Source organism: Aquarana catesbeiana, linkage group LG09, assembly GCF_042186555.1.
Source record: "Aquarana catesbeiana isolate 2022-GZ linkage group LG09, ASM4218655v1, whole genome shotgun sequence".
In the NCBI taxonomy this organism is placed as follows: Eukaryota; Metazoa; Chordata; class Amphibia; order Anura; family Ranidae; genus Aquarana; species Aquarana catesbeiana.
Window position 1 is genome coordinate 316,149,468 of NC_133332.1, and position 64,794 is coordinate 316,214,261.

Below are 64,794 nucleotides of genomic sequence, written 5' to 3' on the forward strand. Positions count from 1 at the left end.
TGGTCTGACTCTGACCCCAAGCTAAAGCAGTCATTCCCCGCCCCCTCAGCTGCACGTATACAAAGGGGGCGGAGATGCTCATGACATCATTGACCTAATATGGTCATGTAGCTACATAATGTCCATGATGTCATTAACATGCCAGCCTCCTCTGTGCATGTCCAGCTGCTGGGCAGGGAATCCTCCGCCACAGCTCATTGGACAGCTGACCCCAAGCTTTTATTCCTGGGCCAATCAGCCGCATCTGGGTCATCCCCCCCCCCCCAAGCTTGAGGTCAGCTGTCAACGTCAGGCCAATGGGATACAGCCAGAGGATTCCCCCTCAGCTGCCTGTACACAAAATGGGGGGGGGATGCTCATGACATCATTGACCTAATATGGTCACGTGCTGCTAGGTGGGTAATCCTCTGGCCGCAGCTCATTGGACAGCTGACCCAAAGCTGCCAAAGCTGTAATTCCTGGGCCAATCAGCTGCATCTGGGACATTCCCCGCCCCCTCAGCTGCCCCTACACAAGGTGCAGCTGAGGGGCAGCTGAGGGGGCGGGGAAATCGTCTGGCTGCATCCCATTGGCCTGACAGCTGACCCCCCCCAAGCTAAAGTTGTCACTCCCCCACCCCCAGGCACATGAAGGGGGCGGGGATGTTCATGACATCATTGACCTAATATGGTCATGTGGCTACATTAGGCCCATGATGTCATCAATATCCCCGCCCCTTTGTGGACATGCAGTTGAGGGGGGCGGGGAATCCTCTGGCCGCATCCCATTGGCCTGACACTGACATCTGACCCCCCAAGCTAAAGTTGTCGTTCCCCCGCCCCCCTCAGCTGCACCTACACAAGGTGGGCGGGGATATTGATGACGACATGGACCTAATGTAGCCACGTGACCGTATTAAGTCAGTGATGTCATCCCCCCCCCCAAAAGCAGCTGATTGGCCCAAAAATGACAGCTTTGGCTTGGGGGTCAGCTGTCAGTGTCAGGCCAATGGGAATGCAGCCAGAGGATTCCCCCGCCCCCCTCAGCTGCCCCTACACAAAGGGGGCGGGGATGTTCATGACATCATCAACCTAATACGGTCACATGGCTACACGACATCATCAATATCCCCGCCCCCTTTGCGTACGGGCAGCTGAGGGGGGCGGGGGAATCCTCTGGCCGGATCCCATTGGCCTGACACTGACCCCCAAGCTAAAGTTGTCATTCCCCCGCCCCCCTGAGCTGCACGTACACAAAGGGGGCGGGGACGTTCATGACATCATTGACCCAATACGGTCAACATGGCTACATGATGTCATCAATATCCCCGCCCCCCTTTGTGTACGTGCAGCTGAGGGGGGCGGGAAATCCTCTGGCCACATCCTATTGGCCTGACACTGACCCCCCCCCAAGATAAAGCTGTCATATTTTGGGCCAATCAAATGCTTTTCGGGGGGGGGTGGGGATGCTCATGACATCACTGACTTAATACGGTCACGTAGCTACATTCGGTCCACGTCGTCATCAAATATCCCCTACGGTCACATGGCTACATGACGTCACCAATGGCCTCGCCTCCTTTGCGTACCTGAAGCTGAGGGGGGTGGGGGAAACCTCTGGCCGCATCCCACTGGCCTGACACTGAAAGCTGACCCCCAAGCTCCTCCCTAATTACGGCGCGTCACGCCAAAAAATGTGACGCCCCCGCGTAGTATTATACAAAGAACGCCATCAGCGCACCAGTGCACCGCACATGCGCACACAGCTTTGCACACGCTCACAAAGCGCGCGCTGAGGGCCCGTTCACACCCGCGTGGTGCGGGGTTTTTTTTTACCGCGCGTTCTCCTAAATGACAGCCGGTCGCCCCTGCACCCGTGTTTGGCAGCGCATTTGTGACGCCGCCGATGACATAATGGCGCAACACGCGTTTGTAGGTCATTTTCCGGAAACGCAAACGGCGGCCAAACAGCGAGCAACAACCGTGGGGTTTTTTTTTGCATGCAACAGGTGAGCTGCTGTCACTGAGGCCTATTATGGGATGTCCATGGAGGCAGAGGAAGTGGCTGCAAACAGGGTGCAGGAGATCAGCAGCACCAAGGAAAGAAAAGAGAGAGAGGTGACAACAGGTGACTTTATAAACACCACACAGAGCCATAGCACACCATAATACCCGCCTGAGGGGTGGAGGGGCTCCTGAGTGATGAGGAGACACCCTGTCACCCCCCCCAACACACCGACTGACAGGGGCCCCGGGCCCGGCTGAGGCCTGCCGCTGCACTCCGAGCAGTACGGAGCCTTCCCGGGGAGACAGTATACACCGGGGGCCCCCCGTCCCGTCCCGACACCCTCCCCCAAACGTCCCGACACCCCGGGCTCCTCACCTCCCGGATCCAGGCCATGGACGGATCCGCGCCGGAAGTGACGCCGGGCGCCGCAATCACGTGACGCGCCGACCGGCGCCATGGGATGTAAACATCCGCCGTCCTCTCAATAAAACTTTATTGACAAAGCGTCAGGAAGGACAGAGAGGGTGGAGGGGGACAGGGATGGGGGGAAGCTCCATCTCTTGTACAGGACAGGAGGGTCCAAGAATCATCTCTCCTGTATAAATCATTCCTATACATCATATATCCTTTATAAGTCATTCTTCTATCCATTATAAATCATTTCTATACTCATTATAACATTATCCTTTACAAATCATTCCTGTAATTGGGATAATATATACTGTTTATACAAGACGTTTTAAAAGGTTATAATATGTTTAAAAATGATTTATAAAGTACATAATATGTAAAAAATTATTTATAATTCATGTAAAAATTATTTCTAATGAATATAATGATATAGAAATGAATTATAAATGATACCATATATAGAATAATCATTTATAAAGGATATAACAGGTATAAAATTATTTATAATGGATAAAAGAATGATTTATAAAGGATATAGTATATTACACACAGGGGGACTAATTTACTAATTAGGTGACTTCTGAAGGTAATTGGTTCCACTAGATTTTAGTTAGTGTGTATGGGGTCTTACTCTGATACCCCTATTAGATTTTCTTCAGATTTTCGTCTTCAGATTTACCAAAACCAGATATATGAGGTCAAACCTTAAAGTGAAGTTCCACCCACTTTTACAACTCTTCAGCATCCCTCACTAAACTGTGCAGTGTAAACGAATTGGATATTTTACATTTTTTTTCTCAGCACCTACTGTATATCTGCTGTATTCAGTTTTCACTTCCTCCTCCCTGGCCGCGGCCCATCGCATCATTTCCTGTTTGCAAAGCCTTCTGGGAAGGGGTGGAAACTTCCTCTGCAACTGCCGTTGCTATGGAAACCTGACCTGAAACCTATTACACCGCTTATGCTGCACTGAGCATGTGCGAGATCTGCAAGGATGAGATCCAGGAAGAAATACAGTCTGGCTTCAGATGCCCACACTTAAGATGGCCACGGCCTGCTGGAAGTTTATACAATAACAAACTACTGATATAAACTAACAAAACAGACCTTAGTTTACAGACTAACTTTACTAGAATACATTAAGCTTGTGTATTATAGGGGTATTTTTATTTTAAAAGTATAATTTCGGCCGGAACACCACTTTAAGAGTTTCAATTTGTATGCAATGAGGTAGACCCTTGTACTACATGGTTTTGGTAAATCTGAAGACAAAAATCAGCAGAAAATCTAAGAGTGTGTATGAGGTCTAAAGGGGGCCGAATACAAATGCCCCCCCCACACACACACTTTTCACATATTTATTTGTATCATTTATCATTTTCCTTCCACTTCACAATTATGAGCCACTTTGTGTTGGTCTATCACATAAAATCCCAATAAAACACATTTACGTTTTTGGTTGTAACATGACAAAATGTGGAAAAAATCAAAGGGGTATGAATACTTTTTCAAGGCAACTGTAATATGTATCAGAATAATTGATATTGGGTATAACACAGTTCCCGCCTGTTCTTGGATTGTAGGATTGTCCCTCTGTGTGTCCTCATTTGACCCTCTTTTTGGTCTGATCTCTATGAATCTTGTATTATTTATCCACCAAAAGGTGTTTCACGGCACCACGCCTATCTTTCCGATTTCCAAATTGTTGGATTTTCGAATCCCGAAAACCTATATAAAGGAAGATGTGCAGCAAATAAAGCGGGGGTTTAAACCAATCATTTCTGGTGTATTAATTCTCCATGTGAGAGAAGATGTTGGGTAGGGCAGTGGTCCTCAACCTCGTCCTCAAGTACCCCCAACAGGCCATGTTTGCAGGTTTCCTTTTATCTTACACAGGTGCTTAAAATTGGAGTCAATGGCTTGGTCTTTTGGACATCTATTTTATCTAAGAGAAATTCCCAAAACATGACCTGTTGGGGGTATTTGAGGAAAGGGTTGAGAACCACTGAGGTAGGGGATTCGGTTATTCGTGTATCATTTTGAGGGTCTTCCATCATTGGCCTTCAGTCATCTTTGCTTGGGGGGGGTCCTTTTTGGTTGCACTTTCCACCCCGGTAGGTGGGAAATGGTCTCTCTTGCAACAGATTGGTTTATACGGCAATCTCACCTCCACCCCCGGGAGATGGCACTTGATTACTAACTTACCTTTTCATCACTTGACTCTCCAAAGGAAACAGATGGCAAGCAGCATATCCAGGCTCCGAGATACTTGAAGAACTCCAGGTATGGACATTTTATACATAGTTACATTGATCCAAGCTGGACCATTGTATAGTATATACCAGTGATGGTGAACCTTGGCACCCCAGATGTTTTGGAACTACATTTCAAAAGGTTGCTCAACTACAACGCAGAGTGCATGAGCATCATGGGAAATGTAGTTACAAAACATCTGGGGGTGCCAAGGTTCACCATCACTGGTATATACCATGCCTGGGCAATGACACTGGCAGCTGGAAAAATCACTGAAGTAGATACCAAAACTACATCTCTACTCTGTGATCGTCGTTAGCTCCAGTATTACCACAATATAATATAATATACCGTAATTAAAAAAAAAAAAAAGTGTAATTTTGGTGTAACTAGTTTAAGCTTGCAACCAAACAGATGTAATAATAAGTTGCAAAAACATTTTTTTTTTTAATTATTATATTTTTAAAGTTTTATTATACTCACAATGACAAATATAATTCACAATAATTACAATTTCATCAACAGCATTTTCATGCCACCACACAGATTTACTGTCACCACTAGCAAAGGGGTAGGATCAAGTTAGTGGCAGCACAGAGAACGCTTCATATATATTATACAAAGAAGATACGTTGAAATCAAAATAAGTGTTTTTTGGGGGGGTTTTTTCGTTTTTTCTTCTTGCTTTAAGCTACCAAATCTACAGACAAATAGATGAAAAAGTCCACAAAAAAAATGAAAACCCTGTTTTAGGAGGACATAGGCAGGTTCAGTTATCTACTGGCTTAAGGCCCAAAACTCTAAGGTCCCACCACAGTCTTGCCCAGAAGGCTAAAGTCCAAGCTAAATCTCGTCCTGAGCTCTAAGGTCCAACCTCAGCTTTCCCCCAACCTCCCAGGTCCAAGCTCAGCCTTGTCCTAAACTCTCAGAACTGACCTTGGTCTTGTTCCAAACTCTCAGAACTGACCTCGGTCTTGTTCCAAACTCTCAGAACTGACCTCGGTCTTGTTCCAAACTCTCAGAACTGACCTCGGTCTTGTTCCAAACTCTCAGAACTGACCTCAGTCTTGTTCCAAACTCTCAGAACTGACCTCGGTCTTGTTCCAAACTCTCAGAACTGACCTCGGTCTTGTTCCAAACTCTCAGAACTGACCTCGGTCTTGTTCCAAACTCTCAGAACTGACCTCAGTCTTGTTCCAAACTCTCAGAACTGACCTCGGTCTTGTTCCAAACTCTCAGAACTGACCTCGGTCTTGTTCCAAACTCTCAGAACTGACCTCAGTCTTGTTCCAAACTCTCAGAACTGACCTCGGTCTTGTTCCAAACTCTCAGAACTGACCTCGGTCTTGTTCCAAACTCTCAGAACTGACCTCGGTCTTGTTCCAAACTCTCAGAACTGACCTCGGTCTTGTTCCAAACTCTCAGAACTGACCTCGGTCTTGTTCCAAACTCTCAGAACTGACCTCGGTCTTGTTCCAAACTCTCAGAACTGACCTCAGTCTTGTTCCAAACTCTCAGAACTGACCTCGGTCTTGTTCCAAACTCTCAGAACTGACCTCGGTCTTGTTCCAAACTCTCAGAACTGACCTCGGTCTTGTTCCAAACTCTCAAAACTGACCTCAGTCTTGTTCCAATCTCTCAGAATTGACCTCAGTCTTGTTCCAAACTCTCAGAATTGACCTCAGTCTTGTTCCAAACTCTCAGAACTGACCTCAGTCTTGTCCTAAACTCGCAGGGCCAACCTCAGTCTTGTCCTAAACTCGCAAGGCCAACCTCAGTCTTGTCCTAAACTCTCAGGACTGACCTCAGTCTTGTCCTAAACTCTCAGGGCCAACCTCAGTCTTGTCCTAAATTCTCAGGGCTGACCTCAGCTTTGCCCTAAACTCCCAGCACCGACCTCAGCTTTGCCCTAAACTCTCAGGACTGGCCTTTGTCTTACCCTACTCTCAGGCCCAACTTCAGCCTTGCCCTGAACTCTCAGGGTCAACCTCAATCTTGCCCTCTCTCAGTGTTCACGGCAAGCAGCTTTGCAAGTTTCTACATAGGAATGAAGAAAGATACACGCAGTGGAGACTACATTGCTTGGCCTGCAGTCCAAGAGAGGCCTGCAGTTAAAGTGCATAGACAAAAGACTTTTCCTTGAAGGAGTGGGAAAAATTCAAGAGGCTGGTATGCTACCCAACCCTTTTTTTTTTTTTTTTTTTTTTTATTATAATGTTGACAGAAGGCGATTACATACAGGTGCTAAAACATTTCAAAGAAGCAAGACAAATATACCATTATCAATGCTTGCCAAGTTCTCAGAGTCAAATAATGATTGACTTCTCAGTGCACAGCGTTAGGTTTCCATTGTGGCAAAAATAATGTCTTGTCCCTGATTGATGCCGAGGTCCCTACATAATGCCTCGGTGTGCTTACTCGTCATTAAGACTACGTACCATATTCCCATTTCTGATACCAGAATACATAATTCTTTAAATACATGAAAGAATACCATCTGTACCTGGAGAGGAAAAAAAAAAGGTCCATGGGTCAGCACCTAAACCATGGTTATCATATAAAAAAAGAAGGTGTACTAGATATAATTTTGCCAACTCCTCCTAGCTCACCTTGATCTTGTAAGACATGGGTGCTCAACCTGTGGCCCTCCAGCTGTTGCGGAACTACAAGTCCCATGACACATTGCAAGGCTGACCGTTACAAGCATGACTCCCAAAAGGTAGAGGCATGATGGGACTTGTAGTCCCGCCACAGCTGGAGGGCCACAAGTTGAGCACCCATGTTGAAACATGAAGAAGAAACACCCATGGGTTAGTTTATGAAAGGCTGTGGCATCGGCCAAGGCAAACATTTGCATTAGGCCTGCCAAAGCACCAATTAAAATCAATGGGACCGCGCCACAACCACATGCCAAACGCCGGGCAAGCAGGTGTCGGGCGATAGTTCGACTGTAAAATCTCCCTCGAGATCAGGGGGAAAAAAAAAAACCACAGGTATTCAGGTAGCGGTAGTATCGCCTCCTGAACATGTGCAAACCACCAACTCTGAAAGGCATGCACCACGGCTTTTCAAAGGACGGGGTAAAGTCTGCCGCCATGTGAAAGAGGCCCAAGTGTGTGTGTGTGGGGGGGGGGGGGAGCGATATCCATTCCTAAGCAGGTGGCACCAGAAGAGGTTTCTTGTCATCTCCTGGCCTCAGAGATTAGCAGAGGAAAGATGGCCTCCACTCATCTCTATGGCCTAGGAGGCCCGGAGCGACATCTCAAAAATGTAGGATTTCCTAGCGTTCTCCATACTGGAGACCATGGTCATCAGGACCAAGAGAGGTTAAAATCTCCCCACTAGGGACACAGGCACCAATTAAAACCTTATAGGAGTTTCTACCTCTTCTTATAAACAAAGAACTCGTAGATTGTAAAATGTTACTGTATTTATATCAGGAGCATTCCTCTAAATGTGAAAGACCTGGGGCACCCTTGGGCACCTGGAAGAAGGAAATGGCTCCATGCATGTAGAGCACCATGGCAAATGGAGCTTGTGGCATAAAAGGGACATGGTCAAAAAGAACCCGATTCTTCTCTCTGTGTATACTACACCCATAGGCCACAGTACTTGTAGCCCCAAAATATGCCAGAAAGTCTCACAGACACATGTAAACCTCAGGACAAAGGAGCATTGAAAAGAAACAACAACGAAACACCCCCATTATATATACATATGTCTTTCTGCACACAGAATATAGACAAAATTAGAACGGTCACTAAGCCTACCATAAAAAAAAAGCAATTCATTAAATAGTTGGGGATTACTTAACAACTGGCAACTGTAAGACAATGAGCATTTGGTCAGGAGTATAATGTATAGCAGAGCACAGGGGTCAGGAGTATGTACTGTATGTAATGTACAGCAAATCTTGCAGAGTGCAGTGATCAGGAGTAAGTAATATACAGCACAGCTTGCAAAGTGCAGTGGTCAGGGGTGTGTAATGTACAGCAGAGCTTGTAGAGTGCAGTGGTCAGGAGTATAACGTACATCACAGCTTGCAGAGTGCAGTAGAGGGGAGTATGTATATAATGTACAGCAAAGCTTGCAGAGTGCAGTGGTCAGGAGTATGTACAGTGGGGACGGAAAGTATTCAGACCCCCTTAAATTTTTCACTCTTTGTTATATTGCAGCCATTTGCTAAAATCATTTAAGTTCATTTTTTTCCTCATTAATGTACACACTGCACCCCATATTGTACACACAGCCCCCCATATTGTACACACAGCCCCCCATATTGTACACACAGCACCTCATATTGTACACACAGCCCCCCATATTGTACACACAGCACCCCATATTATACACACAACACCTCATATTGTACACACAGCACCCCATATTGTACACACAGCACCTCATATTGTACACACAGCACCTCATATTATACACACAGCACCCCATATTGTACACACAGCACCCCATATTGTACACACATCACCCCATATTGTACACACAGCACCCCATATTGTACACACAGCACCCCATATTGTACACACAGCACCTCATATTGTACACACAGCACCCCATATTGTTAGAAAAACACAGAATTGTTGACATTTTTGCAGATTTATTAAAAAAGAAAAAACTGAAATATCACATGGTCCTAAGTATTCAGACCCTTTGCTCAGTATTTAGTAGAAGCCCCTTTTGATGAGTCTTTTTGGGAAAGATGCAACAAGTTTTTCACACCTGGATTTGGGGATCCTCTGCCATTCCTCCTTGCAGATCCTCTCCAGTTCTGTCAGGTTGGATGGTAAACGTTGGTGGACGGCCATTTTTAGGTCTCTCCAGAGATGCTCAATTGGGTTTAAGTCAGGGCTCTGGCTGGGCCATTCAAGAACAGTCACGGAGTTGTTGTGAAGCCACTCCTTCATTATTTTAGCTGTGTGCTTAGGATCATTGTCTTGTTGGAAGGTAAACCTTCGGCCCAGTCTGAGGTCCTGAGCACTCTGGATAAGGTTTTCGTCCAGGATATCCCTGTACTTGGCCGCATTCATCTTTCCCTCGATTGCAACCAGTCGTCCTGTCCCTGCAGCTGAAAAACACCCCCACAGCATGATGCTGCCACCACCATGCTTCACTGTTGGGACTGTATTGGACAGGTGATGAGCAGTGCCTGGTTTTCTCCACACATACCGCTTAGAATTAAGGCCAAAAAGTTCTATCTTGGTCTCATCAGACCGGAGAATCTTATTTCTCACCATCTTGGAGTCCTTCAGGTGTTTTTTAGCAAACTCCATGCGAGCTTTCATGTGTCTTGCACTGAGGAGAGGCTTCCGTCGGGCCACTCTGCCATAAAGCCCCGACTGGTGGAGGGCTGCAGTGATGGTTGACTTTCTACAACTTTCTCCCATCTCCCGACTGCATCTCTGGAGCTCAGCCACAGTGATCTTTGGGTTCTTCTTTACCTCTCTCACCAAGGCTCTTCTCCCCCGATAGCTCAGTTTGGCCGGACGGCCAGCTCTAGGAAGGGTTCTGGTCATCCCAAACGTCTTCCATTTAAGGATTATGGAGGTCACTGTGCTCTTAGGAACCTTAAGTGCAGCAGAAATGTTTTCGTAACCTTGGCCAGATCTGTGCCTTGCCACAATTCTGTCTCTGAGCTCTTCAGGCAGTTCCTTTGACCTCATGATTCTCATTTGCTCTGACATGCACTGTGAACTGTAAGGTCTTATATAGACAGGTGTGTGGCTTTCCTAATCAAGTCCAATCAGTATAATCAAACACAGCTGGACTCAAATGAAGGTGTAGAACCATCTCAAGGATGATCAGAAGAAATGGACAGCACCTGAGTTATATATATGAGTGTCACAGCAAAGGGTCTGAATACTTAGGATCATGTGATATTTCAGTTTTTCTTTTTTAATAAATCTGTCAAAAATGTCAACAATTCTGTGTTTTTCTGTCAATATGGGGTGCTGTGTGTACAATATGGGGGGCTGTGTGTACAATATGGGGGGCTGTGTGTAGAATATGAGGTGCTGTGTGTACAATATGGGGTGCTGTGTGTACAATATGGGGTGCTGTGTGTATAATATGGGGGGCTGTGTGTACAATATGAGGGGCTGTGTGTACAATATGGGGTGCTGTGTGTACAATATGGGGTGCTGTGTGTACAATATGGGGTGATGTGTGTACAATATGGGGTGCTGTGTGTACAATATGGGGGGCTGTGTGTACAATATGGGGGGCTGTGTGTACAATATGGGGGGCTGTGTGTACAATATGGGGGGCTGTGTGTACAATATGGGGGGCTGTGTGTACAATATGGGGTGCTGTGTGTACAATATGGGGTGCTGTGTGTACAATATGAGGTGCTGTGTGTACAATATGGGATGATGTATGTACAATATGAGGTGCTGTGTGTACAATATGGAGTGCTGTGTGTACAATATGGGGTGCTGTGTGTACAATATGGGGTGCTGTGTGTACAATATGGAGTGCTGTGTGTACAATATGAGGTGCTGTGTGTACAATATGGGGAGCTGTGTGTACAATATGGGGTGCTGTGTGTACAATATGGGGTGATGTGTGTACAATATGGGGTGATGTGTGTACAATATGGGGTGCTGTGTGTATAATATGGAGTGCTGTGTGTACAATATGGGGTGCTGTGTGTACAATATGGAGTGCTGTGTGTACAATATGGGGTGCTGTGTGTACAATATGAGGTGCTGTGTGTACAATATGGGGTGCTGTGTGTACAATATGGGGAGCTGTGTGTACAATATGGGGTGCTGTGTGTACAATATGGGGTGCTGTGTGTACAATATGGGGTGCTGTGTGTACAATATGGGGTGCTGTGTGTACAATATGGGGTGCTGTGTATACAATATGGGGTGCTGTGTGTACATTAATGAGGAAAAAAATGAACTTAAATGATTTTAGCAAATGGCTGCAATATAACAAAGAGTGAAAAATGTAAGGGGGTCTGAATACTTTCCATCCCCACTGTATATAATGTATGGCAAAGCTTGCAGAGTGCAGTGGTCAGGGGTGTGTAATATAGAGCAGAGCGCAGTGGTCAGGAGTATAATGTACATCACAGCTTGCAGAGTTCAGTAGTATGTATGCAATGTACAGCAAAGCTTGCAGAGTGTAGTGGTCAGGAGTATAATGTACAGCAGATCTTACAGGGTGCAGTGGTCAGAAGTAATGTACAGCACGGCTTGCAGAGTGCAGCAATTGGGGATTTGTAAAGTACAGCACAGCCTGCAGGGTGCAGTGGTCAGGAGTCTGTAATGTACAGCAAAAGCTTGCAGAGTACAGCGATCAGCACTGTATAATGTACAGTACAGCTTGCACAAGGGGCAATGGTTGGTCTGGCATATACAGGGCGGCTAGTGGTGAAGTGCCTCCATTTGTTGGGGGTCAGGGGGTGAATGCCCCCCCCCCCCCCCATTTTGCGGCAGCCAATGTAAAACCCAACAGAGGGGAAGGTCTGAGGGTCCTGCTACCTGCTTTTGTCTCTGGTGAGGGATGTTGGCATCAAAATTATTCAGACGTTATCTGGCGGGAGATCACGCTGACAAGTTCTGCCCGCATAGATGGGCACCCCAGCACCCCCCCCCCCCTTGTCTCCACCTCCTCCAGGTCTTACCATTCAGCTGGCTCCAACCCTCCTCTGGTCCTCCTCCAGACTCTGCTCTTTCTGCTTCCCTGCTCCACCCACAGCATCTTCCCTAGCAGGAGCACAGGGTAAGGAGGGTGCACTGTGATGTAGGGGATGGTATGGGACCCTTGACTTCTGATGGTGGGCGGGGGTGCTCTTGACATCTGATATAAGGGGGGTGTGGTGCTAGAGACCTCTAGTCTTACAGATACAGATATAAAATGCCGATTCGGCCTGCAATGAAATGGAGTTTGACACCCCTGCCCCGGTTGAAACCAGTGACCACCTATTTAAAACCAGTTACATTGACGGTCAGTAGGAAGAATGCCCCCTTACAGAAAGCTAAAAAAGGTCATTGGTGTCGTCATTGGTGCCCAAGTGGTATTGACCCTGGAACTACACCGGCACCATCAACTGGGAGGTAAAATCAGCCACAGCTCAAGGAACCCCTGGCAACCCTTGGAGGAGCCCTTGGAGGAACCCTTGGAGGAACCCTAGGGTACCACAGAACCCTGGCTGGGAAAGGTTGTGCCAACCAATTCTTGTGCCTAAGAAATTGGTGGTCACTGCTCAAGCAACCCCTAGCAACTCCTGGGGGAACCTCAGGATTCCAGGGAAATGTGATTAGGAATGACCACTCTGAGTCTTCTGGGGGTTTGCCGACACCACATCCAAGATGGCGCCACCCAGCAGCAAGGAAGGACTCTACACTAAATAACAGATCTAAAATATGGAAACATTGTTGTTGAAATGGTGTGGCGACAAGGTCCCTTTAGGTCAGTGGTCTTCAAACTGTGGCCCTTTGCTTGCTTTTATCCGGCCCTTGAGGGCACGCTTTCATCTGCTCTAATCAACAGTGGGGTATAACCCCTCCCCCTTCCCCTTCCCACTAACACCAGTGAAGGGACACAATTCCACCCAATGACACCAAGGATGGGGCACAGTTCCTCCCAATGACTCCAACCACTGGGCCCAACACCAATGATGGGGCATGAATTCTCCCAATGACATCAACAATGGGGCACAATCCCTCCCACTGATACCAACATTGTGGGGCACAATCCCTCCCACTGACACCAACATTGTGGGGCACAATCCCTCCCACTGACACCAACATTGTGGGGCACAATCCCTCCCACTGACACCAACATTGTGGGGCACAATCCCTCCCACTGACACCAACAATGGGGCACAATCCCTCCCACTGACACCAACAATGGGGCACAATCCCTCCCACTGATACCAACGTTGTGGAGAACAATCCCTCCCTCTGATACCAACATTGTGGGGCACAATCCCTCCCACTGACACCAACATTGTGGGGCACAATCCCTCCCACTGACACCAACATTGTGGGGCACAATCCCTCCCACTGATACCAACAATGGGGCACAATCCCTCCCACTGACACCAACAATGGGGCACAATCCCTCCCACTGATACTAACGGTGTGGGGCACAATCCCTCCCACTGATACCAACGTTGTGGGGCACAATCCCTCCCACTGATACCAATGTTGTGGGGCACAATCCCTCCCACTGATACCAACGTTGTGGGGCACAATCCCTCCCACTGACACCAACAATGGGGCACAATCCCTCCCACTGATACCAACGTTGTGTGGCACAATCCCTCCCTCTGATACCAACGTTGTGGGGCACAATCCCTCCCACTGATACCAACGTTGTGGGGCACAATCCCTCCCACTGACACCAACAATGGGGCACAATCCCTCCCACTGATACCAACGTTGTGGGGCACAATCCCTCCCTCTGATACCAACGTTGTGGGGCACAATCCCTCCCACTGATACCAACGTTGTGGGGCACAATCCCTCCCAATGACACCAAAAATGGGGCACAAACCCTCCCAATGACACCAACAATGGGGCAGAATCTCTCCCACTGATACCAATGTTGTGGGGCACAATCCCTCCCACTGACACCAACAATGGGGCACAATCCCTCCCACTGACACCAACAATGGGGCACCATCCCTCCCCTGACACCAACAATGGGGCACAATCCCTCCCACTGACACCAACCTTGTGGGGCACAATTCCTCCCATTGACACCAAAGATTGGGCACTGTTTTTTTCTTGCGGACATCAAGACCTTTTCTACTCCCGATAGCCACAGTCCGAAACCCCGAAATTCTGAAGGACAGTTAACTGGCCTCTTGTTTAGAAGGTTTGGAGACCCCTGTTTTAGGTGGATAAAAGTGACCTTTTACTTTGCCCGTGTAGTTAAAAAAAAAATAAAATAAAACACACACACAACAGGGTCCCTTCAGTCCCCCCCCCCCCCCACTCCAGTAGCATATACACATCTTCACTTTTTGTCCCCACCCAAGGCTGGTCTGAAGTGGAGGGGATAAGAGATGGCTGCCTTGTGCTCCTCAGCAAGAGGGGGGCACCAAAAAAAGAAGAACCTGCAACCTTTTTTCCGCTTAAGTTGTTCATGGGGAAGATTTTTGAATGGTCGCCTTGGGTGCTGAAGGGCGTTTCCCAAAAACTGCCCCAGACACTGCCCTGTTCACCTACTAAGAGTGAAGCGAAATACCTGGCACTACGGGTATGGGGGACATGGAACCCACTTGCTTTTGCCCAAGCGACAACACTGGTTGCCTATTAATTGTCCCAGTGCTGTCACCTGGGGCAAGGAGAAAGTCCTCAGCCCCGTGTAAGCTTTGGCCAGTCGGTTTAACCACTTGCTGACCATCTAAACTGGGAAAATACGCTAAAAATCGGTCCGAGAGCTGATGAGAAGCGGCGAGACGCGGTCGTGGGGTCGCCCCCCACTGCTTACCTGGCTCATAGTGAAGCCGGGGGAACTCATCCGGCGGTGGCTGGCCATAGATATTTACAGGGGAAAAGATGGTCTCCACTGACCTCTATGGTCTGGGAGGCCCAACGTCATGACGTCACTTCCGATTCACGACCGCTGAAAAACAAGGCCTTTTTTTTTTTTTTTTTGGAAAGCATTAGATCGATTTTTTTTTTTTTTTTTTTTTTTATATCTGATGCTCTCAATTGTAGAGGAGAGATCTGGGGTCTAACTGACCCCCAGATCTCTCCATAAAAGAGGACATGTCATGCTAGAATTGAACGCATACAGGAGATGTTTATATTTCTTGTGACAGCAATAAAAGCGATAAAAAAATAAATAAATATCTAAAAAAGGGGGGGGGGGGGGGGGAGTGTAAAAATAAAAAAAAAAATTTTAAAAAAGACGTTTATTTTTTTTTAAAGCACCCCCGTCCCCTCATGCTCGCAAACAGAATTGAAGGCATACAAGAGATGTTTACATTTCTTGTGACAGCAATAAAAGCGATAAAAAAAAAAAATCAATATTTTAAAAAGGGGGAGTGTAAAAATAAAAAAAAAAGTAATTAAAAAAAAAAAAAAAATTATATATATATATATATATATAATTTTTTTTTTTAAGCACCCCGTCCCCTCGTGCTCGCAAACAGAATTGAACGCATACGAGAGATGTTTACATTTCTTGTGACAGCAATAAAAGCGATAAAAAAAATAAATAAATATTTTAAAAAGGGGGAGTGTAAAAATAAAAAAAAAAAAAGTAATAAAAAAACATTTTTTTTTTTTTTTAAAGCACCCCCGGTCCCCTCATGCTTGCAAACAGAATTGAACGCATACAAGAGATGTTTACATTTCTTGTGACAGCAATAAAAGCGATTAAAATATTTTTTTTTTTTTTTTTTTAATCGCTTGTATTGCTGTCACAAGAAATGTAAACATCTCATGTATACGTTCAATTCTGTTTGTGAGCACAAGGGGGCGGAGGTGCTTTAAAATAAAAAAGCGGATTGTATTTTTTTTTTATTTTACACTGCCCCTTATAAATAAATAAGGAGCAGTGTAAAAAAAAAAATAAAATTTTTTTTATTTTATTTTAAAGCACCTCCGCCCCCTTGTGCTTGCAAACAGAACTGAACGTATACATGAGATGTTTACATTTCTTGTGACAGCAATACAAGCGATTAAAAAAAGAAATATATATTTTAATCGCTTTTATTGCTGTCACAAGAAATTTATATATATATATATATATATTTTTTTTTTTTTTTTTTAATTAAAAGAAAATCAATATTTTAAAAAGGGGGAGTGTAAAAATAAAAAAAAAAAAAAAAAAATGTTATTTTTTTAAGCACCCCCGTCCCCTCGTGCTCGCAAACAGAATTGAACGCATACAAGAGATGTTTACATTTCTTGTGACAGCAAAAAAAAAAACGATAAAAAAAATAAATCAATATTTTAAAAAGGGGGGGTGTAAAAATAAAAAAAAAAGTAATTAAAAAATATATATATATTATTTTTTTTTAAAGCACCTCCGCCCCCTTGTGCTCGCAAACAGAATTGAACGCATACAAGAGATATTTACATTTCTTGTGACAGCAATAAAAAAAAAAAATTTAAAGGGGAGGTGTAAAAGCATGACATGTTAGGTATCTATTTAAGCGGCATATTATCTTTAAAATAAAAAAAAAATTGGGTTCTCTGGTGTGTGTTTTTCTTTTTTTAATCCAATAAAATGTATTATATATTAAAAAAAAATTGCCGTTAAAAAACTGCTGCGCAACTACCGTGTGCCAAAAAAAATTGCAAGGACCGCCATGTTATTCTCTAGGGCCCCTGTTAAAGAATTATATATATATATATATATATATATATATATATATATATATATATATAGTTTTGGGGTTCCAAGTAATTTTATAGCAATAAAAATATAGATTTTTAGTTTTTAAATTGTTTGAATAGGCCGGATCCTTTAAGCTTACACGGGGTTATCTCTCTTTGCTCCAAGCAATTGAATGGAGGGGGGGGAGGGGTGTGTGTGTGTGTGTGGTGAGGGGGGTTAGGTGACCCTGGCAAAGTAAAGGGTCACTTGGATGGTTCATTAAAATGCACCGCAATCTTCTACAGCCCACCCTAGTCATAATCTATGGTGACTTTTGTAATGTCCAAGGTCGACTTATCCCCCCCATTTTTCCCATGAACCGAATTGAGATGCTTTTTCAAAGCGGACTTGTGCTTGAAATCCATGTCGCAACAATGGCACTTGTAAGGCCGGTCCCCGCTGTGAATGTTGAGGTGGTCCTGCAGGGTGCTCTTGGCCGTGAAAGTCTTCAGGCACACGGAGCACTGGAACGGCCTGATGCCCATATGTCCACGGATATGCCGGTTCAAGTTCTTTTTCTGGGTAAACGTCTTCCCGCACTGCAGGCACAGGAATAACTTGTGCATCTTCAAGTGGCGCAGGTAGTTCTCCAAGTGGAGGAAGCCACGGGGGCACTTTGGGCACTGGTGTCTCCAGGAACAAGTCCATTCTGCGGTGCTCTGAAGGCCCTGCATGGCACCGGCGGACGATTCCCCACCTTCTTGGTAGCTCGGGTATGGACCGCCTTGCACCTCAGGCACGCGGTTGTCAACGGTAGAGTTTATGATTGAGTGCTGAGTGTCCGAAAAGTAGATATTTGATTTTGAAGAGGTGCAAGGTTGAGGGAACTGATCGTTATCTGTGTTATCGGCATTGTCGGACATGGAGCCCATTTGGAAAACACAGATATTGCCTTCTTTGTAGTCGATGTCCACAGCTGAAAGGTCTTCGTTTTTGGACCTGGGGCTCTGCAACGGTTCCTGGTCATTCTCCTCTTTCTTAACCTGGAAATCCATGTTTAACTGGCTGTCTTCTGACAATTCGATGATCTCGCAATCTTTATCCTGACTGCTGGCGGTGTCCATCTGAGGCTCGTGATGAGGCTTTTCTTCTGGTTTCAGCGCCATCGCGTTGTCCCACGTCTCGCATTGCAAGTACCGAGAGAGAGCTTCTGTGCATTTCTCTACAATGTGGACCATCTGCAGGTAGCTGGCCGCTGTTAGGTACTTCAGGAGTTCTTTTCTTCTTACCTGCAGGACCCCGGTGTAACAGGAGAGCAGCAGCTTCTGACCCACGTCTGCATTTTGGAGTATGGTGATGTGGACTTGCCTGGACTGGTTCAGCAGAAACTGATCCCTCATGAAGGTGGAGCAGGCGGCGAAGACCACCTTGTGTCCATGGAACTCGGCATCGTTGATGTATATGGACACGTCACAGAACAAATTCTGCTCCCGGAGAATGTTCATCTTGTGCAAAATTCCATTTGCTTGCTGCTCAAAGTGAAAGTGAAGGACCTCGGAGTCAGTCATGGTGTACAACCCTGAAAGAACAAGAATAAAACATGGTTACGGAATATGCAGAGGATAAAAGTGCATGTAAGGCCCTGATAACCAATCTGCTACCCTTGGGCTACATGTTGTTTTGTGCCGCCCCCTTGGGACCCCTGAAGATAGTAGTCAGTTTCCCTATTGCCTCATAATAACAGTGATCTCCAGCAGTCTCATGTAATGGTCTCTAGGCAACAACTATATTCTGAAGCATGTCCCCATTTCCTCTGATCATCTTTTAGCATGCCTAACGTTTTTGACCATCTCCCATAGTAGGTCTATATTCTCTGACCATCTCTTTTAGTATGTCTGCAGCCTCTGACCATCTCCTGTAGCATGCCTATAGTCTTTCACCATCTCCTATTGCATGTCTACACTCTATGACCATCTGCTGTAGTAGGTCTATAACCTTTGACCATCTCCTATAGCCTTCTACACTCTGTCCATCTCCTATAGTCTTTGACCATCTCCTGTAGCCCTTTACATTTGCGATCTCCTAAAGCATTTCTATAGTCTTTGACCATCTCCTGTTGCATGGCAACACTCTCTGTCCATCTCCTGTAGCATGCCTATAGTCTTTGACCATCTCCCTTTGCAGGTCTGCACTCTATGACCATCTGCTGTAGTAGGTCTATAACCTTTGACCATCTCCTATAGCCTTCTACACTCTGTCCATCTCCTATAGTCTTTGACCATCTCCTGTAGCCCTTTACATTCGCGATCTCCTAAAGCATTTCTATAGTCTTTGACCATCTCCCGTTGAATGTCTACACTCTGTCAATCTCATGTAGCATGCCTATAGTCTTTGACCATCTCCTGTAGTCTTCTACACTCTCTGACCATCTCCTGTAGCAGGTCTATAGTCTTTGACCGCCTCCTATAGTCTTCTACACTCTCTTTCCATCTCCTATAGCATGCCTATAGTCTAGGACCATCTTCTGTTGCATGTCTACACGCTGTCCATCTCATACCCTCTTTTTGTCTGTTTTTATAATATAATGTTGTAATCAACTAGTACCCCCAAAACAGGGAGGGTTTTTTATTATGTGTAATGAAAATAAAAATATATAAAAAAACTTTCAATATATATTTATAATTCTTCCTTTTTTGGTTGCCTACAAAATCCCAAAAGGAGGTTTTGTACGGAATCTATATAAAGGGATGGGGGCAACCATTGTCTGCATTTGAAGGGATAACCTGCTGACCATCTCCTGTTGCATGCCTATAGTCTTTGACCATCTCCCATTGCAGGTCTACATTCTCTGACCATCTCCTGTTGCATGCCCATAGTCTTTGACCATGTCCCGTTGCAGGTCTACACTCTTTGACCATCTCCTGTAGCAGATCTATAACCTTTGACCATCTCCTATAGCCTTCTACACTGTCTTTCCATCTCCTGCGACATGCCTTTAGTCTTTGACCATCTCCTGTAGCCTTTTACATTCTCTGACCATCTCCTGTAGCAGGTCTATAACCTTCTCTCCTGCAGCATTCCTATAGTCTTTGACCATCTCCCGTTGCATGTCTACACTCTGTCCCTCTCCTGTATCCTTCTACACTCTATGCCCATCTCCTGTAGCATTCCTATAGTCTTTGACTATCTCCTTTGGCCTTCTACACTCTCTGGCCATCTCCTGTAGCATCCCTATAGTCTTTGACCATCTCCTTTGGCCTTCTACACTCTCTGGCCATCTCCTGTAGCATCCCTATAGTCTTTGACCATCTCCTTTGGCCTTCTACACTCTCTGGCCATCTCCTGTAGCATCCCTATAGTCTTTGACCATCTCCTTTGGCCTTCTACACTCTAGTCATCTCCTGTAGCAGGTCTAAAACCTTCAACCACCTCCTATAGTCTTCCACGCTGTCTCATCTCCTGTGGCATGCCTGTAGACTATGACCATCTTCTGTTGCATCTCTACACTCCATCCCTCTTCTGTAGCCTTCTACACTCTTATCTCCTGTGGCATGCCTATAGTCTTTTTTTGATCATCTCCCATTGCAAGTCTACACTCTCTGACCATCTCTTGTAGCATGCCTGTAGTTTTTGACCATTTCCTGCAGCATGTGTATACAGTCTCTGAAAGGGTTATGCAGCATTACATTCACAATTACGTAGGACTCTTTGGTGCAGCCACTTTTGAAGCCCCCCGTCTCAAGAGAGTTGACCACTACTGATGCAAAAGGTAAGAAAGTTTTGGGGGTTTTTTTTGGATATAGTGGGTTATTCTGGCCATACACACACACAGATTTTTTTTTGATTTTTTTTAACTAAAAACTTAAAAAAAAAAATAAATAAATAACCGCTTCCCCATCCATGCTAAACAGCACAGACGGATGAATCTCCAGCTTCGACTATTACATTCTGACAGCCGGCGCCAGTGGCCTGTGTTTAAGTAGCAGGTATAGACAGCAATTCAGGAAAAAAAAAAACACACTTTTATTTTTTTGTTCACTATATTACTGTTTCCCCATCATCAAAAAGTTATAGCAGGACATCAAATAAAGAACACAGACACCACATTTCTATTTATAGTTTTATTTAAAAATGTGGAACACATTTTTTTTTTTTTTTTGGAACAACTATTTTATTTATTTTTTTAAAAAAGAGCCAACATAAGCTTAAAAAAAAAAAAAATTAAAAAAACAAAAACACACAACATAATAAACATATTACATTTTTTCAAGAGTCTGTAAAACGACACCAATTCTGCTTTGTATCTCAGGTATCCGCTGTCTCATGTATTCCAATTCTGCGTTGCATTGCCTCAGTTCAGCGCTGAGTTGGTGCACCGTGACGTTATTCATGGTGGTTTCCGGTGTGATTTGCACTATTGGAAATGGAAACACAAAAACAAAAAACTACTTAAAATTTTGCAGCTGTAAAGGCCTCTTCATGCCCCGAAACATGTGACTCCTCCACACTAGGGATGAGCTTGTGTTCATTCTGAACTCCATAACTCAGCTGTCTGTGCTGGGCCAATGAGCTACAGACGAGGGACAACCCCTGCCTTGCAGCGGCACGTACACAAAAGGAGGCGGGGATGACATCATTGACCTTATAAGGCCACATGGTCATCTTAGGTCTAGGTCATTGACCGAATATGGCCGTTAGCCATATTGTATAAGGGTCAGCAATGTCCATATTAGGTCAATGATGTCACAAGCATCAGGATTGCCCACCTCGCATTAGCAAGTATACAAAGTCAAGGTCAATGTCATTCACCTAATAAGGTCATGTGGCCGTATTAGCTCAGCGAAGGCCATTTAAAGTCAGTGAAGTCATAAGCATCCTTGCCCTTCATGCAGAGGTGACAATGACAGCTCCCTCCTAGGTCTGGTTGAACTCAGATCGAACCAAAGTTCATCACTATTATATGTGGCCTTATTAGCTCAATGATTGCCACATTAGGTCAAATGTGGCACAGAAAATAACGATCAGTACCTGGTCAATGTGCTGCGGGCGGGGAGGATCCCCCATCCTGTAGCTGTATGTACACAAAAAGGAGTCAGGTTGCTTGTGGCATCACTCACCTACCATGGTCAGCGATGGCCATGGGGCCAGGTTAGGTCAGCGATGGCCATGGGGCCAGGTTAGGTCAGCGATGGCCATGGGGCCAGGTTAGGTCAGCGATGGCCATGGGGCCAGGTTAGGTCAGCGATGGCCATGGGGCCAGGTTAGGTCAGCGATGGTCATGGGGCCAGGTTAGGTCAGCGATGGCCATGGGGCCAGGTTAGGTCAGCGATGGCCATGGGGCCAGGTTAGGTCAGCGATGGCCTTGGGGCCAGGTTAGGTCAGCGATGGCCTTGGGGCCAGGTTAGGTCAGCGATGGCCTTGGGGCCAGGTTAGGTCAGCGATGGCCTTGGGGCCAGGTTAGGTCAGCGATGGCCTTGGGGCCAGGTTAGGTCAGCGATGGCCATGGGGCCAGGTTAGGTCAGCGATGGCCTTGGGGCCAGGTTAGGTCAGCGATGGCCTTGGGGCCAGGTTAGGTCAGCGATGGCCTTGGGGCCAGGTTAGGTCAGCGATGGCCTTGGGGCCAGGTTAGGTCAGCGATGGCCTTGGGGCCAGGTTAGGTCAGCGATGGCCTTGGGGCCAGGTTAGGTCAGCGATGGCCTTGGGGCCAGGTTAGGTCAACGGAAGCCATGCCGTCAGGTTAGGTCAACGGAAGCCATCCCGCCAGGTTAGGTCAACGGAAGCCATCCCGCCAGGTTAGGTCAACGGAGGCCATGCCGCCAGGTTAGGTCAACGGAGGCCATGCCGCCAGGTTAGGTCAACGGAGGCCATGCCGCCATGTTAGGTCAACGGAGGCCATGCCGCCATGTTAGGTCAACGGAGGCCATGCCGCCATGTTAGGTCAACGGAGGCCATGCCGCCATGTTAGGTCAACGGAGTTATGAGCATTCCTGCCCTTTCTACATGCAGCTGTGAGGTGGTGAATCCCCTGCCACCCGCAGCTCATTGGCCCAGCAATGACAGCCGCCTCCTGGGTTTGGTTGAACTCAAATTCAGACTAAACCAAAAAGTTTACCACTGCTCATCACATACCTGTGCTTGAAATCTCCTGCAGACATAAAGGTATATCCTCCATCTTTATCACAGGGATGTTGTCCTCTGTTGGATATGAACTTTCTTCACACTCGACTTTAATGTCTACCGAAGGTTCTTGGGACTCATGTTCACCTTGACCAGCCGCATCCTCAGCGTTTGCCTGCTGTTCTTCTGCAGCTCTTTCTCGCTTTTTGTCTGGAGATTACACAAATATGTTTTAGAAAAGTTGCACACAAAAAAAATTTTTTTTAAAAATCACAGCAACACACGAGGGTTCTTCAAAAAGTTTCTGCACTTTTTTTTAACTCAACACTATATAATAAAAGTGCGGAAACATTTTGAAGACCTCTCGTACATTCAACAAAGTGCGATTAGAAATCAGAAACAGAACATGAAGGAAGAATCAATGCGGGAGGGCTACCAGTGGTGATGAGCTTGGGATCAGGCTTGGTCCGAATCCAGAAGTTACCCTTTCAGAGTCAATGAGCTGACATACGTAAAGTGGTGAGGATGTTCGCGATATCATTAACCAGGGTTTGTAAATTTGCTTTGAAACTAGGAGGCAGCTAACAAACCTTACTGGTAGGACAATGTAACATGTTCCCGAAGGTGAACTTATACTTTAACCCATGGGTCTCCAAACTATGGCCCTCCAGTTGTTCAGGAACTACAATTCCCATCATGTCTGTGAATCTCAGAGTTTTACAATGCCTCATGGGAGGCGTAGTACCGCAACAGCTGGAGAGCCGTCGTTTGGAGATCTCCGCTTTAACCCATGGGGGTCAAACTTGTGGTCCTCCAGCTGATGTGGAACTACAGGACCCATGAGGCATTGCAAGGCTGACAGTTGCAAGTGGTCCATCAGAATTGGTGACGGAAGTAAGGCTTCGTCGCCACCATCTTGCTACACCCCGCACTCCTCCACAGTAAAGATACACAGAGAAGGGGGCAAGCGGACATCTTGTTACACCCACCTTATGCACACTGCTTCCCGTTAAAAATAACTGTGAAGTGCAAAACTCCGGTGGGTGCAACAAGATGTCCGCTTGCCCCCTTCTATGTGTATTGTTACTGTGGAGGAGTGCAGGGTGTAGCAAGATGGCGGCGACGGAACGTCACTTCCGTTACCAATTCTGACGGGTCGCCTAATCTGGACGGAAAACAAGCATGACTCCCAAAAGGCAGAGGCATGATGGGACTTGTAGTTCTGCAACAGCTGGAGGGCCACAGGTTGGACACCCCATGGTTTAACCCTTTTGCGGCCGGAGTTTTTGCACACATGTTCAAAAAAAATAAATTTAAGGCCTGAAGATTACATAAAACCCCCAAAACATAATATATTTTCTGAAAGCAGACACCCTAGTGAATAAAATAGCGGTAGTTCCAAGTTTTTGTGTCATCTATTACTGCAAAGGTCTAGGAAAAACAAAATTTCAATAAAAAAAAAAAAAAAATACACAACACATTAGAAGTTAATTTTAAGGGGCCAATATTTTGGCGATAATAAAAGATGGAGGTTGCACCGAGTAGATACCCAACGTGTCAAACCCTAAATTTGTGTGCGCCAGTGAAATGGCGACAAACTTTATTAACCTATATTTTCTATAGGTGAGGATTTAAAAGCCCCCTATAGGTCATCATTTTAGAGTCACAAAGGGGGTCTGGTGCTAGAATTATCACTCTCATTCCAGCCTGCGCAGTGATATGCAACATGCATCGCAATCTACATTTTCCATGCATTTACGTTTTGTATGTGCGTATAGGTGGGGGTGGGCTCCATATTTTTTTTTTGGGGGGGGGGGGGGGGGGGGGGGAGTAGTTTCATGTGATTGGGTGTAACTTTAATATATATATATTTTATTATTTATTTTTAATTGTAAGAAATATTATATATATATATATATATATATATATATATATATATATATATATATATTTTTTACAATTAAAAATAAATAATAATAAAATATATATATATTTTTTTTTTTGTTATTTGAAAATTCGGATACATTACAATAGTAAATTTAAACGGGTCCAATATAACAAAACCAAAATTCGTAACATTTTCAAATTCGATTTTAATTTCCGAATAGAATAGAGTAAAACAGAGTAAAATAGACTAGTAAATAAAAAGGAGGAGAATAGAAGAAAAAAAAAAAAGAATAGAATAGAATGGAAAAAATATCATCTTGTGAAATTTGAAGTTCAAAAAAGAATAGAAAACAAATTGGAATAGAATAGAAATGGGAAAAACAAAAAAGACTAGCATAAAATAGAAATAACATTACCATCTTTCGAAAATTCAAATAGAATTCTAATGCGAATAGAATATAAAATAAAGGAATAAAATACAAAAAAAAAAAAAACCACAACAATAAAATAGAAAATATTCATCTTCCCAAATTAGATGATTTTTCAAATAGAATCAATTTGAATAGAAAAGAACAAAAAATAAAAGAATAGAGTAGACAGGAAAAGAACAGAAAAAATAGAATAGAATAAAATAGAAAAAAATATAACCATCTTCCGAAATTCAAACTGCGAATAGAATAAAAACAAAAAAAGGAGAGTAAAATTGAAAAAAGAAAAGGAAAAGAATAGAATAAAAATAATATAACCATCTTTCGAAAATTCAAATAGAATTCTTTCTAATGCGAATACAATACAAAATAAAAGAAGAATACAAAAAAAAAAAAAAAAAAAAAAGGAACAGAATAAAAAATAAAAGAATAGATAAAAATAGAAAAGAATAGAGTATAAGGAAAAGAACAGAAAAAATAGAATAAAATAAAAAGAATATAACCATCTCCTGAAATTCAAACTTCAAATAGAATAAATTAAAATTCAAACAGAAAAGAATAGAATAAAATAGATTAAATTAGAAAAGAATAGAATGGAAAAGAATAGAATGGAGAAGAAATATAAATTTGATTAGAATTTTCCAAATTTGGTTCAATTGATTGATTCCGGCCAGCTAAAAAAAAAAAAAAAAAAAAAAAAAAAAAAAATTTTAAAGTCAGCAGCTACAAACACTGTAGCTGCTGACTTTAAATAATTACTTACCTCTCCTGGGTGCCCGCGATGTCGGCCGCCCGAGGCCGACCCGTCTCTCGGCTCTTGGGTCCCGTCACCTCCTAGGTCCTAGGTAAGGGAAACAGGCAGTGGAGCCTTGCGGCTTCACTGCCAGTTTCCTACTGCGCACGCGCGAGCGGCGCGGGCGATCTGTGAATGGCCCCGTTGTGTTCTGGGAACACACACAGTTCCCAGAAGACAACGGGGCCGCTCACCGAGGAGAAGAACTCACCACGGAATAGGAAGAGGCAGATTAGGAAGACTGCCTAGCAACAAGGGTTTAGGTAAGTATAAATGTTTTTTTTTCCAAATGTTTTTTTTTTTTTTTTTTTTTTTTAGGATTTTTGGTGGAATTTTTTTTTCCAGGGTGGCCCTCCACTTCAAACAAATTTATGCAAATAACGAATGTAAACAGTTTTTTTTTTGGTTCTGCAGGCCTCCTCTGTGCTCCACTGAATGCAATGCACATTGCACTGCACTATATATTCTCTCTCGGAATGATGACCAGGAAACTGTCAACAAGAACCTGGAAGTGACGTCACACGTCCTCCCTCCCTTCTACCCGGCGGCACCCACTATGCCGCTACCGAGGGGGCCCACAGACGGGCAAGTGGAGCATTTGGGCAGCAGCCCAGGCGCCAGGACACAATTTCTTGTCGCCGTGGAGCCTAGGATTTGTCGAGCCCGGTCATTGCCCGATATGGACATATCAGGTCAGTTTTATTGACCTAATGTGGTCATTGTCATCTTCAACGCCATTGACCCAATTTTGACCACGTGTCCATATAAGGTCAATGACGTCACGAGCATCCCTGATCTTTGAATACCTGCAATTAAGAGGGTGGGGAATCTCCTCCAAACAGCTCATCGGCCTGCCAATGACGACTAACTTCTGGGTTTGAGCGGAACCCATTCCTGAACCCCGGGGCTCATCAGAGGAAGACATGTAAAGGGAAGGGCAATGCTGGACATGCAACAAAAACGCAGTAATCCGAGGACACGGCACACTTACTTTTTTTAATGATTTTCCGGATCTTGCGCAGCTGCTCCTCCTCTCTGTGTTTCAGATCCGACCACCTCTTGCGCAGCTGGTCCTTGGACCGTTCCACGCTGTAACGGCGCCGCAGCCGACGCACCACCTTCTCCATGATCTTGTCCTTGCGGGTGTTGGGCCTTGTGTAATTGGCGAGTCTGCCATCGTAGTCCTTTTCGTCCAGAACCTGGACCATGTCCGTCATCTCCTGAAAGGTCATGGCGGAGGCCTTCACCCTGCGGCTTCGTCGGCCGCCATCAGCCACCCACTCGTCCGACATCCTGGTCTGCACTTTAATGGCGCCTGTGCAACCCAAAGAGGGGGGGCGAGAGTCAAAATCTGAAGCATTGGCATGGCAGACGAAGGTTTTTTTTTTTTTGTGTTGGTTTGTTTTCGTAACTTTGTTACAAAAGTTCTCTGTTGAATGATGGGAACATCAAAAGCTGTGGCGAAGGAATATGCCCCATCGTTCAGTCAAACATTGGAATTAAAATTCTAACTGTGTATGGCCGGAGGAAGTATAGGCCAGCCCAGTGGTGTAAAAATAGCCAAGCGGCTCCTAGGGGGCCCCCCCGGGATAGGAGAGGGGCCCCACGGGAGAATACTGAAAAGTGTATGTAACCACAAATGTATCTTTATTTACTCACTTTGGTCAGTTAAATATACAGTATCTCACAAAAGTAAGTACACCCCTCACATTTTTGTAAATATTGTATTCTATCTTTTCATGTGACAACACTGAAGAAATGACACTTGTCTACAATGTAAAGTAGTGAGTGTACAGCTTGTATAACAGTGTAAATTTGCTGTCCCCTCAAAATAACTCAACACACAGCCATTAATGTCTAAACCGCTGGCAACAAAAGTCAGTACACCCCTAAGTGAAAATGTCCAAAGTGTCAATATTTTGTGTGGCCACCATTATTTTCCAGCACTGCCTTAACCCTCTTGGACATGGAGGTCACCAGAGCTTCACAGGTTGTCACTGGAGTCCTTTTCCCCTCCCCCATGATGACATCACAGAGCTGGTGGATGTTAGAGACCTTGTGCTTCTCCACCTTCCGTTTGAGGATGTCCCACAGATGATCAATAGGGTTTAGGTCTGGAGACATGCTTGGCCAGTCCATCACCTTTACCCTCAACTTCTTTAGCAAGGCAGTGGTGGTCTTGGAGGTGTGTTTGGGGTGGTTATCATGTTGGAATACTGCCCTGCGGCCCAGTCTCTGAAGGCAGGGGATCATGCTCTGCTTCAGTATGTCACAGTACATGTCTTCATTTCTTCAGTGTTGTCACATGAAAAGATACAATAAAAAAGATTTACAAAAAACGTGGGGGGTGTACTCACTTTTGTGAGATACTGTACCTCTGAAAAGTGTTATTAACTCTGATCAACAAGATGCAGAAGAAGAATAAAAAAAAAAAAAAAAAAAAAAAAAAAAAAAAAAAAACCAAAACAAACACACACACACACACACACACACACACACACACACACACAAAAAAAAATACAAAACAAAAAGAATACCAAAACAAAAAAATAAATTAAAACAAACAATAAAAACGAAAAAAGAAACAAACAAAAAAAAAAAAAAACACACGCAACACACCACAAAAGAATACAAAACAAAAAGAATAAAACAAAAAATAAATATATAAAAAACAACCTAAAAACAAAAACAAAACACACAACATACTACTACGACTGGTCTAGTGAGCATGTGATAAAGTCCTGTCCTGTTATTAGTTAGCATTGCTGTCTCTATGTACTACAAAACACCCCCCCCCCCCCCCCATTGAAGTAGAGAGGGAGGTGTTATGTAGTCCTACAATACTTCCTGACCATTGCTGCCCCTGGTACAGTTTTGTCAGCCTAGATGCGATGGCTGTATTCATTTTTATTCTTAAAGCGCAAGTTCACCTTCAGCACCAAAGAATCGAATTCCTTCATAAATCATCCCTAAGATAGATTACAATCTAAATGTGCATAATCATTGTTATGTAAAAATTGCTCACCTCTGTGTTGTGGATAACTAAATTTTCAGAGTAATTAAAAAAATAAAATAAAATTGCATTCAGAGATCCTCTTTCTTCCTTGTAGCAATGCCATCTGGGAATGTAGTTCACTGAGCCAATAGGAAAAGAAACTACGGTTCCCATGAATCATTGCGTTCTCTGTGTGCCTGTATATACACTAACATGCCCCTGCTCCGCTTTCTCCTCCCCCTCCGAGCTCCATTCTGACGCACGCGTTCCGTCTCACTCGTATCTTATAAGGACTTGAAAAAACTTGCTACAATTTTTTTTTTTTTTTTTACTGAGCTAAAATAAAAGCCCATTAATTGTAATGTTCCTATGCACACAGGCGAGCAAACAAGAGCCGTGGATTCTTCAGTAAAATAAAAAATTTTAAAATCTGCAATTTTGCTCAGTAATTTACGCCTCATGCGTGCAAATACGCACATATTTGTGCAAATGCCCAATAAGTTTTTGCACGCAGGCGCGAATTTCCACCAAAAATTGCACGAACGCATAGGCGCAGAAATTCGAAAATTCGGAATCCGAAAGAACGAAAATCCAAAATAATAACCAGCTATTAACGTATAGGTATTGGAACTTCCTTTCAAATTTGGCCGTTAGTGAACATAACGAATATGAATTTATCCGAAGTTACGAATTATCCGAAATAAAGAATGGCGCATCTAAACAAATGGAATGTAACAAATTATTATAAATAATAATAAAACATTTTTATTATTGTTATTTATCTATTCATTACATTCCATTTTGTTTAGATGCGCCATTCTTTATTTTGGATAATTCGTAACTTCGGATAAATTCATATTCGTTATGTTCACTAAACGGCCAAATTTGAAAGGAAGTTCCAATACCTATAATTTAATATTTATTAATAGTTATTAGTTAGTTATTTTATATTTATTAGGTTTTCTAATTTTCGTCCTTAAGTTTTGAAAAATTTGTTAAAACGGGTTTTCGCGTTAATTTGAATATTTCCGAATGAACTGATTCGGATAATTCGTAACTAAGAAAGAAAGAAAAGAAATTCTTACAATCCAGCAATCAGGTTACAATACACAGATACATTCTCTCACAAAAGTAAGTACGCCCCTCAGTCACATTTGCGTAAATCTTTTCTTCTATCTTTTCATGTGTCCCTTCAAAATAACTCAACACACAGCCATTAATGTCTAAACCGCTGGCAACAAAAGTCAGTACACCCCTAAGTGAAAATGTCCAAATTGGGCCCAAAGTGGCAATATATTGTGTGGCCACCATTATTTTCCAGCACTGCCTTAACCCTCTTGGGCATGGAGGTCACCAGATCTTCACAGGTTGTCACTGGAGTCCTCTTCCCCTCCTCCATGATGACATCACAGAGCTGGTGGATGTTAGGGACCTTGTGCTCCTCCACCTTCTGTTTGAGGATGTCCCACAGATGATCAATAGGGTTTAGGTCTGGAGACATGTTTGGCCAGTCCATCCCCTTTACCCTCAGCTTCTTTAGCAAGGCAGTGGTCATCTTGGAGGTGTGTTTGGGGTGGTTATCATGTTGGAATACTGCCCTGCGGTCCAGTCTCTGAAGGGAGGGGATCATGCTCTGCTTCAGTATGTCACAGTACATGTTGGCATTCATGGTTCCCTCAATGATCTGTAGCCCCCCAGTGCCGGCAGCACTCATGTAGCCCCAGACCATGACACCCCCACCACCATGCTTGACTGTAGACAAGACACACTTGTCTTTGTCCTCCTCACCTGGTTGCCCCCACACACGCTTGTCACCATCTGAACCAAATAAGTTTATCTTGGTCTCATCAGACCACAGGACATGGTTCCAGTAATCCATCTCCTTAGTCTGCTTGTCTTCAGCAAACTGTTTGTGGACTTTCTTGTACATCATCTTTAGAAGAGGCTTCCTTCTGGGATGACAGCCATGTAGACCAATTTGATGCAGTGTACGGCGTATGGTCTGAGCACTGACAGGCTGACCCCCCACCCCTACAACCTCTGCAGCAATGCTGGCAGCACTCATACGTCTATTTCCCAAAGACAACCTCTGGATATGACGCTGAGCACGTGACCTCAACTTCTTTGGTGGACCATGGTGAGGCCTGTTCTGAGTGGAACCTGTCCTGTTATACCGCTGTATGGTCTTGGCCACGGTGCTGCAGCTCAGTTTCAGGGTCTCAGCAATCTTCTTATAGCCTAGGCCAGTGATGGTGAACCTTGGCACCCCAGATGTTTTGGAACTACATTTCCCATGATGCTCATGCACTCTGCAATGTAGGTGAGCATCATGGGAAATGTAGTTCCAAAACATCTGGGGTGCCGAGGTTCACCATCACTGGCCTAGGCCATCTTTATGTAGAGCAACAATTCTTTTTTTCAGATCCTCAGAGAGTTCTTTGTCATGAGGTGCCATGTTGAACTTCCAGTGACCAGTATGAGAGAGTGAGAGCGATAACACCAAATTTAACACACCTGCTCCCCATTCACACCTGAAACCTTGTAACACTAACGAGTCACATGACACCGGGGAGGGAAAATGGCTAATTGGGCCCAATTTGGACATTTTCACTTAGGGGTGTACTGACTTTTGTTGCCAGCGGTTTAGACATTAATGGCTGTGTGTTGAGTTATTTTGAGGGGACAGCAAATTTACACTGTTATACAAGCTGTACACTCACTACTTTACATTGTAGACAAGTGTCATTTCTTCAGTGTTGTCACATGAAAAGATAGAAGAAAAGATTTACAAAAATGTGAGGGTATAAAAAAAAAAAAAAAAATTATATAGAGAGAATAATATAATAAAAAAATATATATATACAAATTATTTTTATTTTTTTTTCAGCCGGCAATGCTCTTTTTAGATAAAGGCAATCCTAGTAGCTAATTAGCCTCTGGATCGCATTTACAGGTGGCAGAAAGGGGCCGCCATCCAGTGGAGAGCCCAACATCCAACTCGGCAAATTGCGCCGGCTTGCAATAGGAGGCATTTAGGGACCGGATTGTCACCTATCACCTGTATGGTCTAGGAGACCAGAAGCGACGAGCATTTTCGTCACTCCACACTCAGAAGCGAACGCATACGCAAGTCGAGCACACATATGTAAAACGGTGTTCGCACCACACATGTGAGGTATCGCCGCGACCGTTAGCACGAGAGGAATAATTCTAGCTCTAGACCTCCTCTGTCACTCTTAACGTAAAAAAAATGTAGTGTCGCCTATGGAGATATTAAGGCTCCATTCACACCTAAGAGTGTGTAAGGCAGCAACAGCTGCAGCGGCGTGTTTTTTTTTTTTGTTTTTTTTAAAGCTTTTTTTTGTTCCAGTGAAGCGTTTTTTTGAAAGTCACCATTCATTTGAACGCACCTCCCTCCACTCAAAAAAAAACAAAAAAAAAAAAAAACCCTAGTTAGACTTACCGGTAACGGTATTTCTACGAGTCTTTCAGGACAGCACCTGGAGAGAGCGCAGCTCCACCCACTTTCCCAGGAAACACTGCAGTCAGTTTCTTTAAAGACCGGACACTTCCACCATGGCCTCAGTTGTTCATAGAGTACCTCCAGCCATGCTGAAATTAGATAAGCAGAACACAGCAATAACACATCTTACAACCTCAAAACTTAGGGCGGGTCATCGGCGCTGTCCTGAAAGACTCGTAGAAATACCGTTACCGGTAAGTCTAACTAGGGTTTTCTCCCTTCGTCTTTCAGGACAGCACCTGGAGATGATAACAGAGTACTTACTCTAGGGTGGGACCACCGCCTGCAGGACCTTCCTGCCAAACGACTGTTCCGCTGCTGATAGCAAGTCCAACCTGTAGTGGCGGGTGAAGGTGGAGAAACTTGTCCACGTGGCCGCTTTACAGATCCGACCCGGGGAAGCCCCTGCCCTCTCTGCCCAGGACGTTGCTACTGCCCTTGTTGAATGGGCTACTACCCCCTTAGGGGGCTCTGCTCCTGAAGCTTTATAAGCTTCGCTGATGGCCATTCTGAGCCATCTACCTATGGTGCTTTTGGATGCTCTATACCCCTTCCGTGGACCAGAGAAGAGAACAAAGAGCGAATCTGATCTTCTAAAATCTTTCGTTATCTCTATATAATGTAATAAACACCTTCTCACGTCCAGGGAATGGAAAGACCTCTCCTTAGCACTGGACGGGTTAGGACAAAAGGTAGGGAGAATTATCTCTTGTTCCCTATGAAATGCTGATGCCACCTTTGGCAAGAAACCCGGGTCAGTTTTTAGCACTACCCGGTCTGGAAAAATATAACAAAAGGGTTCTCTTATGGAAAGAGCTTGTAACTCGCTTACTCTCCTAGCTGAAGTTACTGCTACTAACAGGACTATTTTTAACGACCATAGCCTGATTGACGCTTCCTCTGGAGGTTCAAAAGGCCCTTTGATTAGACCCCGCAGAACCACAGACAGGTCCCATCTAGGAAAAAACTTAAAAGGTATTGGCCTAGCTCTGGCCAATGCCTTGAAAAACCTAATAATAAGCGGCTCCCTTGATAATTGCCTCTCAAGAAAAACCGATAATGCAGCTACCTGCACTTTTAGGGTGCTAGCTGCCAACCCCATCTCCATTCCCTCATGGAGAAACTCTAGCACTGGAGCGATTTCCTGTGGCGAAAGCATCCTAATTGCACACCAGCTATTAAATCGCTTCCACGTTTTGAAGTAGATGGCCCTGGTAACCTCCTTACGACTGTTCAGCAGGGTAGAGACCAGTTTATCTGAAAGGCCCTTATTTTTTAACATCTGCTCCTCAGTAACCAACCTGTCAACCTGAGATGCTGGGTATTTGGGTGATGAAGGGGGCCCTGCGTTAGGAGGTCCTTCCGAAGCGGAAGCTCCCAATAAGGTTCCACCGCCATCCCCTGTATTGTTGCGAACCAAGCCCGTTTGGGCCAGAAAGGAGCCACCAGAATCATAGTCGTGTTCTCTTTCTGTAGCTTTCTTAAGACCAAGGGGATCATCTGAAAGGGGGGAAAGGCGTAGCACAACTGGAATTTCCATGGCTGCGCTAATGCATCCAATCCCTCTGCCTGATCCTGCCTGTTCAGTGAGAAGAAGGCCTCTACTTTTGCATTCTTTTGGGATGCGAAAAGATCTATTTGGGGCATTCCCCATCTTTCTGTTAGTTGTTGGAAAGTCTCTACATTCAGACTCCATTCTGCTTCCAGTACTCTTTCTCTGCTCAGAAAGTCTGCCATAAGGTTTAAATCTCCCTTCAGATGTATCGCTGTTATGGAGTTTAGCCTGTCTTCTGCCCAGGCTAGAATCTGGAGTGCCAAGGATAGCAGAGCCCTGCTCCTTGTTCCTCCCTGCCTTGATATATAGGCCACCGCTGTGGCATTGTCCGATAGGACCTGAACATGATGGCCCCGGACTGTTCTTTCGAAGGCCCATAGACCCAAGAGAATAGCCCTCAGCTCTCTCCAATTGGAGGACTTTCTGGCTTCCCAGTCTGTCCAACTCCCCTGAGCCATCTGCTCGTCCCGGTGGGCGCCCCAACCCCAGGAACTTGCGTCTGTTGTTAATCTTTTCTGCAAAGGAAAACTCCAGAGCAGACCCCTGTTCAGGTTTGAGTGATTTCTCCACCACCAAAGCTTCCTCTGAACCCGCGCAGGTATCCTTATTAATTTTTCTAGGGACTCTCCATAGGACCAACTCGTTAAAATTGTCTGCTGGAGCTCCCTTCCATGTAGACGTGCCCACTGCACCGCTGGAATAGTCGCAGTGAGTAGCCCTAAGACCGACATAGCTGCTCTTATGGAGATTGGCATATTTGTCTGCGTCTTCTTCACTGCCTCCTGAAGCTTCCCCCTCTTCCCTTCGGGGAGAAAAATTTTCTCCTGGATGGAATCTATCGTGTAACCCAAGAATAGTATGGTCTGAGATGGAATCAAGTTTGATTTCTCCTCGTTGATTATCCATCCTAGACCTACCAGGTGTCTCATTGTCTTTTCCAGATCTCTCACTAACAGGTCCCTTGTTTTGGCAAAAATTAGTAGATCGTCCAGATAGGGCAGGACTGATACCCCCTCTACTCTGAGTGGGGCCAAGGCCTCCGCCAGGATTTTTGTAAAAATCCTCGGAGAGGATGACAGCCCGAAAGGGAGAGCTCTGAACTGGAGATGAAGGGTAGATTCCCCCAGTTTTATCGCAAACCTTAGGTGTTTCTGAGATGTTGACGCTACTGGTACATGCAAGTATGCATCTCTCAGGTCTATGGAAGCCATAAAACATCCCGGGGTCAGGAGATTCTTCACTGAGAATATTGTGTCCATCCTGAACTTCTTGTACCTGATAGTCTTGTTTAGAATCTTCAGGTTCAGGATGAGCCTGAATTTTCCCGACGGTTTCTTCACAAGAAATATGTGTGAATAGCACCCCTGTTCTAATTCCCCAGGGGGTACGTTCACTATCACCTTTTGTAGCATCAAGTCCTTCAGGATAGCTGTCATTGCTAGTGACTTTTCTGAGTCTCGGGGAGCCTGGGTTATGTAAAAACGCACAGGAGGAGGTTGAGAAAATTCCAGCCTGTAACCCTCCAAGATGGTCTTGAGGATAAACTGGCTGCTTGTTATAGTCTTCCACTGTAAAAAGAAGGTCTGTAACCTTGCTCCCACAGTTGGGTGACCGTCACTGGGTTTTTGGGCTTGTGGTTGGGGGGCGAAAAAGTACTCCTGACTTACCCCTCCCTCTTTGAGACTTCCAAGGCCTTTTGTAGCCTGCCTCTTTGGTATCTGGGGTCTTTCGAAAAGCACGAAAATTTTTGTTGCCTTGCGGAAGTACCTTCTTCTTTATAGGGAAAGCCTTCTTTTTGTCAGCTGTTCTGTCAAGAATAGCTTCCAGCCCAGGGCCAAACACTAGATCACCTTCAAAGGGTAAACCGCATAATTTTGTCTTTGAAGCAGTATCCCCTGTCCATGTCTTGACCCATAACGCCCTGCGAGCTGAGTTTATCAGAGCTGTGGATCTGGCTGACATCCTGATTGACTCCGCTGAGGCATCTGCTATATACCCTACCTGAGGCATCTGCTATATACCCTACCGCCTTTGATAACACCGGTAGCGTATCTAGCAGATCCTTACGAGGCGTCCCTGCCTCAATGTGGATTTTCAGCTGCTCCAGCCAGTGTTCCAGATTTCTGGCTACCACAGTTGAGGCCATGGCAGGCTTCAAATTTGCTAAAGAAGAATCCCATGCCTTCCTTAATAGGGAGTCTGCCTTTTTGTCCATGGTATCTTTAAGGATACCCATGTCCTCAAAGGCCAGGTCAGTATTCCTAGATACCTGGGAAAAGGCTGCGTCTAGTCTTGGCTTTTTATTCCAAATATGCGAGCTATCCTCATCAAACGGAAACCTTCGCTTGAGGGATTTAGAAAAGAAGGGGGCTCTCTCTGGATCCTTCCACTCCCTCTTAATGGTCTCTGATAGGAATTTATGTACAGGAAAAACCCTGTGTTTTTCCTCCCCGAGGCCTTGGAACATCTTATCGTGTAGGGATAGCTGAGCCTTATCCTCTGTGATGTTAAGGGTAGTATGAATTGTTCTTAGTAGATCATCTACCTCCTCAAGGGATAACTTGTACCTAGAAGAAGGAGAAGAAGCTTCATTTACTTCTTCTGCTTCCTCCTCCGAATTTAGTAAAATGTTACTTTCCTCCTCCTCTGAGTCGCTGCCCCCTCTGGATGCTGAAACAGAGGATTGAGAATGTGGCACCACACTGCTATGCGCCGTTGGACGCCTATCTAGGTAGGACCTGAAGGACTCAAAGGTGTCTGCCAGTTCCTTCCTGAAAGAGCTTAGCAATTCGCTTTGTTGAGCTGCAGGACTAGCAGGAGCTGTCTCCTCCTTAACTATGTCCGTAATGCAAGATTTGCATAATACTTTGGGCCAGGAATCCCTCAGTAACCCCTTACAAGAGGGACACTTCCTTTTAACAATAGGGGAGACATGCTTGGTCTTTTCTTTAGCCTTCTGCAATATCCCAAGGGAAAAAAGACAATAGCTGAACCATATTTCACAAACAACAGCTTACATGCTGTATAAGGAACACAGAAAAAAACACCACCAAGGAAGTTAACCCTTTAACACCTATGATCTGTTCCACAGCCGGTGAATCACCCCACAGATCCACCTTAAAACATAATTAATCACTTATCCCTCCTTTAGTACTCAGGACCAAGTGATCTGCAGGCTCCCCACTTTTTTTTTTTTTTTTTTTTCTTTTTTTTTTTTTTTTTAGGGAAGGGATAATATATAAACATTATAAATGCCCATAGAGTAAAGACAGAGACCAGTATCCCTGCTTACCTGAGCCTGGCTGATTGTTGTGGCTCCTGCTCCTGCCACCGCCGTCTGATCGTCCTCCATTATTGACAGGACACACAGCGGCGTTTGTGCTCTTTTATTTGATTTTCCCGGGCCGCTCACCGCTGTGAGGGCCGGAAATGAAATCAGCCGTGGAGACCGCCCCCCCCTCCTGCGGCCGGAACCGGAAGCCGCGTCGCGCCGCTCGAGGCCCCGCCCCCGGTCGGAAATGACGCGCTTGCCATCCGAACCCGGAAGGCGTGCGGCCCGTGGAATAGACGCCGCTCTACTCCACAGCCCTGCCACCGGTCTGTAGGAGCGGGACCCTCGCAGCCTGGCTCTCGCCGAGCATGAAGAGGAGGAGGCACCGGAGAATCCCCCACACGTCAGGGAGGATGCTGGGCTGTCTTAGGAAAAGAAGAAAAACGATCCGGTATGCCCTAACTTTCACCACCTGGAGAAAGCGCAGCACACCCCTGGTTCCCTGCAGCGCTTCCACCATGGCGGAGGAAACACTACAACTGAGGCCATGGTGGAAGTGTCCGGTCTTTAAAGAAACTGACTGCAGTGTTTCCTGGGAAAGTGGGTGGAGCTGCGCTCTCTCCAGGTGCTGTCCTGAAAGACGAAGGGAGAAAAACACAACACGTTCATGTACCAAATCTCGGCTCAGAGTCGGGAGGGTTTGCGTTTTTTTCCCGTGATTGTAGTGCGTTTTGACGCTCGGCACTTGCGGAAAATTCGCACCACATTTTGGGGTGCAATTAGGAAATAATGGCGTTTCCGCATTTTGCCATGATTCTGGATTTGCGGGCAGAATCACGACGATTCTGCCCGCGATCCAAATCGCTCAGGTGTAAAAAGGGAGCCTTAAGTATCGTAGTTTTTCGACCATTCAACGAGCGCGCACAATTTTAAAAATGTGACAGGTTAGGTATCCATTTACTCGGCCTAACATCATCTTTTTATACTTGACCAACAAATTGTGTTATATATTTTATTTTTGCATTAAAATTCAATAATAAAAAAAGCTTCTTTTTTTTTAATTCAGTTTAAAAAAAAAAAAAAAAAAAACACTGCACAAATACCATGTGACATAAAAAATTTCAACACCCAGCCTCTGCTAAAATTTTTATAATTATAATTATATATTTTATTTATTTGGGGTTCTAAGTAACTTTCTAGCAAAAAATTAAAAAAAAAAAAAAACACACACATTTCTGATCTTACTTAATGTTAAAAAAAAAAAAAAAAAAAAAAAAAAAAGAAGAATTTGCCAGATCTTCAAGTGGTTAAAAACAGGCAATATGTACAATTTTTGCCGAATGAAAACCACATTTGCAGTACGAATTTTTAGTCATTCGAGAACACAATCCATCTTTGAATGTTGTCTTCGCTATGGAAAAAAAAAACGTTGATTTGGCCCCACTAACCATTAGAAAATTGAAAGAATGTTCCAAAAAAAAAAAAAAAAATTTGAACAAAAATGTTCTGGTGTATGGGCAGCTTTAGCGAAGCAGCCCTATGGAGCCCCATGATTGGACGTTCTACCCCATGATAAATATCCTCGGGGGTAGTCCCTGCAGGAGTGTTTGCATGTCCATAGCACAGTAATCGCATCTATATAGTATTTTAGATTGGGAGCAGCCCCCCCCCCCCCCCCTGGATTCCTCTTGTAACTGTACTGAAAAGCGCAATGCAGACTTAGCACTATATACTGTAAATCCTGTATAATTATTATTATATGGGATTTATATTATTTTGTTGTAATAATAATATTAATAATAGTACAGGATTTATATTATTGTGTTGTAATTATACTATTAATACATGATTTATATTATGTTGTTATCATAATATAAATCCTGTAATATTATTAGTACTACAACAAAATCATATAAATCCTGTATAATAATAATAATAATAATAATAATTCAGAATTTATATTATTTTGTTGTAATAATAATAATAACAATAATAATAGATTTATATTATGTTATTGTTATCAACATAATATAAATTACTACAACAAAATATTACAAATCCTGTATAATAAATTTATTCGGAATTTATATTATTTTGTTGTTTTTATTATAATAATATAAACCCTGACTAACAATAATAATCATGTATAAAAAAATAAAATCCATTTAGATTGTAAACTCCATGATCAGGAACATCTGGATCTGAATGGAATTATATTGTAACTGTGCTGTAAAGTGCTGTGCAGATTGTTAGCACTATATAAATCCTGTATGATACTAAAATATATATTATATTCTGTATAAAATTAATCCTTTAAATTGTAAGCTCTAAAGGCGCAGTGCACTCCGATCCCTCCTGTATTGAATTGTATTGTAACTGTATGGTCTGCCCTCATGTTGTAAAGCGCTCTGCAAAGTGTTAGCACTATATAAATCCTGAATAATAATAATAATAATAATGTATAAAAATAATCCTTAAGATTGTAAACTATAAGGAGAAGGGCAATCAGATTCCTCCTGCACTGAATTGTAATGTAACTTTACTGTCTGCCCCCATGTTGTAGAGTGCTGTGCAAACTGCTGGCGCTTTATAAATCCTGTATAATAATAATAATAATAATAATAATAATAATAATAATAATAAATCCTGAATAATAATAATGTATAAAAATAATGCTTAGAATTATAAGCTCTAAGGTTCAGGACCCTCTGATTCCTCCTGTATTGAATTGTAATGTAACTTTATAAATCCTGTATAATAAAATAATAATACTAATATAAATCCTGTCTAATAATATAAATCCTGTATAATAAAATAATAATAGTAGTATAAACCCTGTATAATAAAAAATAATAATAATAATAGTATAAATCCTGTATAATAATAATAATAGTATAAATGCTGTATAATAATAATAACGTATAAAAATAATGTTGAGAATTGTAAGCTCTAAAGGCGCAGGACCCTCTGATCTCTCCTGTATTGAATTGTAATGTAACTTTATAAATCCTGTATAATAATATAAATCCTGTCTAATAATATAAATCCTGTATAATAATATTAATATAAATCCTGTATAATAAAATAAAATAATAATAGTAGTATAAATCCTGTATAATAAAATAATAACAATAATATAAAGCCTGTACGATACTAAATCCTGTATAATAATAATAATAATAATAGTAGTATAAATCCTGTATAATAATAATAATAGTATAAATCCTGTATAGTATAATAATAATAATATTATAAATCCTGTATAATAATAATAATATTATAAATCCTGTATTATAATAATAATAATAAAGCATCTTACCGGCGGTGTCAGATCCCTCCACCTCTCATACAATAATCCTCATTCCACGGGATGATCCTCCGGAGATTTCGGGCTCTTCCTCTCCGATCAGAGATCTCCTCTCCTCTCCTCTCCTCTCCTCCTCCTCCTCGGTGGTCATCCGGCTTGTGAGAGGATCACTTCCGGGTCATCTCCGACCGGAAACCACAGGTAGTGCCGGATTCTACATCCGGGTTACAGAGTCCTCCATCTCCTGAGGGGCACAATAAAAAGGTAAACACTGAGCTACCCATTGAGGACAAAAAAAAAACAAAAGGATTCCAACACAAAAGGGGGGGGACACCCTCTCCCTACTTCCTCTTTAACCAGCTCCATTAACCCTTCTGATACCTGAAACAAGCATGACCAGAATAGGTGCAGCAATTACAGTGAAAACTACTGTTGGGAGTACAGAGAGGCAGACTGAAATCAATTAAAAAAGAAAAAAAAAACACACACACACTAATCAGATACAATCAATAAAAATACAAAAAACACACACATCAGATAAAATTTAAAAAAAACACACCAGAAAAAAAAATACAAAAAACACACACCAGATAAAATCAATAAATAAAATTAAAAAAAAACACACCAGAAAAAAAAAAATACAAAACACACACACACATCAGAAAAAAAATCAATAAATAAAAAAAAAAAAAACACACACACATCAGAAAAAAAATCAATAAATAAAATACAAAAAACACACACACATCAGAAAAAAAATCAATAAATAAAATACAAAAAACACACACACATCAGAAAAAAAATCAATAAATAAAATACAAAAAACACACACCAGATAAAATCAATAAATAAAATACAAAAAAAAAAACACACCAGAAAAAAAAATACAAAAAACACATACACCAGAAAAAAATCATTAAATAAAATAAAAAAAACACACACACATCAGAAAAAAAATCAATAAATAAAATACAAAAAACACACACCAGATAAAATCAATAAATAAAATACAAAAAAAAAAACACACCAGAAAAAAAAAATACAAAAAACACATACACCAGAAAAAAATCAATAAATAAAATACAAAAAACACACACCAGAAAAAAACAATAAATAAAATACAAAAACACACACACACATCAGATAAAATCAATAAATAAAATACAAAAAACACACACACCAGATAAAATCAATAAATAAAATACAAAAAAACACACATCAGATAAAATCAATAAATAAAATACATAACACACACACACACACAATCAAATCAAATACAAAAAAAACACACACACTAAACAGATAAAATCAATAAGGCTCCGTTCGCATTAGTGCGCGACTTCGATGTGACTTTTGGTGCAATTTTGATCCAACTTTACATTCTATGGATTAAAGCCGCATCAAAAGTCGCACCAAAATAGTGCAGGCACCTTTTCAAAGTCACTCCGACTTTAAGCTGCGCCAATTTAAACGGGCGACATTGAAAAGAATGGGGTGAGACTTGTCATGCGTCTTTGATGTCCAGAGTGGCATAGACAAATCGCACAAGTGTGAATGGAGCCTAAATAAAACAATTAAAAAAAACAAACACACAATTCAGATAAAATCAATAAATGAAATAAAAAAAACAAAAAAAACACACTAGATAAAAAAAACATAAAAATGAACACTTTTAATACCAAATACCACAATGCATGTAATTGATAGGTGGAGCATTTACAGGCAGACAGCTGGTGTACAGGGATTCACTTACATAAACCTGACCAATAAAAAAATAAAATAAAAAAAAGAAAACGATGTATTGCGGTGTCGCTAATTTTGAATAGATATGGAGAGATGTCAGTGCTGAGCTCCAGAATGTTTAGCTTTATACAACATACAAGGTATATCGGTATGACCCCCATCTCAACCTGAAAGACTCCGAATGAACCCTTGGCACACTGGTACAAACCCTTCCATACATCCAGCAAACTTTTACATTTGTGAGCTTTTGGATTTGAGCCCAGCCAGGCAAATCTTCACTTCTATTGCAGAGTGCAGGTCAGTGACCAGAATATTATGCCGCGTACACACGGTCGGACTTTTCGTCTACAAAAGTCCAACGGACGCTGACGGACTAAAGCTGGCTGGTAATCCGATCGTGTGTGGGCTTCTCCGGACTTTCAACTGACTTTTTTAGCCTCAAATCCGACGGACTTTAGATTTGAAACATGCTTCAAATCTTTACGTCGTAAGTACGACGGACCCCGAAATCCGCTCGTCTGTGTGCTAGTCCGACGGACAAAAACCCATGCTAGGGCAGCTATTGGCTACTGGCTATGAACTTCCTTATTTTAGTCCGGTGTACGTCATCACGTACGAATCCGTCGGACTTTTGTGTGGTCGTGTGTAGGCAAGTCCGTTCGTAAGAAAGTCTGCCGCAAGTCCGCCGAAGGTACGTCGGAAGTATGTCGGACAGGCTGTCGGACTTTTGTAGACGAAAAGTCCGACCGTGTGTATGCGGCATTAGCATTATATGTCGCTGTCAGCAGATAAGTATTTGGTATTTTGCACAGTAGAGACAGGCCAGAGAGGGATCACTTTGGCGTGGTTAGCCAGAGAGGGATCACTTTGACACAGCTGGCCAGAGAGGGATCACTTTGGTGTGGTTGGCCAAAGAGGGATCACATTGGCATGCTTGGCCAGAGATGGATCACTTTGACACAGTTGGCCAAAGAGGGATCAGTTTGGCGTGGTTGGCCAAAGAGGGATCATCACTTTGGCGTGGTTGGCCAGAGAGGAATACTTTAGGGTGGTTGGCCAGAAATGGATCACTTTGGCGTGGTTGGCCAGAGAAGGATGCCTTTGGCGTGGTTGGCCAGAGAGGGATCACTTTGACACAGTTGGCCAGAGAGGGATCAGTGATGTGTGAAGGGCGGCATCTACATTCACACCATGCAGGCTGTATGAATCCCCCAAGGCCCATACACAGCAGGTAAAGCTCAGGCCATACGTTGGTGAAGGTCAGACATATCAGAATACACTCCTGAAAAGACACGGATATCCTCCGGAAACCCCTCGGGGTCATCTAGGATTGGGCACAAAGCTCTGGGGGGATGGACGCTCCGGAGGGTCTCCAGTCTTGGGAGCAAATTGTCAAATTAGCATAATATTAGTGAGCTAATCACTATTGTTGTGCTAATTATACCAATTTGCATACCAATTGTACGCTCAGAGGAGAGATACAGAACACAAAGCACTCTCTGCTCATCGACCTTCTCTTCCTCTCCGATCACCTACCTTCTCTTCTTCTACAACCACCTACCTTGTCTTCTTCTACAACCACCTACCTTCCCTTCCTCTCCGATCACCTACCTTCCCTTCCTCTCCAATCACCTATCTTCTCTTCCTCCCCGTTCACCTACCTTCTCTTCTTCTACAACCACCTACCTTCTCTTCTTCTACAACCACCTAACTTCTCTTCTTCTACAACCACCTACATTCTCTTCCTCTACGATCACCTACCTTCCCTTCCTCTCCAATCACCTACCTTCCCTTCCTCTCCAATCACCTACCTTCTCTTCCTCTCCGATCACCTACCTTCTCTTCTTCTACAACCACCTACCTTCTCTTCTTCTACAACCACCTACCTTCCCTTCCTCTCCGATCACCTACCTTACCTTCCTCTCCAATCACCTATCTTCTCTTCCTCCCCGTTCACCTACCTTCTCTTCTTCTACAACCACCTACCTTCTCTTCTTCTACAACCACCTAACTTCTCTTCTTCTACAACCACCTACATTCTCTTCCTCTACGATCCCCTACCTTCCCTTCCTCTCCAATCACCTACCTTCCCTTCCTCTCCAATCACCTACCTTCTCTTCCTCTCCGATCACCTACCTTCTCTTCTTCTACAACCACCTACCTTCTCTTCTTCTACGACCACCTACCTTCTCTTCCTCTACGATCACCTACCTTCCCTTCCTCTCCAATCACCTACCTTCTCTTCCTCTCCGATCGCCTACCTTTTCTTCTAAAACCACCTACCTTCTCTTCTTCTACAACCACCTACCTTCTCTTTTTTTGTTACCAGGCCACAAGGCCTAGATACAAGCGTGACCTTCCACTCAAGATTGTAGTGTACTGGGGTGTCTTCTGGCCTACACCGAAGTCTAGGGGGAGGATGTGTGGCCATCAGGTTCCTTCCTCCTATGCTTTTGGGGGGGGGGGGTGTCTCTCTTCGGGAGAGCCCCTCATCCAGTACCTGTTGGTTGGTTTCAGTTGATCGTAAGGAGCGGGGTCTCCCGTGCCTTTTGGCTAGGTGGACCTGACTCTCCCTTACCTTCATCCTGGAGCCTTGCACCCCGAAGGGGTCAGGAAGGGGACCATTTGACACGTCCTAGTGCACTTTTTTATTAAGTGTGTGTTCACATCCTGAATGCAACTCAAGATTTTTAATGATATTATTGTAACACCATCATTGTTCTAAATACTTCTGTGCTTCCTGTGAAGAAGCGGGCCCTGGGCCCAGGAAACGCGTAGAGAAGTTCCTCCATCAACCATTATGATATAGATACGGGGGTTAATAATTAAAAAAAAAAAAAAACACATTTTGATTATGTTCTGCTGTATGCCAACTAGGTTTGATGGGCATGTAAACCAGAGAATGTGTGATATACAAATATATGAAACTGAATAGGAGGTTGGCTACGTTCCTACATACAGTGAGACCAAGAGAGGGTAACTACGTTTCTACATACAGTGGGATCAAGACAGGGTGGCCACATTCCTACATACAGTGGGATCAAGACAGGTTGGCTACGTTCTTACATATAGTAGGACCAAGACAGGGTGACTGCATTTCTACATACAGTGGGACCAAGACAGGGTGGCTACGTTCCTACATACAGTGGGACCAAGACAGGGTGACTATGTTCCTACATATAGTGGGACCAAGACAGGGTGGCTACGTTCCTACATATAGTGGGACCAAGACAAGTTGGCTATGTTCCTACATATAGTGGGACCAAGACAGGGTGGCTACGTTCCCACATATAGTGGGACCAAGACAGGGTGGCTACGTTCCTACATACAGTGGGATCAAGACAGGTTGGCTACGTTCTTACATACACTGGGACCAAGACAGGGTGACTACGTTCCTACATGACCAAGACAGGGTGACTACGTTCCTATATACGGTGGGACCAATACAAGGTAGCTACGTTCCTACATACAGAGGGACCAAGACAGGTTGGCTACGTTCCTACATACAGTGGGACCAAGACAAGGTGACTACTTTCCTACATAGAGTGGGACCAAGACAGGGTGGCTACGTTCCTACATACAGTGGGACCAAGACAAGGTGACTACTTTCCTACATAGAGTGGGACCAAGACAGGGTGGCTACGTTCCTACATACAGTGGGACCAAGACAAGGTGACTACTTTCCTACATACAGTGGGACCAAGACAGGGTGGCTACATTCCTACATACAGTGGGATTATGGAGAAGGAATGTAGCCACCCTCCATCAGGAAGTCAGATCATAGCAGCAAAAAAAGAGAATTTGGAGATTTATAGGAGGCAATAGAGGGACTTTTTTTCGAGTTAAGAATACAGACTTGAATAGACATTTTACTTGTGGTCTCTGTTGGGATTGGATGCCAGGAAAACACAGATCTCTGACGACGACTATCTTTATTGCGTAACAATGGAATACACTCGGGCATGTTTGTGCCGCTACAAAGAAACTTCTTCCAGTGGGTAACAAAAGAGATACAATGTACAATCTACACCAGGAAGGGTTTATGATTGGGTGACCCGGGGTGTTTGATGGGACGAATTCATTGGATAGTAAGAAAACCACAAACCACGAGGTTAAAGCTGAATTCCCGGTATGGATATTTTTACATAGTTACAATGGTCCAGCTTGGTCCAATGTAGCTATGTGTATATCATACCTGTGGGAAGCTGGAGCTCACTTTAATAGGCACTGCTACTACACCGCTACTACAGTGATCTCCACTAGCTTCCGGGTCCCGTGCCGAGGGCCGGCCTGATGCATTGTGAGGTCGGCCGCTGGGCATGGGCACCACATAGAGAATGCGTTGCATCTTCTCAATGAATACAAAGTGTTCTCTGACTGGACGAGGAGGAGAGTGTGACGTCACCACGCAACCTCTCCTTCTCATCCAATCATCCATCCAATTGTTGGAAAATGAACCATGGAATGTGGAGGTATCGCTAGGTGGCGCTATCTTATATCTGTCCAGACCCACTTAGTTTGTCCATTACATGGGTGGGAGATGACTCGGTGGACATTTCCTTTCAGGCTGAAATTTAGTTCATTTTCTTTTCCATCAGCACAAGGGATGGTGCAATGAATGAGGGGTGTCCTTTGTTCTGGTGGCTGCCATGTTCATTGATATCTTCTGTCCTCTGCCCCACAACCCCCAGCTGTGATCTTCCGGTGCTGGGGGGGGGGTTAATACGAGCTGCTGGACCTGTCACAGGCACTCATCAAAAGTGCTGACTACGCCTTGCCCCTTTTCTCCTCTGCTGCATTCATGGAGGCATCTGAAGATCTCAGCTGCAGGGGTTGAGTTTGGACTTTTAGCTCGATTAATGTATCTATGGGCTCCTACCTCGTGGCACCCCTCCTTCCCCCAACACATAAGGACACTGTGCCCAGGGCATCTACTCCTCATGCCCCCCCCCCCCAGCCTTGGCTTTGCCCACAGCACCAAAAGAACACAGCTGCAGGGGCATCTGAGGTGACTTTGGACTTTCAGCTCGGTTAAATGTATCTCTGGGCTCCTACCTCGTAGCACACCTCCTTCCCCCAACACATAAGGACATTGTGCCCAGGGCATCTGCTCCTCATGCTCCTCATGCCCCTCCACCCCTAGTCATGGCCTTGCCCACATCACCAAAAAGAACACAGCTGCAGGGGCATCTGAGGTGAGTTTGGACTTTCAGCTCGGTTGAATGTATCTATGGGCTCCTGCCTTGTGGCAACCCCTATTCCCCCAACACATAGGGATACTGTGCCCAGGGCAGCTGCCACTCCTGCCCCACCATAGTCCCAGCCCTGCCTGCAACACCGGAAGATCACAGCTGCAGGGGTATCTGAGGGTGAGTCTCGGCCTTGCCCACAGCACCAAAAGATCACAGCTGCAGGGGCATCTGAGGTGAGTTTGGACTTTCAGCTCGGTTGAAAGTATCTATGGGCTCCTGCCTTGTGGCAACCCCCATTCCCCCAACACGTAGGGATACTGTGCCCAGAGCAGCTGCCACTCCTGAAAAGCCCCCCCCCCCCCCAATAGTCCCAGCCCTGCCTGCAGCACTGGAAGATTACAGCTGCAGGGGTATCTGGGGTGAGTCTCGGCCTTGCCCACAGCACCAAAAGATCACAGCTGCAGGAGTATGTGAGGTAAGTTTGGACTTTCAACTAAATTGAATGTATCGATGGGCTCCTGCCTCGTGGCAACCCCCATTCCCCCAACACGTAGGGATACTGTGTCCAGGGCAGCTGACCCTCCACCCACCCCCCCATAGTCCCAGCCCTGCCTGCAGCACTGGAAGATCACAGCTGCAGGGTTATCTGGGGTGTGTCTCGGCCTTGCCCACAGCACCAAAAGATCACAGCTGCAGGGGTATCTGAGGTGAGTTTGGACTTTCAACTCAATTGAATGTATCTATGGGCTCCTGCCTTGTGGCAACCCCCATTCCCCCAACACATAGGGATACTGTGCCCAGGGCAGCTGTCCCCCCCCCCCCCCCATAGTCCCATCCCTTCCTGCAGCACCAGAAGATCACAGCTGCAGTGGTATCCAGGGTGAGGGTGGACTTTCAACTCAATTGAATGTATCTATGGGCTTCTGCCTCGTGGCACCCCCCTTCCCCCAACACAAAGACACTGTGCCCAGGGCAGCCTCCCCTCCTGCCCCCCCTCCCCCTTAGTTCCAGCCCTGCCTGCAGCACTGGAAGATCACAACAGCAAGGGGGGGGGGGGATTCGGGAGCCAGAGGAATGAAGATTTCAATGAACTCACCAGCCACCAGCACACGGGACCATTTTTATTCATGGCAAGCACCGTCCCTTGTGCTGATTTATAACAAAAATATTTCACCAAACATCAGCGTTACAATGTATCAAAAACACACTTCCTTCTCATTTGTGCAGACTCTGTGAAATCAGTTCGCTGCCGTCATGGGCGCCGGCGAAACCCTCATAGTCCAGGCCGACGTCCTGCGCGCCCCTCTCGTGCGCATTGTCAAAACTGTTCTTGCCGTGCAGCTGTTTGAGGTGCTTCCTCAGCACGGGTTTGTGGGCGAACACCATGTCGCAGTAGTTGCACTTGTGCGGCTTGTCCCCGCTGTGCAGGTTGAGGTGGTCCTGTAGAGAACATTTCTGGGAAAAGGTTTTGCCGCAGATTTTGCACTGGAAGGGTTTGATGCCGGCGTGAACCCGCATGTGCCGGTGCAGGTTGCCCTTCTGGGTGAAGGTTTTCCCGCACAGCAGGCACATGAACAGTTTGTGCATTTTTAGGTGGTTGGCGTAGTTCTCCAAGTGCCGAAACACTCGGGTGCATTTGGGGCACTGGTGGTGCCATTGGAGAGTCTTGTCCAAAATCCTGCTGCTGGGCCCGAAGAGTTCTTTAGGGGAGGGCCCCATGTTATCGCTGCTGTTATCGGACACAGCGTAGTTGTGGGTGGGGTTGGCTTCCGTGTCTCCGGCCCGGTTTTCTACTGTGGAGTTGATGAGGGAGTGTTGGGGCTCCAGGGAGTGGAGGGCAGTCTGGTCGGAAGTCATAAACTGGCTTTGACTGACCTTGGCCTTATCATTGGGGACCTCACTAATCGACTCAACCTTGACGATCTGAATATCATCATTGTCTATGCTATCTTCTGAGATGGAGGCCACCGGAGAGTCCGGCTTCATGGGTTCCTCTATGTCTTCTTCCGGCTCATCAACCTCCGGTGTCGGTTTGGTCTCTTCTTCATCCGTGGTCCCCTCAGTCGCTTGCTGCGGCTTAATGAACTTCCACAAGGCTTGCGTGCAACGCTCCACCACGTGGCTCATCTGCAGGAAGCTGGCCGCCGTCAGGTAGTTGACGAGGTCCATCTCGGGGAATTCCAGGACCCCCGTGTAACAGGACATGAGCAGATGCTTCCCAGCTTCAGAGTTCTGCAGAATGGAGATGTGGACTTCTTGGGAATCGCTGAGCAAAAATTGGTCCCTTAAGTAGGGTGAGCCGGCGGCAAACACCACTTTGTGCCCCGGGACTTCGGCGTCATCGATGTATACAGTGACATCGCAGAACTTGTTCTGTTCTCTTAAAGCGTTCATTCGTCCCAACATGGAGTCTCCATGGTTGTCCAGCTTGAAGTGGAGCACTCCTGTTTTTTCACACATTTTTGGTTCTGAAGTGCTGAAGTTCTATATAGGACCATTACAGAAACTGTGAGGTGACTTCAACATCTGGAAAACAGCAGGGAAAGAAACAAGGAACACATTACGTTACAAAAGCTATATATTTTTCCATAATTTTGCAACTAGTTTGTAATTCTGTACCTAAAATAGAATATACAGAGATAATAATACTAGCCATAGAACATCTCTTTATGATGACCTTCATGGTGTGTGTGGATGCTGGCTCGATTGGCCAACCTTTCTCAAACAGGGTCCAAGGCTCTCTAGGGTTCCTCCAGAGCTTTCCCTAGGTTTCCTCCAGAGCTTTCCCTAGGGTTCCTCCAGAGCTTTCCCTAGGGTTCCTGCAGAGCTTTCCCTAGGGTTCCTCCAGAGCTTTCCCTAGGGTTCCTCCAGAGCTTTCCCTAGGGTTCCTCCAGAGCTCTCTCTAGGGTTCCTCCAGAGCTCTCTCTAGTGGTTCCTCCAGAGCTCTCTCTAGTGGTTCCTCCAGAGCTCTCTCTAGTGGTTCCTCCAGAGCTCTCTCTAGTGGTTCCTCCAGAAGCTCTCTCTAGTGGTTCCTCCAGAAGCTTACTCTAGGGTTCCTCCCGAGCTTTCTCAAGGGTTTCTCCCGAGCTTTCTCTAGGATTCCTCTAGGACTCCTCCGGAGTTTTCTCTAGGGTTCCCCCAGAGCTTTCTCCAGAACTTTCTCCAGGGATCCTCCAGAACTTTCTCCAGGGACCCTCCAGAGTTTTCCCTAGGGTTCCTCCAGAGCTTTCCCTAAAGCTTCTCCACAGGTTTCTCTAGGCTTCCCCCAGAGCTTTCTCTAGGGTTCCACCAGAGTTTTCTCTACGGTTTCTCCAGAGCTTTCTCTAGGGTTTCTCCAGAGCTTTCTCTAGGGTTTCTCCAGAGCTTTCTCTAGGGATTCTCCAGAAGCTTTCTCTAGGGTTCCTCCAGAGCTCTCTCTAGGGTTCCTCCAGAGCTCTCTCTAGGGTTCCTCCAGAGCTCTCTTTAGTGGTTCCTCCAGAGTTCTCTCTAGTGGTTCCTCCAGAGCTCTCTCTAGTGATTCTTCTAGAGCTCTCTCTAGTGGTTCCACCAGAGCGCTCTCTAGTGGTTCCTCCCGAGCTTTCTCAAGGGTTTCTCCCGAGCTTTCTCAAGGGTTTCTCCCGAGCTTTCTCTAGGATTCCTCTAGGGCTCCTCCAGAGTTTTCTCTAGGGTTCCCCCAGAGCTTTCTCCAGAACTTTCTCCAGGGATCCTCCAGAGCTTTCTCCAGGGATCCTCCAGAGTTTTCCCTAGGGTTTCTCCAGAGCTTTCCCTAACGCTTCTCCACAGGTTTCTTTAGGCTTCTCCCAGAGCTTTCTCAAGGGTTCCTCCAGAGCTTTCCCTAAAGCTTCTCCACAGGTTTCTTTAGGCTTCCCCCAGAGCTTTCTCAAGGGTTCCCCCAGAGCTTTCTCTAGGGTTTCACCAGAGCTTTGTCTAGGGTTTCTCCAGAAGCTTTCTCTAGGGTTCCTCCAGAGCTTTCTCTAGGGTTCCTTGAGCCATGGCAGATTGATCCTCCCTCTGATGGTGCCTGCATAGTTTCAGCACCCAAGCTATTCAGAGTCCATGATGAGGAACCAGTGGAGCCTCTCATCTGGTCTCCCAGGTAAGTAACTACTGAAGAAACTATGGACAATTTTACCTGTCTTTATGGGAGCATTTTTCCAACTGACCATTATGTAAGGAGGCACAACCCTGACTATCAACGTACAGTAAGGAGGCACCACCCTGACCACCAAGGTAAGGAGGCACCACCCCGACCCGGCTCATTGACCCGAGCGCCATTCCTCGCTGCTCCTATGAAAAGCGATTTGCAGTCTGCGGCCCTATAGACTTTGCATGGGTCGTGTCCGGCAGCTGTAACACCTCTTAAATCCCAGGATGAGAGGGAGGGGCAGAATAATCTGTGGGCGGAGCTTGTCCTCCCCTTTACTGCCTATGGAATGCAGGTCCCTGACTCCACCCACACCTTTCATTTTCTTTGCCCCTCACTATGTGCTTTTTATTGTGAGCCTCGCGGTGCCTCATGCCTCATTTTTCAACTACATCCAGCCTTTGCCATTTGTTGGAGGTAATTTGCTGTATACCTCATTTAGGTTTATCCGGTGCCTCATTTATGTATATCCGGTGCCTCATTTATGTATATCTGGTGCCTCATTTATTTATATGCCCCATGTCAGCTACTTTTTTTTTTTTTACTATGAGCCTCCAGGTGCCTCATGCCTCATTTATTCGAATCCTCCATTGAAAAAAAAAAAAAAAATTAGTGAGCCTTCAAGTGCCTTATGCCTCATTTACCAACTTTATCTTGTTGTTTTTGTCTCTCTATTAGGAACTATGAGCTGCAAGGTTTTAGGTGCCTCATTTATTAGGCACTCACTATGTGCTTTAAAGTTTTAGGTGCCTCATTTATTAGGCACTATGTGCTGTGAGGTTTTAGGTGCCTCGTGCCTCGGTTATTTATATCCTCCATTTTGTGTTTTGCACTCTATTGGATATTTTCTTTTTTTTTTTTTTCCCTGAGCTTTCAGGTGCCTCATGCCTCATTTAGCAATGTTATCTTGTTTTTGTCTTCCTATGGGCGCTTTGTACAGTGAGGTTTCAGGTGCCTCATGTCTCGGTTATTTATAGCATTTAATTGTTTTTGTCCTTTTTTTGGGTGCTTTTTTTTTTTTTTTTTTTTTTCTTGTGAGCCTCCAGGTACCTCATGCCTCACGTGAGAGCCTTTAGGTGCCCCCATTGTTTACCTTTTCTATCTTTTTTTTTTTTGTGAACCTCCAGGTGCCTCATTTAGCAACGTTGTTGTTTGCCTCTGTGCTTTGTACCATGAGCCTACGGGTGCCTCGTTTATTTATAGAAGAATGAGGCACGAGGCACCTCAAGGTTCACGACAAAGCATCTAACAAAAGGCAAAAAAAAAAAAAAAAGAGGATATTTAAAAAAATGTGATATGCACCAAATAAGCATCAAAAGCAAAATGAGGCACGAGGCACCCGCTGGCTCACGATAGGAAAAAAAAAAAATCTAAAAGCGGGGCGAAAAAAAAAAATTGGCTGTAACCAAATGAGGCATGCAGGAAAAAAAAAAATAATAATGTGGGGCAACCAAAATGAAGTTTGTAAATAAGGCATGAGGCACCTGGAGGCTCACAAAAAAAAAAAAAAAAAATATCTTAAAGGGCAAACAATTGGGGATATTAATAAATGAGGTATGAGGTATAGAGTGCTAGGGGGCAAAAGCAACAAGTAGTTGCAAAATGAGGCGTGAGGCACCCGATGGCTCAAGGAAAAAAAAAACAACAAAATAAGACATGCAGGGAAAAAAAAACAAAATAGGGAAAATCCAAAATGGAGTTGATAAATGAGGCACGAGGCACCTGAAGGCTTACTTAAAAAAAAAAAAATTTGTCCCGGTAGATGAGGAAGTAAATGCAAATGAAGTCCCAGAATGAGGGGGGAGGGGCAGAAGAATCTGTAGGCGGGGTTTGTCCTCCCCTCCGCCCACTCCTAGTCCATGATCCCGCCCACAACCCTCTTTTTTTTTTTACCCCTCACTAAGTGTGTTTTTATTCTGAGCCTCCAGGTGCCTCGTGCCTCATTTAGGAACTTCATTTTGCCCCTCACTATGTGCCTTCCCTTGCCGGGTCTCCAGGTGCCTCGCTTATCAACTTTATCTTGGTTTTGCCCCCATGTTGGGTGTTTTGTGATGTGAGGTTGCAGGTGCCTCGTGCCTCGTGCCTCGTGCCTCATTTATTTATATCGTCCATTTTTTGACCCCCTTCTTGGAAGCTTTTTTTTTTTTGGTACTGTGAGGCTCCAGGTGCCTCGTGCCTCATTTGGTTTCATCAATTTTATTTTCACTCTTTGCTAGATTTTTTTTTTTTTTTACTGTGAGCCTACGGGTGCCTCACGCCTCACTTATAGTCCCTCCCCCGGCTGTGCCGTGTACTTGTATGAGAAAGTCTCCTGTTCTCTTTGTATTGCTTCCTTTGTGTGACATCCCCGGTGTTCCTGCCAGTCCCCTCTGCTTTCCTATCAAACACTGACCACACTAAGCAGGAGAGCACAGCGTTACAGCAACCGGCTTGTGATAAAGGGACATCTACACTGATAATCAGTGCCACCTTATCAGCTCCCATTAATGCCGCCTCATCAGTGCCCCCTGGGGTACAGGGGTATGTGTTGGGGGGTATAGAGGTGGATTGGGTGGTGGGGTACAGGGGTGCTTTGGGGGGTATAGAGGTGGGTTGTGGGGTGGGGTACAGGGGTGTGTGTTGAGGAGTATAGAGGTGGGTTGTGGGGTACAGGGGTGTGTGTTGGGGGGGTGGTATAGAGTTGGGTTGTGGGGTACAGGGATGTGTTTTGGGGGGGTACAGGGGTGTGTTGGGGGTATAGAGTTGTGTTGAGGGGGTACAGGGGTGTGTTGGGGGTGTTGTATAGGGGTGGGTTGTGGGGGTACAGGGGTATGTTAGTGGTACAGAGGTGTGTTGGGGGGTATAGAGTTGTGTTGGGGGTGGGGTACAGGGGTGTGTTGGGGGTATAGAGTTGTGTTGGGGGGTGGGGTACAGGGGTGCGTTGGGGGGTATAGAGTTGTGTTGGGGGTGGGGTACAGGGGTGTGTTGGGGGGTATAGAGTTGTGTTGGGGGGGTACAGGGGTGCGTTGGGGGTATAGAGTTGTGTTGGGGGGGTACAGGGGTGCGTTGGGGGGTATAGAGTTGTGTTGGGGGGTGGGGTACAGGGGTGCGTTGGGGGGTATAGAGTTGTGTTGGGGGTGGGGTACAGGGGTGTGTTGGGGGTATAGAGTTGTGTTGGGGGGTGGGGTACAGGGGTGCGTTGGGGGGTATAGAGTTGTGTTGGGGGTGGGGTACAGGGGTGCGTTGGGGGGTATAGAGTTGTGTTGGGGGGTGGGGTACAGGGGTGCGTTGGGGGGTATAGAGTTGTGTTGGGGGGTGGGGTACAGGGGTGCGTTGGGGGTATAGAGTTGTGTTGGGGGGGTACAGGGGTGTGTTGGGGGGTATAGAGTTGTGTTGGGGGTGGGGTACAGGGGTGTGTTGGGGGGTATAGAGTTGTGTTGGGGGGGTACAGGGGTGTGTTAGGGGTATAGAGTTGTGTTGGGGGGGTACAGGGGTGCGTTGGGGGGTATAGAGTTGTGTTGGGGGGTGGGGTACAGGGGTGTGTTGGGGGGTATAGAGTTGTGTTGGGGGGGTACAGGGGTGTGTTAGGGGTATAGAGTTGTGTTGGGGGGGTACAGGGGTGCGTTGGGGGGTATAGAGTTGTGTTGGGGGGTGGGGTACAGGGGTGCGTTGGGGGGTATAGAGTTGTGTTGGGGGTGGGGTACAGGGGTGTGTTGGGGGGTATAGAGTTGTGTTGGGGGGGTACAGGGGTGCGTTGGGGGTATAGAGTTGTGTTGGGGGGGTACAGGGGTGCGTTGGGGGGTATAGAGTTGTGTTGGGGGGTGGGGTACAGGGGTGCGTTGGGGGGTATAGAGTTGTGTTGGGGGTGGGGTACAGGGGTGTGTTGGGGGGTATAGAGTTGTGTTGGGGGGGTACAGGGGTGCGTTGGGGGTATAGAGTTGTGTTGGGGGGGTACAGGGGTGCGTTGGGGGGTATAGAGTTGTGTTGGGGGGTGGGGTACAGGGGTGCGTTGGGGGGTATAGAGTTGTGTTGGGGGTGGGGTACAGGGGTGTGTTGGGGGTATAGAGTTGTGTTGGGGGGTGGGGTACAGGGGTGTGTTGGGGGTATAGAGTTGTGTTGGGGGGGTACAGGGGTGCGTTGGGGGTATAGAGTTGTGTTGGGGGGGTACAGGGGTGCGTTGGGGGGTATAGAGTTGTGTTGGGGGTGGGGTACAGGGGTGCGTTGGGGGTATAGAGTTGTGTTGGGGGGTGGGGTACAGGGGTGTGTTGGGGGGTATAGAGTTGTGTTGGGGGGGTACAGGGGTGCGTTGGGGGTATAGAGTTGTGTTGGGGGGGTACAGGGGTGCGTTGGGGGGTATAGAGTTGTGTTGGGGGGTGGGGTACAGGGGTGCGTTGGGGGGTATAGAGTTGTGTTGGGGGTGGGGTACAGGGGTGTGTTGGGGGTATAGAGTTGTGTTGGGGGGTGGGGTACAGGGGTGTGTTGGGGGTATAGAGTTGTGTTGGGGGGGTACAGGGGTGCGTTGGGGGTATAGAGTTGTGTTGGGGGGGTACAGGGGTGCGTTGGGGGGTATAGAGTTGTGTTGGGGGTGGGGTACAGGGGTGTGTTGGGGGTATAGAGTTGTGTTGGGGGGTGGGGTACAGGGGTGTGTTGGGGGTATAGAGTTGTGTTGGGGGTGGGGTACAGGGGTGCGTTGGGGGTATAGAGTTGTGTTGGGGGGGTACAGGGGTGCGTTGGGGGGTATAGAGTTGTGTTGGGGGGTGGGGTACAGGGGTGCGTTGGGGGGTATAGAGTTGTGTTGGGGGTGGGGTACAGGGGTGTGTTGGGGGTATAGAGTTGTGTTGGGGGGTGGGGTACAGGGGTGTGTTGGGGGTATAGAGTTGTGTTGGGGGGGTACAGGGGTGCGTTGGGGGTGTAGTATAGAGTTGTGTTGTGGGGGTACAGAGGTGTGTGTTGGGGGGGTACAAATCACCTTCTGACCACTTGCAAGCGGCTCGTCTACAGCCCTCTGAAAAGCGATCCAGTGCTGATCAGAGGTGGGTAGGATCTCAGCCTTCAGTACTTTTGAGGTGTGACTTCACTGGCTGCATGCTTCCAGGGAGATCACATTGTATAGGGAGCACACCTCCCCACTCACAGTGCTATCATCACCACCTTCCTTCCATTATCCAAGTTGTAACCAGGACCCCCCCCCCATCCCAGGGGTCCCCCCCATCCTCATCCTCTTTAGCAGACACACAGGGGTGCCATTAAATCTCCCCCCCCCCCTTCCCCCTCCATACCTCAGGATAGGAAATCTCTCCTCTGGTTCCTTCGCCGTCGCACTGGAAGTGACGTCATGGCTGTGTGAGGGACAATACATGGAGAGGAGGATTTCCGCCCTCACTGCTCCCCTGGTGCCCCCTCACACCCCCCGGTGCCCCCCTCACCACACTGGTTTGGCCAGTTGCTGCAACTTCCTATTTAAAGGATTTTCCCATCTGCAGCCTCACAATGGAGGAGGAGGAGGAGGAGGAGGAGGAGGGGGCGACTGACAGTGTACAAAGACTTCCTGAGGAGGAGGAGGAGGAGGTCGTACTGTCACACTCTTCATGGACGCACACTAGAGGTTAAAGTGTCTTCTGCTAAGACCAAGGACGGAGGCCGCCATTTTTGTGAGGACGTGAAATGTTTTCGCTTCATCCAGTTCTCCCCCCTTCCCCCCCCCCAACGAACGTCTACTCCCCGCCACCATTGGCTCGTCCTCCCGGGACTTGCTTCCCTTCTTGTTCCATTTTGAACCCACCCACCTCCAACCTCAAAGCTGTACCATACCATTGGTAGATCTTCTTTGACCAACAGACGCACGCGGTTCGTTTCATTATGGATCGAAAAATTTGGATAAAAAAAAGCAAATTATCCAAATGGAAATCTATTGCAATAAATACAGGAAGGTATAAAAGAGAAATAAGGTGATGATTCCTACTTAGGCTGCTCTCACGCGGCTCCGGTGCGTTTCCGTTTTGGTGCATGTTTGGTGCGGTAAAAAAAAAAAAAAAAAAAAAACACACCAAAAATGTTTATACGGCAAGAATCCGAATATACAACACTGCACAGGACACCGGGAATGTGTCCTGGATTGGCAGGTACATTCCTCCCGATATTTGTCGTTGTGGTCCCTTTAAGGATGGGGGGGGGGGCAGTTGCAGACCTTTTGTGGTACTCAGGGGTTCTAACCCATGTAGGGTGCGGTGTCCCGGGTTAAGTTTGGCCGGACAGGACTGACTTCCAGGACTCTCTGGATTGCTATATTTATATTCGGGACCCGGGGTTTCGAAGATTCAAAGAGACTTCGGGGGGTGGGGGGAGAAGAGCCTTCAAACTTGGACTACCGGGACTTTGCTCCCGAAAGGGGTTAAGTCCCAGGTGAAGGAGGCTTGAAGGGCAGCGGAAGGGAAATGAGCATCTGAGTCAAGGAAGTGAGAGACTCACAAGCTGTGCAGCAAGTGTGAGGTCTCAGACAAACTAATTCCCCCTCTGTGGGCTTCCTTGCACCCTTACTTTGGAGGAGCCTAACCCTCGTATGGGACTGAAGACTAGCGGTGAGTCTACTGTTTTGTTACTGTAGCACCATCTACCTAGTGTAGGTGCTAGAGTGAGATTTGAGTTTTTTTTTCTGTAGAACAGGTAAATTTAGGCAGGCCTAGCTAAAAAGCTAGGCCTGTTTGTTTTAATGGGTTCCCAGATGGTAGAGCGGGTCGTGTTGAACCGTTACCTAAGGCCGCTGCCAAATGACCTTTCGGCGTTGGGTGAGTCATGGGGGACCCCAAGACAGCAGGTGAACTAGTGGAAATGGTTGAGAGATATGCTGTGGTGAAGGTTCTACTTGGACCTGTCAAACCTCAAGGACCCTTGCCAGTGAAAAGAGCCAAGCCATCCATAAACCAGGGAGTCAAATCAGGAGAGTCGAGGAGCAACCACCCCAGCGTCCCAGAGCTCTGCTCCAGCACGAAAGAATAAAGGTGTGCTGTGCTGACAGTGTCAATCCCGGGGTTGGAAGTGGCTTAGAGTAGGCTGGTGACTCACAGCTAGCTTCATCTTTTGGTTACCTCCCTTCTTCTTCTCGAGGCTTCTAGAAGGAAAGTGAGGAAGAAGGGTGGAGCTGTCTGAGGTGTTCTAAGGAGCCCTGAACAATCCCCAACTTGGATTGGCAGGAGGCAGGCCTTCTTAGATACCTAGAGTCAGCCCAGCCGGCGAGGAGTTGTTCAGGGTGGAAGAACTGGAGATGGAGTATTAGGCTGTCGGGGCCTTTGAGGAAGCCCCCCAACACACAATTACCAATACCAGGATTTTGGACTGTTCATTTACTTTGGCTGAAGTAAGCTGTCGTTTTGTTTAGCCGTGATTAAAATAAATGAACTGTTTTAACCACCAAACTGGCTAGCGGTTATTCCAGAGCTACCCCCAGATAACATTTGGTGGAGGATGCGGGCAGAGAATAGCCACAAAAAAAACGTTTAGAAGCATTTAAAAGGGCCAGTACCCATGTTTGCATGTCCTGGGTCAGGACAGCACAAGCCCTGAAAACCTCACATGGCGACATGGAGAAGGTGATAAAAGCCCTAGCTCAGAGTACGATAGTCCAGGAGCAGGCCGCCACAGAAGACAACCGTCCCCATGAGGAGGCAATGGCCTAGCAACAGGAACCCACTTGCTAGCTGGTCGCCCAATTCACAGTCCAAGCAAGAAACTACTGAAGCACAGGTAGCTGCTTTACAGGAAGGTAGAAATCCTGGCCCGCCTTGGGGTGACTACTGCTATGCGGGCCCAAAGGGTATACCATTGGAGGTACCAGCTTGACTGTCTGCCATGGGTTTAGAGGCATGACCTGAGTCAGCTGGTCAAAAAATGGCTGCAGCCCAAGGCCTTAATGGGTTCCCAGGTGGTGGAGCGGGTCGTGTTTAACCGTTACCTAAGGTCGCTGCCAAATGACCTTCGGCGCTGGGTGAGTCATGGGGACCCCAAGACAGCAGATGAACTAGTGGAAATGGTTGAGAGATATGCTGTGGTGAAGGATCTACTGGGACTTGTCAAACCTCAAGGACCCTTGCCAGTGAAAAGAGCCAAGCCATCCATAAACCAGGGAGTCAGCATTCAGGAGAGTCAAGGAGCAACCACCCCAGCGGCCCAGAGCTCTGCTCCAGCACCAAGGAATGAAGGTGTGCTGTGCTGGTCAGTGTCAATCCCGGGGCCATATCCAGACCCACTGTCCCTTTAAGGAGGAACCCATGGAGTGTACGCCCTACGGAGGATGTCCTTTTATGCCCAGAAGGTCTGTGCTGCCCACCTGGACCTGACTGAGGGGCAGTTTGAATGTGACCTTTGGGTGAACCAGATTCACGCCCGAGCGCTGTTGGGCTCTGGAAGTATGGTAACACGTGTGGGTACCGGTGGTAGCCAGGGAGGTGAGTCTTGTAGCAAGAAACCTGAGGGTGGTGTGCATACATGGGGACACCAAGGAATACCCACTGGTATCAGTGACACTCACCATGGCTTGTGGCACAATTGTCCAGGAGGTTGGGGTGATACCCGACCTTATCCATAATGTTGTTATAGGAACGGACTGCCGTTTACTTGTTGAACTTTGGGACTACGTGAGTGAAGGACTACTGGGACAGCTGAACTGCTCTGTTCCCTTTAAGGGGCTGGACGCTAACGCTTTAAAGAATACTTATAGGGTTGCATCTGGGGCAGATGGTTCACCAGCTAAGGGGATCCCGGGGGGGGGGACCCACTCTTATGCAGGTCATGGCTGGGGAGAACATAGAGGAAGCCTCCCCTCTGCAGGTTATGACCGAGGAGGATGAGGGAGAAAGCTCCTCTCGTCTTGCCCACAGTGATCCCGAGGTGTCACGGGGTGCATTTTCTTCTGCCCAAAAGAGGGATCCCACACTGAAAAATGCATGGCAACAGGTTACCGTAATAAATGGGGTTTCGCAAGTGCCTGAGGCCAAAAAAAAGGTTTCCCCCGCTTTGTAGGCATTGGTGAGCTGCTATATCGGGTTACGGAGGTTAGGGGAGAAGTGGTCGACCCTTCAGACTCATGGTGCTCAACCTAGCCCACAATGACGCATAGGGGGGGTCACCTATGTAGCAAGGTATCCGGCCTCCTTCGGTGTAACGAGAACCTCCAGGGCAAGAGATAGCCGACATCCTTCTGTGTGTAGTGGGTTGTGGGACATAGTGGGTGCAAAGATGGTGAAAGTCATTGGGCGCCAGACACTTCTTGGATGTAAAAGAGGTTTTATTTCTCTTAACAGAACCAGGACACCCTTAAATAGTTGCAATTTCAATTAGCAGACTCTGAGACTTCAACAGGAGGACAGCCGTGCAGGGAAAGGCCTCCAGCAAGAAGCCACATCTACACCTGCAGGAATGCTGTCTCCTATGGCAACAGTCTTTAAGAGTTCCTAACACAAATCATAACAGTTCTTTCAGCTTCACTACAACTTCTCCTTGTAGTTCTTCCATACACTGAGATCCCGGTCTCTCGCTAGACCCACTGATTCACTGCCACTGAATCCCTTGAGCTCCTTCAAGGTTCACGGTGGTATGTTCCTCAAGCGTCACCCCCACTTCTCTGCTGGGTCCCTAGCTTGGCACTCTAGATACCTTTCAAGCTTCACCCCACTGGCCCGCTCGGTCCTTGGCTTGACACACAAGGCTGCTCTGCAAGCGTCACCTCCACTGGCTGGGTCCCTGGCTTGATTCCCAATGAAGTTTCCCGATTGTTCACCATCCCCAGTTGGTGACAATGCTGCTCTGGTACTTTCTTCATTTACTCACTGTGGTCCCTGTTAACAAGGCGGTTAGTCCCTTACTGGCGACAGCTTCCCCTCTACCTCCGACCACGACAGGTTCTCCAGCCGACAGAGCCGTCACTTTTGGTTGGACTGCAAGCCGCAATCCCAACCCTGCGCTGTTCTCCTGCTCCCGGATAGGCCCTCAGACAGCCTAGCAGCCAGATGTGCCCGGGATAGGCCCAATCTCCGGCCTAGCAACCCTGGCAATACAACACGCATCCACCCAGACAGCCATCTGGCACAGAACACAGATCACCTGACTCCACCCGAATATATAGGCTCTCCCAGCAGGCCAAGGAATTCAAGAAAACCCCTTCCCATTGGCTGAGATACCCCACATACCAATAACCTGACCTTGGGTTGCCCTTCTCATATCTAGTACCACCAAGTACCCGGCAATCTTGTGGTAAAAGAGAAAAGTGCAACAAGGCCAAACTTAGGGTGAAATCAATAAGTCTCTATCAATCAACCAGGATAACTACTCCTGGCAAGTAAGAAGGGTGTACAACCAGTCTGCCAAACTTAGACAGTTCCAGGTTGGGAATCGGGTGTCTGTGCTTATACCTACAGTAGAAAGTACGTTCCTGGCCAGGTGGCAGGGGCCATTTGAGGTGGTAGAAAAGGTTGGGGAGGTTAACTATAAGATACCCCAACCTGGGAAGAGGAAGCCCTATCAGATATACCATGTAAATCTCCTGAAAGCCTTGGAAGGAGCCTGTGAGCAGGAAGTTCCCTGGCTGAGGTTAATTCTAAGCCCCCGGTAAGGGAGAACTCAGTCCCAGTTTCCACCTCCCTATTTGTCGGGTCTAACCAGGGTTATTGAACATGATATCGTCACTAATACCGTAAAACAGTTCCAGCTGTTGGTCACTACAGCACCCACATCACATCAGAGTCCTCAGCCCCCCCCTTCACATCGGAACCCCCCCCCCCCCCGTTTCACATCAGAGTCCTCAGTCCCCCCACCCCTTCCTTTACATCAGAGATCTCAGTCCCCCCCCCCTCCCTTCACATCAGAGTCCTCAGTCCTCCCCCCCCCTTCACATCAGAGACCTCAGTACCTCCCTCCTCCCTTCACATCAGAATCCCCAGTCCCCCCCTTCATATCAGAGACCTCAGTCCCCCCCTTCACATCAGAGTCCTCTGTCCTCCCCTCCCTTCACATCAGAGTCCTCTGTCCTCCCCTCCCTTCACATCAGAGACCTCAGTCCCCCCCATCCCCCTCCCTTCACATCAGAGTCCTCAGTCTCCCCCCCTTCACATCAGAGTCCTCAGCCCCCCTCCCCTTCCTTCACATCAGAGTCCTCAGTCCTCCCTCCCCCTCCCTTCACACCAGAGTCCTCAGCCCCCCCTTTCACACCAGAGTCCTCAGTCCTCCCCCTTCCCTTCACATCAAAGTCCCCAGTCCCCCCCTTCACATCAGAGTCCTCAGTCCTCCCCCCTCCCTTCACATGAGAGTCCTCAGTCCTCCCCCTTCACATCAGAGTCCTCAGTCCCCCTCCCCTTCCTTCACATCAGAGTCCTCAGTCCTCCCTTCCCCCTCCTTCACACCAGAGTCCTCAGCCCCCCCTTTCACACCAGAGTCCTCAGTCCTCCCCTTCCCTTCACATCAAAGTCCCCCAGTCCCCTTCTTCACATCAGAGTCCTCAGTCCTCCCCCCTCCCTTCACACCAGAGTCCCTCAGTCCTCCCCCTTCCCTTCACATCAAAGTCCCCAGTCCCCCCTCTTCACATCAGAGTCCTCAGTCCTCCCCCCTCCCTTCACATCAGAGTCCTCAGTCCTCCCCACTCCCTTCATATCAAAGTCCTCGTCCCCCCCCCCTTCACATCAGAATCCTCAGTCCTCCCCCTCCCTTCACATCGAAGTCCCCAGTCCCCTCCCTTCACACCAGAGTCCTCAGTCCTCCCCTTCCCTCCCTTCACATCAGAGACCTCATTCCCCCCCCCCTTTCACATCAGAGTCCTCAGTCCTCCCCCCCCTTCACACCAGAGTCCTCAGCCCCGTGCCCTTTACATAAGAGTCCTCAGTCGTTCCTCCCCTGTCCCCATCCCCCGTCCTTCACATCAGAGTCCCCAGTCCCCCCCATCCCCTATCATATCAGAGACCTAAGTCCCTTCCCATCCCCCCGCTCCTTCACATTAGAGTACTCAGTCCCCCCCTCCCTTCACATCAAAACCCTCAGTCCCCCCTTTTAAATCAGATTCCTCAGCCACCACCCCCCATTTCGTATCAGAGTCCTCAGCAGGCCTGTCTGCACCATAGAGATGCATGGCGCTGTGAGGAAACATGGGATCTGCAGCGCGGCACCCCTCACACAACCCAGAAGGTACCCCCGGGGTGCCTCGCCATCCCTGATTGAGAAGCATTGCTCTATCAGTCTCATGTAATGTGTCTCCAGTGTATGACCTCCTCCATCTCCGACAACTCTTCATTCTCTGACAACTCCTATGTGTAGCCTTTGACACCCCACTTGCACAACACCCAGAGTCTTTGTCTGATTACACTGCATGTTATGTGTGGCCCATTGGTGACATCGGGGGGGGGGGGGGGGGGGGGGGGGGGGGGGGGTGGGGGGGGGGGGGGGGGGGGGTGGGTGGGGGGGGGGGGGGGGGGGGGGGGGGGGGGGGGGGGGGGGGGGGGGGGGGGGGGCAAATTGGAGGCCCCCACCAGCTTTGAGAAAGTAGACGCCTGCTGACACATGTGACAAAATAATATTTTATTTTATTATACCGCCTGCTACCTCCAATGCTATGCCATAAGCGGTGGCGTTGTACAAACTACCCTTTTATATTATTATTTACACTGTAATGTTATTCCAGCCCCCGTCCTGCAATGCTGATTGGTGGGATTCTGCGGGATGTAGGAGCATAGGGGACCGTCTTCTCCGCCCGAGTCCTCCGCTGGTTATGGATTGACCTTCCTTTGCACTTCTTGTTTCAGCTTTAGAGCGTCCATCGCCCTTCTGTAGAGATGCTGCAGGAGATCAAATTATTATAATACCTTTAAATATATATATATATATATTATATATATATATTATATATATATATATATACTATATAGTAGAT

The 64,794-nt window shown here is 46.1% G+C and overlaps 2 protein-coding genes across 3 annotated transcripts; both read right to left on the bottom strand.

Annotated features, from left to right (window-relative positions):
* Window positions 1–16,243: 16,243 nt before the first annotated feature.
* ZBTB6 (zinc finger and BTB domain containing 6) lies at window positions 16,244–40,978 on the bottom strand. Its single transcript, XM_073600712.1, has 2 exons — window positions 40,842–40,978; window positions 16,244–18,532 (listed from the first exon to the last, which is right to left on the bottom strand). The coding sequence occupies exon 2, from the start codon at window positions 18,519–18,521 to the stop codon at window positions 17,265–17,267; it is 1,257 nt and encodes a 418-aa protein (XP_073456813.1). The 5' UTR covers window positions 18,522–18,532; window positions 40,842–40,978; the 3' UTR covers window positions 16,244–17,264.
* ZBTB26 (zinc finger and BTB domain containing 26) lies at window positions 23,142–57,292 on the bottom strand. 2 transcript variants are annotated; one of them, XR_012236125.1, is made up of 3 exons: window positions 57,167–57,292; window positions 40,842–41,073; window positions 23,142–23,280 (listed from the first exon to the last, which is right to left on the bottom strand). XR_012236125.1 is itself a non-coding variant. In XM_073600713.1 (2 exons), the coding sequence occupies exon 2, from the start codon at window positions 50,222–50,224 to the stop codon at window positions 48,980–48,982; it is 1,245 nt and encodes a 414-aa protein (XP_073456814.1). In that variant the 5' UTR covers window positions 50,225–50,290; window positions 57,167–57,290; the 3' UTR covers window positions 46,488–48,979. The 2 variants fall into 2 exon arrangements, 1 of the variants encoding a protein (XP_073456814.1); XM_073600713.1 differs by lacking the exons at window positions 23,142–23,280; window positions 40,842–41,073 and adding an exon at window positions 46,488–50,290 and having other exon boundaries at window positions 57,167–57,290.
* Window positions 57,293–64,794: the final 7,502 nt, after the last annotated feature.

What these genes read in the sequence shown, in the direction of transcription:
- ZBTB6 (XM_073600712.1), bottom strand. Translation starts at nt 18,521, where the DNA reads ATGACTGACTCCGAGGTCCTTCACTTTCACTTTGAGCAGCAAGCAAAT.
- ZBTB26 (XM_073600713.1), bottom strand. Translation starts at nt 50,224, where the DNA reads ATGTGTGAAAAAACAGGAGTGCTCCACTTCAAGCTGGACAACCATGGA.